The 54,176-nt window shown below is 47.7% G+C and overlaps 1 protein-coding gene across 1 annotated transcript; it reads left to right on the forward strand.

Moving 5' to 3' along the window:
• The first annotated feature begins 1,761 nt into the window (after nt 1–1,761).
• LOC150015057 (maestro heat-like repeat-containing protein family member 7) lies at nt 1,762–33,054 on the forward strand. The gene is made up of 19 exons (XM_090268278.1): nt 1,762–1,830; nt 2,139–2,268; nt 4,060–4,155; nt 4,634–4,738; nt 4,966–5,101; nt 7,886–7,998; nt 8,340–8,516; nt 8,836–8,990; nt 11,141–11,279; nt 13,338–13,528; nt 18,231–18,368; nt 20,189–20,303; nt 24,336–24,476; nt 25,154–25,336; nt 25,947–26,105; nt 26,366–26,488; nt 30,133–30,235; nt 32,250–32,312; nt 32,846–33,054. Exons 1-19 carry the CDS (start codon nt 1,808–1,810, stop codon nt 33,052–33,054), a joined length of 2,499 nt encoding a protein of 832 aa, XP_090124404.1. The 5' UTR covers nt 1,762–1,807.
• The last annotated feature ends 21,122 nt before the right edge of the window (nt 33,055–54,176 follow it).

The following is a 54,176-nucleotide window of genomic DNA, read 5'->3' on the forward strand; positions in this document are numbered from 1 at the left end:
CAGCTGGGTTCCAGAGGGGAAGAGTTGCCAGTTCCTGTAAGGGTCGGGCCAGAAACTGCACAGCAGCACTGGCATGGCCTTGTGTTGGTCCAAACGAGTGGTGGGATGAGCCCAGAGCCATCTTGATAGGCAGAGTAAGAAAGAACTTGTGGGATCTTGAACCCAGCACACTGTTCATCTGATTACCTGGTTTTGCTTTCTTTACTATATGAAGTTATTTTATTCATTATTTTATTTATTTCATGTTTTTTTCTCCTTCTTCTGCCCTAAGATAAGGAGAATGAATAGATGAATTGGACATTAGTAAATGTGTTGCCTCTCTCAGGTAGCAGAGTGCCTTAATCTGATTAGGACGAGTCCTTAAGAAGGGTAGATAGCAGAAGGCCCATAGGAGGTATTACTTATGGTGATATTTCAGCTTGAGGTGTGGGGGACCCTTTCTGTCCCCGCAGCCGCTGCTTCTCCCTTAGTTGACTGGCAAAGGGGGAGAGTTCTGCAGCCCCTGATATCTGTCCTCTTCCAAACGCTGGACTTCAAGGATTATCCACACACCCCTGCGGTCACCTTCTCAAGTCTCACCCACTCCCCAGATGTTCCCTTTGTGGTTTCTCATTTCTCTTGAGCAACGCTGGGGCTGGCAGCTGGCGAGGAGCAAGCTGGCATGCCTGCAGGGGGCAGGTGGCTGATGCAGGGGTGAGGACAGCCCCTGAAAGCTGGGTTCAGTGCGCCTCTCACCCTGTGTCTTTGCCCTCTGCTGCCCCCAAGGCTGAGAATGTCGTCACCCTCCAGAAGAGCCAGGATGTGCTGGAAGGTGAAGGAGAGAAGAAGACTATGGTGAAGAAGATGATGGTGCGAGAGCCACATCTGGTCTGTGGCATTGGGGTGGGAGGAGCGGAAGTCCTGAGTCTACCTACTGATGAGACAGGGGGCTAGGCAGGGAGAGGAGAGACGAGGAGGCAGGGCACTTGGCCTTGAGTCTCAGCTCCACCTCTAACTGCTCTCTGCCTATCTAGAGGGAGCCCAGGCAAGTCAGGTCCCTTCTCTGAGCCTCACTCTGCTCATCCGTGACAATGACTGTGTCACTGCTTGGGGGGGGGGGGGAGTGGGCGGGGGCGAGGATACAATCCAATGGTCCACTGTAAAGCATTGTGTACCTGGGAGCAGTTTTATTACTTAATACCAAAAGTTAGTTCTGGTGGGGAATTTTCTTATCATTTTGCTAAATACAGTCATTTCTCAGTTATCCACCAGCATGTGCTGGGTGGGGATAAGCAGAGAAGTTTCCAAAATCATACTTAGCTTTGAGTCCCTTAAAGAGGGAAAATATCCTTGCCCTTGATACCTTCATTTAACTAATATTAATTGAGCACCTATTGTCTGTAGGTACTAAATCAAAAGTGAGAAGTAATTAGAAGAACATTTTAAAAGGAATTCAACTGGATTTCTTTCGAGGGCCCTTTGTGGTGTTTTTGCTTTGGGCTGGTCTGTGGTTTAAATAAACCTCCCCACCATGAGGCTTCAGAGACGCAGCTGGTTAGAACGTGGGGTGTTTTGGTGACTTTGAACTGAGGCTCCAGACAGGTCTGAGCAGTGAACTGGCTCCCCCCGACTGGAGGCTGCCAGAGCGTGGAGGTGGGGAGTTCTGCCCAGGCTGAGGGGCTGCTGTAGCTGCTCCTGGAGGGGTAGCCGCAGCCCTGGTGGTCTGCAGCGGCCTGCTCCCCTCATCGGCCCTTCTGTGTGCCCTGCTCAGAGGCAGATCCAGGAGGAGCCACTGGATTCCCTCTCCAGCCCCGTCCGCCAGCAGGCCATGGAGACCCTGACGCAGCTGAGGTGTCCACAGCCCCTCCCCGACCCCCATCTCCTCTTCTTCTTGCCATGGGCTCTGCCTCTGTCTTCTGGAGCCTCTCTGCTGTGCCCTAACCCCACTCCTGGGTCTTCTCCTCTCCCCGTGCCCAGTCCCTCCCAGGGCTGTCTGCCCTCCACACCCACTTCCCTCCTCCCCCCACCTCACCTCACCCTTCGTGGATCTGAATCTCAGGCCCACGCCTGGCACCCCGTCGAGGTAGCCTCGCCCCAGCCCTGCATTCATAGCTCCAGCCGCCCTCACTCTATGCCTTTGCTTTCTGTCTCCTCACCAGTCACAGCCATCCTGTGCTGGATCTTTGGGAAATGTCAGAGCTGGTGAACACGTGTGTGAAGAGTGTGTTCTCCCTGCCTTCTGTGCAGGCCATGCAGGAGAAAGATGAGGCCAAGGCTGAGACCGTACGGGTAAGCAGGGCCCTCCCCGGTGGGTCCTAGGGTGGTCCAGGGTCCTCAGAGTGAGGTACATGGTAGGACTCCCAGCAGGGAAAGGAAGGGTGCTTGCTCGAGTTGCAGGGCCTGGGGCAATGTGCTGACCCTCTCTTGGTGTGAGAGGGATGTTTGGTGAGTGAACGGATTTTTGGAATAGGGATCAGTCCCTCATCTGGAGGGTTCTATTGACTTCTGAGCCCTGTCCAGTGAGAGGCCGGTGGACAGGCATTGGCATGGCCAGAGGAGGTAGCCAGGATTGACAGGAGGCTGGTTGAGGGCTAGGTCACAAGGAAGAAAGACTGGCTGTGGCCCAGAGAAGCAGGACCTCAAGGAGCTCAAACACATGGAAACCTCTCAACCTCTGCAGTTGTCCTAGGAGGAGCGGTCAGAGGTTTCCATTAGTGTAGGGTGTAGGGTCAGTGGGGGAAGTCAAGGGAGTGGTGTTTCAGCTCAGAGTAAAGCTCATTCATTCATTCATTCATTCATCCTTTCATTCATTGAATATTAATGGAGGGCCTACTAGAAGCACAGGGGTGGGATAGAGTAGGGGCAAGGGCAGGGGTGAGATAGACCTTATCAGAGAATTATGCAGTTAATGCAAAATTACAACACTGGTAAATGCTGCGAGCAAGCAGTACTGCTGCTATGAAGAGCCTGGAATGGAGGGGACCTGGCCTAGGTGGGCGGAGGTTCAGGATTCTTGGTGCTGGAGCTGCGAGGTTAAAGAAGAGCTTGTTAGCTGAAGGGAGTGGCACTGGCAGAAGGAAAAGCATGCCGGGCAGAGGGAACAGCCTGTGCAGAGGCCTGAGGATGGAGAGAACATGGCAACAGCAAGGATGACACTGAGGCGGTGTGGCTGGAGCCCAGGGTCGGGCGAGAGTGCTGAGAAGTGAGGCTGAGAGCTGTGGGGGCAGAGCATGTGGCGGTAAGAGGGCTCTGGGTCCCAGAGGTGGTGCCCTGAGATAAGACCCAGAGGAAGGGCGGGCAATCCTTGTTTGGGCCCAGGAAGACAGAGGCCCCCTTGTAGTAACAGGTCCAGCCAGCAGAGGTCAGCGCTGCACGGTGCCGGGCTGCAGATGAGAAGGACCGGGGGGCGTAGCTGGAGAGTGAGGTTTGCTTGGTGGTTGTGGTGCAACCCTGGTGTGAATGAACAGACTCAGGAAGCCTGGGCAACAACAATGTGAGAGGCAGACATGGGGAACTGGCAGGACAAGGGAAGGCGGAGGAGAGAGGGCCTTTCCAGAGTGGCTCAAACCCATAGCTCAGCCTTGTGTATGTGTAATGCCCGCACCTTCCTAAAACCCAGGCCTGTGGTGTGATTGACAGGGGAGGAGCCCGGGCGTGGAAGAAATGGCGGCCCTGAAGAGGCGACTTGGAAAACCTATTTAAGTCTAGGAGTAGCAAATTAAAAAAGAAGCAGAGCGCTTCCCTAGAGACAATAATAAAAGTTTACCTAGCTCTTAGAGTTCTGGAGCATTTTCCCACTCACCCTCTCATTTGTTGCTTACTTGGCCTATGGTAGATTCTTAGTGAATGTTGGGTGTCTGCTTCCTTCACTATAAGGTAAAAAGTGCAGGGATAATAACGACCAATTTGTGGATAAGGAAACTGTAACCCATGGAGGGGAAGTAATGTGTCCAGTATCATACGTTAAGTTAGTCTCGGGTGGGACCAAAGAGCAGCTTCCTGGGTCCACACAAGGGGTTGCCTGGGGTGAGGGTCTGCTCCAGAGGCCTGCTAGTAGCTTGGTCCTTCTCCTGTCTACAGACCCTTTACTGTCATACCTTGGAAGCCCTGCAGACACTGCTCAATGCTCTCTTTGTTGAGTGTCCCATCGCTGCTGGGCTGACGAGCATTTTGGAGGTGAGGGGACGGGGAGGAGGGGAAGGGTGGAGAAGAAAGGAGGATTGGCTTAGGAGGAGGGGGTGGTGGGGGCTGGACCCAGAAGGAGTGATTTGACTTCAGGACGTGATCTTGTGCCAGTGTTCTGCCTCCCTGTCCCAGACCCGTGCCTCTTCACTCTCTCCCTCCCCTCCATACTCCCATGGTAGCGGCCCCCGTATCTTTGCTCCGTTCATTCATGCCCCTGTCTTCTTCTTTGAGCCTCATGATTCTCCATCTTTCATCTCTCTCCTCATTGACCATCCTCCCTCTGGTCTTTCAGTCCTATTCTCAGCTTCTGGACCCCATGACTCCCTATGCTCTAAGAAGAAGAGAAGAACTGCGGGGAGTGGTCTTTATGCTCTCCCCAGAAGCTGATCAGTGAAGATTGGCCTGCCCACCCAGGCAGTAGGGGCTGGCAGCCAGCCTGTAGCTCTGAGCCTTACCCTTGTCCTCACAGCCCCTGGGGCCCTGGATGAACTCTGGAAAGGCCCATGAACGAGCTCGTGCTGTGAGCAGCAATGTCTCTCTGTTGAAGTGCGCGCTTCTCACCGTGCCTCACTTTGTGAGTGGCCTCTGGGAGGTGGGGCGGGGGGCCTCCTGGGGAGAATATTCCCAGTTCTGAGGGAGCCTGTGCACCTGTCCAACCTGTCCAGAGATTCCCAGGTGGCCCTTACCGTCCTCAGAGGGCTCCGCTATCAGGGACAGACATTCCACCTCTTTTTACCATTTACTGTATAGCACTATTGAACCTTTAAGACTCAGTCCCTAAGATTATTACAACACAAATAGGTATGTTTCGGATCCACGGGCCTGGGGCTTGTGCTGGGAAGACTCGCCCTTCGCGTCGGGGATCCCGATGAAGATATTGGCCGGGAGGCTCTGGAGGGCATCACCATCCTTTATACCATCCTGAACCTCCGAAAAGGTAAGTCTAGAGCACCTCTGAAGCAAAGCTTCTGAGCAGGCATTCAGCTAGGCACTTGACTAAGGCAGTAGTAGTAAGGCACTGGTGGGAGATGGTGGAGACCAGCACAGGGTCTGATGGGGTATGCGGAGGTACAAAGAATTAGTCCCCACAGGACCAGGGACAAAGGCTATAAACAAACCTATTTTGATTGAAGCAATCCTTTTATCTAAGCTTTTCCTCATCCTTCCAAATTTAATCTGTGACTCTCCTTTTCACATTCCCATGGAACCATGTATACTCAGGCATGATAGCCCTAATCTCTTAGTTCCTGGTCTGTCTTCTCCACTAGACTATAATCTCACTTGAGGACAGGGCAAGGCTGTGTTTTTCTTGTTCACCGATGAACCCCCAAGGGCTAGCCATGGGCCAGGCACGTGGTGGGTGCTCAGTGAATATTTATGGAATGAATGAACAAAGAACAGATTCTATCTTAGAACCACAGTGGTTCAAACTTGTAAGTGGGGAACATTCCTGGGATGTTCTTCCAGGGAGCTAGTGTTGCAGCATGGGCTGACACAGGTGCCCAGAAGGCACTGCACCTAGAAGTGCACCGTATCATCGATTACTTGTGTCCTTCTTTTTTCCACAGTCCCAACACTGCCTCAAACCAAGGGACCTTGGCATGTTGTTTAAACTGCCCTGGCTCTGGAGGCAGAGTGACCTAGGTACAAGACCTGGCTCTGGCCCTCCCTAGCTGTATGACTTCAGACAAGCACTTTCCTTGTCCAGGTCTAGATTTATTCATCTATAGAAAAGGGTAAAATAGCATATAACTCGCAAGCTTTTTGAAAAATTAAATGAGATCATATATGGCACTTGTCAAATAGAGCTTTTTTTTTTTCTTTCTTAAAGACTTTATTTCCTTGTTTTTAGAGGCAGGGGAAGGGAAGGAGAAAGAGGGGGAGAGAAACATCAACATGTGGGTGCCTCTTGCGCACCCCCAACTGGGGACCTGGCCTGCAACCCAGGCATGCGCCCTGACTGGGCATTGAACCAGTGACCGTTTGGCTTGTAGGCCGGTGCACAATCCACTGAGCCACACCAGCCAGGGCAAGTTTTCTTTTCTCCATGCCTACAATGATGGTCTTATTAGTTTCAGGCCTTTGGGATCTGTCTGGTGTCCCTGCTTTTCTTGACCTCTAAGATTTGGGACAAAGATTTGGCCCCCGGACTATTTTTGCTGCTGCCCAGGAACCACTCAGACCTCCTGTGTAATGGGTAAAAGTGATATAAGTCATGTCAATAATCAGCCTTAACGTCAGGAATAGCATAAACCAAGTTAGTATTGCTAGATTTTGCAAATAAAAACACAGAACACTCATTTAAATGTGAATTTCAGATAAACAATGAATAATCTGATTGAAAGTATTATATATTTGAGAGATATTTTCACTAAAAATTATTTGTTTACCTGAAATTCATATTTAAGTGGTTATCCTGTATTTTATCTGGCAAGCCTAGGCCAAATCCACTCTGTTAGATTCTGCAGGAGAAAAGTGGTTTGTCTGGACCCCCTGACCGTAGGAAGCAGCAAAGCTAGAATACAAAACGTGCGTTTGCCTGATTCCAGGTCCCAAGCTCCTTCCCTTTACAAAAACCCACACACTTGGTTCATGTGGTCACTCCACCTGATGGACCTTTCTCATGCCTATGTCTTGCCTACACTGGCAGATCCAGGAAGGACCCAGGCCAGGCCATAGTAAGGGCTCATAAAATGCATCTGAAATGTGTTTCCTTCAGTAGAAAACAGAAACCATCATGTGCCAGATACTATTCTATGACCTGGGACACAGCAGTGAAGAAATAAATATCAATTCAATTAATCAAATAATCCACCCTGTTGAACTTACCTTCTTGTTGTCAGTAGACAACAAAATAAAAAAGTAATACCTATAGTAAGTCAGATGATGATGAGTCCTAAAGAAAAAAGGAAGTGGGAAAGGGGAATTGGGAATGCCAGGAGCAGGGGGATTGCCGATTAAGAGGCATTGCCATACGCCTACCGGAATGGCAAAAATGAAAGGGACGGTGCCGCACGCTGGTGAAACCTGAGCCACTGGAGCTCTCGGGATCTGCGGTGGGAGCATCACTGGCCTCCACCGTGGAGAGCTGTTTGTCAGTATCCCCTGAGGCTGAATCTATGTCTACCCAAGGACACAGCAATTTCTCTCCTACTTATCTGCCTAGCAAATGTGTACATATAGTCAGCAAAAGACATGACTAGACATACTAGAGTGTTTATAGCAGCACTATGCACAATAGCTGGAACCAACCCAAATGTCCATCAGAGGTAGAACAGATACATAAATTGTAGTATATTCATACCATGGGAAACTGCGCAGCACTGAGGATGAATGGAGCAATGCTGCTTGCAACAGGGGCCATGAAGCTCACCCACATGATGTTGAGTGAAGGCCAGACATCAAGGATCGCATAATATATGAGTCCATTTGTAGAAGTCCAACAGTAAGGATATCTAATCTGTGGGCTGAGAAGTCGGAATAGTGGTTACCCCAGGGTAGGGGAGGGACAGAGTGGACTGAAAGAGGGCATGCGAGGGGCTTCTGGGGTGCTGATCACATTCTGTTTCTTGACCTAGGCGCCAGTTACGTGGATAGGTTGAGCATTTGAAAATCCATTTAGCTGGGTACCTATGATTTATGCACTTGCTACATCTATGTTTAACAAGAAGTTTTAGAGAAAGGGTGATCAGGCCTCACTGAGAAGGTCCTCTTTTTACAGGAGCCAGGGATGAGAACGAGATCAACAAGGTGGAACTGTATGAGAGCAACAAGCGTTTCCTGGGGCCCTACAACCCCGTCAGCCCACGCCAGAAAATTCCGCGTGTGATCATGGTGACTGCTTGCTGCCTGCCAGCCCTGGGCCTTCCCGGGAATGGGGGAGAAGGGCAGCACCAGCCTGCCCAATGCCCTCCCCTCCTATCCCATCTTCCAGGAAGGCTTCCCTGACCACACGGGCCATCCTGAGTGCCCACGACCCCTCTGGTCTGAGCCACAGTGAGTGGGCTGAGTCACTCAGCTCTGAGGCCACGTCGCCTCTTGTTTTGCAGCTCCTCCCCAGAGATTGCGGGCTCTCCCTGCTGACCTCTGGGTGTGCTTGGCGGTGTTCATGCACCTGTGTATGGCTCATTCAGGGTCTGTCCATGTGTGCCAGCATCTCTGTGCCTTTGTTTCAGGAATTCAGAAGCTTCCTGGGGCCCGAGGAGGTAAAGGACCTGTTGCTAGCAGCCCTGGAAGGGCTGAAGGGTGCCTCGGAGGCTCAGGGGAAAGACTCAGGGGAGACGATGCGGCTGGCCTCAGAGGTGACACTCCACTCAGTGCTGCGGTGGTACAAACACAGGACACGGGAAATGGTAAGGCCCCTGGGAGTGGGGGCTGGGCTGGGAGACCCCACAGGGCCTGCTGGTCCCTCAGGTAAGGCAGGGGTGGTGGTAGCTGAGTTCAAGGCGAGGAAGAACTCACCCATCCAGTGTGGGGCAGTGGGGGTGGGCAGTGAAGACAAAGTAACTCGCTTTCAGGGAAGGAGCAGGCACTCTGCCCACTTCCCCATTTCTCTCCTGTGTGTCCCCTTCTATCCTCTCACTCCTTTCCTCCTCCGTCTCCTTGCCCCTACAACTCTCTTGGCCTCGCCATTGGCCCTCTGCGTGCTCATGGCTTCCCGCCATCCTCCAGATCCCAGAAATCACGGAGGCTGTCTACGTGCAGCTGAGCCACATCCAGGAGCCACAGGCCCGCAAGGTGGCCCTGCTGCCCGTCTCTCTCCTGGCCTGCTCCTTTATGCCTGAGGTCGTGGAGGCCCTGCTCCTGTGCCCTCTCCCACTAGACAGGTACCAAGGTGGGGGTTGGCCTCAGAGGGTTGAAGCAGCCCCCACGCTGGCCTGGGACTCTCCTTCTACCCAGAGGAATCCCTTGCCCTTTCTAGGTGGCCCCTCTTCTGTGATCTGTGGTACTACGACGACCATTAGGCACTTCCCAAACACTGCTAGCTGTCTTTGCTCAGCATTAATAGTGCAATAACCCCATTCTACAGATGAGGAAACTGAGGCTCAGGGGAAGTTTCTTACCCTAGGGATCCACCGAGCCAGCAACAAAATGAGGACCTGAACTCAGATCTGACCAACTCCAAGCCCAGAGCTCTATAATGATGCCATAGAAAGGAGGCCTGAGTGACAGTCCTTACTCAGCTTTCAGCTGCTGTGTGGTCTTGGGCAGCCTGCTTGTCCTCTCTGGGCTTCAGTTTTCCCCCACAGGCCAAAGGAAGAAATAATCCCTGCATTCCCACTCCATATGGGTGGTTGTGCCGAGTAATGCAGCCAGTTGTGCCGGGCCTGTGCAGGAGGGCGCACCGTGTCCTCAGCCTTCAGGGAGCAGGTGGCCTGATGGGCCGAGGGGACTGTGGCCAATGGTGAGCTCATGGCCAGGAGAGACCAGTGTGACTGGTGCAGCCTCCTGGCCCTGGAAATGCTCCCACACCTTTGAATGACTAAATCAAGGCAGAAAGCATGTGGTCCACATCTTAAGATGGTTGGTTGAGAGTGAAGGTAACAGAATTGTGCAGAGCTATGCAAATGGGGTGTGTCTCTAAGAAGGAGAGTTGGTGTCATTCACAGAAGCCAAGGACATCAGTGGTGAGGGCTGGGGTGACACATATCTGTCCTCCCACCTGCAAGAATTTAAACCTTGTGACTGCACTGCCCACCAGAGGGTTTGCTTCTTGGAGCCACTAGACATGCAGACTCACAAGGCTGCGGAGGCCACACTTGAAATCAGAGTCACTCAGGATATAGGACAGGATGGCATCAGGGGCTCCTCTTTGCAGGAGACCTTGCAGCAGGCCATGAAGCTGGCCAGACGGAGCAGGAACAAAATTCAAGGAGGCCCTTGCTCTCAGGTGACATGCCTGCCTGCACTCACTTGTGTGAGCCTGAGAGTGAGGGACTCCTTACGTTTTGTGCCCTGGATGCTTCACTTCCCTTACCCCAGCCTTGGCCCTGGTTCCAAGAGTTGGTCTCGTGGGTCTCAGGCGGAAGGTGTGGGAGCTGCCTTAGCTTAAGTGGCTCGGGCCACACGGGAACTAGCATTTCTTCTAACAACTCTATAGACTTGGCTTCCAGGGTCCCCACAGAGACAAGCCCAGTCGCCCCAGGAAGCTCAATGCTACAATGTCCCCATCGGTTCTTATAGTTAATTTATAGTTCCTCCCAGCTCAGATGCAATTTACCAGTTGGGTCACTTTTACCATAAACAATGTTACCTAGCAACATAGTTGACATACTGTCTTTATCAGGTTTCCAGGGGAACAGAGCTGGAAAGTTAATGGGAGGCTCAGGTGTTCCTGCAGAAGGTAGAAAGGGCTGGTTTAAGTCTATAGCTCACCCGCCCATCGGAATGCCCGCAGGCCGGTGCCGCCTGGCGCAGGTGCCTTCCCCTGCCTGGGGTACTGCCTCCCAAGGGGCAGGGGCGTGGGCTTCTTGATATCATGTGACAGATGCAGGGTCCAGGCCCCAAAGGGCTCCTTGGCCTGGGGGAAGGAGCACAGGCTTTGGGACACCAGACCCGGTCACTTCTTGATGATGCAACTCATGAGCTGTGTTGTCTTATACTGGTGATTGCACGTCTCTGAGCCTCAACTCTCCATGTCTAAAATGGCAATAACAACCCACCTTGAGGGTCATTGTGAGAATTCAGTGACCCTGAATGTCTTAAATGTCTTTTCGTATCTGTATCCCCAGAGATGTGCTCAGTGCCTGGACGATAGCAGATGATCGATATTTGCTGAAGTAATAAATTGTCTGTAAAGCACCTGGCATAATACCTGGGAAATAGGGTTTTGTATCGCTGTTAGCCCCCTGCCTCATAGGGAGTGTTTTCTGGACCATTCCAGGAATTTGCTAGCATGCCCATGGGTACCAGTGGGAAGCTGGGTTGCCCCAGCTTGGGCCTGGTCCCCATAACTATCTTACGCCCGACCTCCCAGCAATGGAGCAGAGATGTGGAGGCAGCTGATACTGCACAAGCCAAGCCGTGATGTCCAAAAGCTCCTGAACCTGCTCCTGCTCACCCTGGAGGAGGAGCCTGTCACCAAGAAGGGCGGGGCCTCCAGCAAGCCACTAGCGGTGAGACCTGTCTGCCTGCCCTTTTCTCCTCCCTCCTCCTGCTAGACTCAACCCACCCAGCTTCTAGGGTGCTGCTCTGCGAGCAGCTAGTTGTGTGGCCTTGGATAAGTGTCTGTCTGTCTGCTCTTGATTGTGATCCATCGATGGCAGCAGTGCTGCTACTTACAGTTACGTCAGGGGCCTGGAATAGTAAACGTCTAACATTTACCTGGCACAGAGCAGATATTCAAGAAATTTCAACTCATATATTTAACAATTCTTTATTGAGCGCACGTAAGTTCTGGAGACTCAGCAGAGAGCAAGACATTCTGAGGGAGGGAAGCAAATAAGCAAAGATATGGGGAATGGAGGAGTGGGTGCTATTCTCCTTTACAGAGGGAGATCCTCCTGTTCAGGAACAGTCTGCGTCTTGCCCAAGGTCACACAGCCATTGAGTGGCGATGGCAAGACTCAAACCCAGATCCCGTGCTTCCCCATCGGGTCTCTCTGCCTCTCTCTCCCAGCATCGAGCTCTATGGATCAGGCACCCCGTGCCCTCCATGATTTTGGCATTTAATTCACTCCTCCCATGTATTCTCCAGTCACTCATCCATGCGTCTTGCTGAACAAGCATAGTTTGAGCGTAGATACGGCGTGGGCAGATTTTTACCTTGTGGCATTAATACACCATTTGAGCAAGATTAAGCCAAGAGCAGAGCCTCATGGCACATCACCAGAGGCTTTTCTCTACACCGCAGACTGTTTTCTTTGAATAAAGTATTAGTTTTGGGCTGCTGACAAGTGGAAAGGCTTTGAGTCCAAGAGACTCATCTTAGCTCTGCCACTGCCTCTCTGTGTAACCTTGGCCGGTCACTTCCCCCTCCTTAGCTTTCATAGTAAAATCTGTAAAATGAGTAGTAATAACTCCTGCCTCTCTGTCTTACCTGTTGAGAAGAGTGAGATAGTGGATGTGAAAGGGTTTCCTAAGCCGTGAATTACAAATAAGGGCTGTTTATTGTTCTCCTCCAGCCCACATTATGTCATTTATTTCCATGGGAACAAGTCATGGGCTCTTTCACTTCACAATTAAATGGGCCAGCTGCATGGTGGCACAGATTTCAATCATTTCTTTAGGAAGGAGTCTCCCTTCTCCTTCAGTCACTTCTCACCACAGCTGTGGGGCTGGCTGGACGAGGCCCAGTAACCTCACCTTATGGAGGATGAATCTGAGGCTCAAAGCGGGGCAGGGAGCGGTGGAGCCAGAATGAGCCATCAGGTCTTGTGACCCCAACCCATCACTGCCTGCTCCCTGCCCCCACCTTGTCCTTCAAGTTAGGGAGGACTCAGTGGGCCAAGTGTGAGGGGTGGGCCCAGGCCAGGACCAGAGTGAATGTAGGTGGGGAAGTTGGAGGGGGGCAGCAGTGAGTGCAAATTTGGTCCTTGGGAACCTGGTGGGACAAATGCCAACGAAGCCAAATTCCCAGGGCTTGGGAGGGTTGGTGTGAGGAAGGTGTGTGAGGCAGGTTGTCATGGAGTTCAGAACAGGTCCTTCCTGGCTCCTGCTCCAGGCTGTGGCTTGTTTCTTTTAGCTGCTGGCCACATGGGGAGGCAGTGAGGGCAGTCCACCTTAATGGCCCAAAGTAAAGGGTCAGCTGGTGCCCCTTTGCGGTCTGTGTGCCTGTGGTACAAAAGAGGAAGAGGAAGAGGAAGGGCACGCTCCAGCCATATCTGAAACCCTAGGTTCAAGACTCAGCCCTGCACCCCAGGGGCTAAGTGACCTTGGGCAAGTCCCATCACCCCTCTGATCTTCTCACTGGCACAGTGGGATCAAGACCACCACCATGATCTTCCAGGGGTGTGTCAACATCAAAGAGGCAGGCTTTTGTTATTGCTCCAGTGCAGGGCCCACCCACAAAGCCAGGAGTGGGAGTCGGGATTCAGGGAGATCTGGGCTTTCCCAGGCCACGCCAGAGTAGAGCAAAGATCCAGGTCTGACCTCCTAGAGAAGCAGTCCACCCCCTGCCAGCAATGCTGAGACAGTGGGCCAGGACTTCTCACACGCCTCTTCTCTGCCCCCAGGCAGCCAGCGGCCTGTGTGCGCTCCTGTCCGTCGACAGCTGCCTGGACCATGTGAGGCACATCTATCCCCATCTGCTTCTGGCCTTGCTCGTTCAGGTCCATCACCACATCGGCCTCAACCTGTCTGAGCTCGTGGGTTCCCACGAGGACGCCAAGAAGGATGCACAGCTCTCTGCCTTCGTACCTGTGTGGTATGCTCCTGCTGTTCCTGGCTCAGGGAGGGCCACCCCGACCCACTCCCCCCCCCCCCCCCGCCGCCAAGGGCCCTTCTGAAAGTCTTTAGGGCAATCGATAAGTAGAAATCAGCTGTGAGACTGGAAGAGAAAACAGAACCACACTTCTGTGAGAGGCAATCATCTGTTCAGCAACTATTTGTGAGCCCTTGCTGTGTGTCAGACTCTGCTTAGTGCTGGGCTGCGGGAGAGAATCGGCCCTCCCCAGGGGGGTTTTATCTAAGGCCTGGACATCCAGTTTTAAATGGTTAATTGGAATAGGTAATATATGCACATGGTAAAAATCTCAAAAGATATTTTCTTCACCCAGTCACCCTCCCCAGAAGGACAGAGTTCTTTCATGACCTTTCAGAGGTGGTGTGTACAAAGATAAGCACACATTTATTTCTCTGTTTTTCTACCAATGGAACTGTGACCCGTACGCAGTTACACATTTTTGCTTTTAGCATATATTATGTCTTAGAGATAACTACATATAGTGCCACCCATCATTTTTCACAGCTGCATAATATTTCCATGTAAAAAAATTAATTTCAATATTAATTTCAATGTACCGTAATTTATTTCACCAGAGTCCTCTTCATTTAGGCACTTTGAAGCCCTTTGTGATTACAAACAATGCTGCAGTGAGTTTGCTTGTCCACATGTCTGTATGTGCACACATGCGATCGTATGTATAGGAGGAATTCCTGACAGCAGGATGGCTGCAGCAAAGAAGGTCTCTGCATCTAAATAGTCAGGTGGAATAGGAATGTGTGGGGAAAAGGGTTCTTGACCAGTGATGTGATGGAAGAGGAATTGCAATATATCCTAAAGCACCGAACTTGCCAAATAGCCTCCAACAAGGGCACCGCCACCAGTGGTGTATGAGTGTCTGTCTCCTCGCATTTTGCCAGCACAATACTGTATAAAACATTTTCATCTCAGCCAGTCTGAGAACTGGGGAACAAAAGGTACAGTAGTCCCTCTCTATATCGCAGTTCACTTATCGCAGCCTCACTGCATCGCGGAATTAAAAAAAATATTATATTTAATTATTTATCGCGGATTTTTCGCTGTATCATGGGATTTTGCGGTACTGTATACGTATGGTGTTAAAGTTACGTAGATTTAAGAGTGTAGAATAAATGTAAGGTTCCTACTTCACGGGAGGGGGGTCTAGAACGTAATACCTGCGATAAGTGAGAGAATACTGTATTTTGCTGCAATTTTAGTTTGTGTTTCTCTTATAGTGAGTGGGGTTAAGGGTGAGATGCTGTTTGTGTTTTCTGTGAGCCACTTGTTCTTGTCCTTTGTCCAATTTTATACAAAACTGTTGGGAATTTTCCTTAATTATTTGTAGAAGTGCTTTATATATTAAGGACACTACTCTTTGTCATTCGTATTCTAGTTTGTTACGTGACGGGCAACGATTTTACTGTTTATTTATTTTTTGTCTGTTTGTTTTTGCCACTCAGAAATTTTAAATGTATGTAGACCAGTTTGTTAGCTTTTTCCTTTTTGGCTTCTCTTGCGTGTTATGCTCACAGAGGTGCACTTTGAGGGGCACAGGGCAAGCAGTTTTGCAGCTGGGCTTGGATTTGAGTCATGCTTCCACCACTTTGTGCTTTGTACTTTAGGGAAACTACCTTAACGTCTTGGTGGCTTGTTCCTTTGCCTATAAAATGGGGTAAGAGATTTCTACCCCCTAGGTGTGTTGTAAGGACTAAATAGGATGGCATCACAGCGGGACACTGGCACTCACTCCCCTGGCGCTCACAGGTGCTGCCATGAGGGTGTCACCCCTGACTCAGAAAGCTGGTGGCTGGAGGGAAAACAAAACCAGAGGAAAGTGGAGGGGGAAGTGGAAGAGGAAGAAGAGGAACACATCGTGGAAAAGTCCTGGGCTGCCGAGTGAAGGTGCAAACTCCTGACATGGAGGGCTTCAATCTGTTGATGCTTGCACCAGGGAGCTGGAAGAGAGCCTGAGCGTCCACCCTCACCTCTGCCTCGCAGGAGGCAGCATCTGAGACAGAAAACCAGAGGTGGGCAAGTGCCACGCTGAACGGGACCAGAAAAGCCACAAGGTGGTACCTGGGTGGAGAGGGCTACATGGCAGGTCCCACCTGGAACCTCCAAGTGTGACCTTATTTGGAAAAAGAGTCTTTGAAGATAATTGAGGAGCTTGAGATGACATCATCTTGGATGAGCCAGGTGGGTCCTAAATGCAGCAATAAGTGTTGTTATACGAAGAGGAAAAGACGCACACGGAGGGGAAGGCCACGTGAAGAGAGACAGAGACCGGAGAGCCGCAGCCACAAGCCAAGGAACGCCATGAGTCACCGGAAGCAGGCGGAGGCCAGGACGGGTCCTCTCCTCGACCCTCAGAGGGAGCAGGGCCCTGCTGGCAACTGGATTTGGGACTTGTGGTGTCCAGAATGGAGAGAGAATAAATTTCTGTTGTTTTAAGCCACCAATTATTTGGCCGTTGGTTAGGGCAGCCCGAGGAAACTAGGCACCGGGGCGTGGAAGCCAAGTGGGTCGTGGGTGCTCCAGACCCCGGTGAAGGAAAGGAAAAGCTCTAAGGAGATGGCTAAGTGCACAGAGACTGTCACAGCCTCCCGTGAGGAGAGGTGGGTGGAGGCGATGAGTGTGGGCCCCAGCTCTGTCACACGGACTTGGGTTTGAAGGGGGTGGGGGTGTCCTGCTGGAACAGACACCATAGATAGAGCTTGACAGTGCATCCCGTGCAGTTCAGCTTCCATGCTCTGCAGCAGCCTCGGGCTCTGAAGCAGCTGGTGTTAGATCCTTGCTCCCTGCCGCCTTCCCACCCCCCATCCCAGTGCAGGAACAGGGCAACACTGGCTCCATTTGCTGGGAAAAGCCAAGAACCTTCCAGGAAGGTGAAGCTCGCAGAGTTGGTGTTTGGGGAGCTGAAGGAAATGCACCCCCTACCCGCAGCTTTCTCCCAACAGTGTACCTCTGCCTTTTTACGAAGCAGAACAGGACGGCCTTCTTTGGGCTTTTCCAGGTGTCTCTTCGGGAGTGAGGTGGGGAGGAAGGGTGATGGAGAAGGTCATTTTTGTTAAACTTTGGAGCCTTATTGAGAAAGTGGTGAAGTGGGAGAAGACAAACTATGAATGATGTAGCTCTGTGTTTGGAAGTTTTGGCCTAAATCTACATTCTTTGTGGGCTGCACAGATGAGGTCAGGGGTCTGCTGTGACTGTCTGAAACCTCTAAGTCACATTCTTTCCTGTGGAGCTTCTGAGCCTTGAGCTCAATGCCGTCCCCGAACCAGTTAGCGAGAGGTGACCAACTGCCACTGGAGATGGAGATACATAACAGAGAGCACACGCAGGTGGTTCGTTCTGTTTTAGTTAAAGGTGCTGCTAATACTTGAACTGGAAGATATAACCTTCCTTCTCTAAACAAAATGCATAAGTCTCAGCTTAGCCCATGCTGGGAGTTTCAGGGGCAGAGGGAGGACAGTGGATGGGAGAGTTGGGGAGGGTGAGCCCTCGGCTGTTAGGGTGAACAACACCTGGGGCCTGCCCCACTCTATCCCCTCGTGTGTGTGTGTGTGTGTGTGTGTGTGTGTATGCATGTGTGTGCGTGTATGCACATGTGTGTGTAACTTTAAACTCTTAACAGCATGGCTAGTGAAGGACTGTCCCCGACAGCATGTGTTTCAAATAATCCACACAAAGATTGCATGACTTGAATTTTTACACTGGACTCATATTCATTACAAAACCCCAAAGAGAAAAATTCAGAGCAAATTCCTGAACATCACCTGAGTTCCAAAATGCTTTGATGCCTTGTCCTGGATCCTAGAACCACCAGCCCTGAGCATCAGCTGAACTATGCCCACAAAACCGTGTCTTAAACTCTTAAAGCAAGGGTTTGGCTTTCTGGAAAACTGTGTTTAAATGTAAACTTTATTCCACACATTGTCAGTTTTTATTTTACTAAAGGCTCATACACACACTCACAGATCTACACGCGTGCATGTCCGCACACACACACATATACAATATATACCCATGAGCAGCCGGGGCCGTGCATGCAGGGGGATGACAGCCCCTGGCGGAGCCCTCCTCCTGCTCCCTCGTACCGGGGCTCCTCAGGCTCACCCAGGGCCTTCAAAGCACAGACCGGCGTCCCAGCCTGATAGTCCCCGGGTGGTGCAGGCTCCCCAGGGACTTTTGTTGTGCACCTAGACTTGGGACTCACTCCTTAAGCGTCCTGAGCGAATGAAGGACTCAGGGTTGGACAGGAGACTGTGTGTGAAGGAGCAGAAAGGACTGTCCCATGGAGCTCCCCCCGCCATGGGCTTGATGGGGGTGGAGGGCAAGCTTGAGGCAGGACCTGGGAGGCGGGAGGCTCCAATCCGACCTCTCCATTCAGTAAAGAAACTCAGGGGAAAAGGGAGGGTAAAGCAGCAGCTCCAAAGAGAGGGACATCTTGCTTCTGTTTGCTCTCTTGTTCTCAAAGCTAATAATAGTTTGTAAAAAAGCCACTTTTTGTGGATACACTGGACACCACTAGCTAATGATTAGCATGACAGAGAGGAGCTTGTCTGGCCAGATGGGAGCTGATGGTGGGAGAGTCCTGGGTGGAGGGCGGCCCAGCCTGCTGGGGGCGGGGTGACATGAGGTCTCAGCCCCCTTATCTTGGCAGCTGGGTGGTCAAAGTGGTGAAAACCCTGCTGCTGAAGATGGGCTGCTCGTCCGAGGCCGCCTTTCTGGATGACCAGGGCGGCTGGGAGCTCTTGGGACAAGCGGAGAACCACCACCGAGGAGTGTCCCTGCTGGCTAGGTGAGGCCAGGGGCCCCCAAGGCAGGGGTTGGAGGGAGGGGAGGGACCTCAGCGTCTTCAGACAGACTTGGGTTTGCAGGCCTCTGGGCAAAACCCTTCCCTCAGTCCATCACCTCTCCTCTAAAACCAGCAGATCCCGTCTGCCTTGGTGGGTAGACAACACAGATGTGAACGACGGTGCACGCTCTTCAGAGCAAACCGGGTATCACAGGACCTGGCAACCGCAGAGCACTTAGGTTGTTTATAAAGCACCTTTCCTCACAGCATCATGAATTTAATACCCCCATTGCTACAGAAATGATGGGATGGCTGAGAGGGTCAGAGTGTGGCCTTGGAGGTGGTCTGCCTGCGTCTGAATGCCCGCTTGCTGCGTCCCATCTGTGTGACCCAGGGCAAGTTACATCCCTGTCCATGTCTCGGCTTTCCCTTCAGTCGTAAGGAAGTAACAATAGGACCCACAGCCAAGATTTGGGGTGAGGGTTAAGTAAAGCACTCGGAACAGCCTCTGGCATATGGTCAGAGCTCAGACACACAGGTTAGCTCTTACTATCGTCATGCTGCCTGGTGGGGCAGGAATTACTGATGCAGAGGAGGATGCCAGAGAGGGACAGTTGTGTACCAAAGGTCACAGAGCCAGGAAGTGGCAAAGCTGGGAAATGACCTGCTGACCCCAACTGGGGCTCTTCCCTGCAACTACACACAGCCTCCCGTGGGGTCAGGAGAGGACAGACACCTTGATTTTAAAGATGTGAGTCCTGCAGGAATGCCTGCCTCAGCCCTGCACCAAGTGCCCAGGATGGGGTCTCCTTGGGGTCTCAGCATACAAGCACATTTATTGAGCACTTACTATGCCTGAGGCACCGTGCAAAGAGCTGTATGTATGTGGATTATTCCATTTAATTCTCACCGTGACCGATGAAATAGTACTACTGTTATCCCAGTGTTACCAAAGAGGAAACCAAGGCACAGAGAAGTTAAGTGACTTGCCAAAGTCACACAGCTAGTGGTGGGGCCAGGATTTGAGCCCGAGCTGCCTTACTCCAGTCTCTGGGCACAGCTGCCACACTTCCTGGGTTCGCTGATAATGGAGCATAGTGCAGTGGTCCCCAGACTTGAGCAAGCAGGGCTTGTTTCAACACTGATTGCTGGGCCCCACTCTCAGAGTTTCTGATTCAGTCGGTCTGGGATGGGGGCCCGAGAATGTGCACTTTTGACACGTTTCCAGGGATGCTGATACTGCTGATCAAGGGGCCACGTTTTGAGAACTACTGACTTGGTACAACGAACAAGGCAGCTGGAGTGGGGGGCCCTGGGCTGGGGCGCCAGCTCTGCCATATTTCCGGTTCTGTGATCCTGAGCAGGTTACACTTGAAGTCCCTGTCTCCTTATTTATGAAAATGGGAATAATAACGGCAATGTGCTCGGGGCTTAATGGGGAGGATCAAATGCAATAACAATGTGAAAGCACCTGGCTGCTGCCGGGCGCTTAGGAGCGGGTCCTCACACCCTCTCCTTCCGGCCTCCTCCTCCTGGGGTGGTCCTGTTCAGTGGGCAGTCTGAAGTCAGGCTGTCTTACTGATTTGCCCTGTGCTGTTGGGCAAGCCACATTCCTACTCTAAGCCTCAGTTTCCCCATCTGTAAAACAAAATAGTTAAACTAGATGGCCTCTGAGGTCCTGTCCAGGTGGGAAATCCTGGGAATGCAGAAGCCCAGGTGACCCTGTCTTGTTCATGGTTTCCAGTGTCTTGGCCAGACTCCCACACAGCAGGCCTCCCTGGGGCCAGAGAGCCTGAGGGACTGCTCCCCTTCCCCACCTGCAGGGCCATGGTGCACTGCTCCTGCCGGGAGCTGTACCACATCCTCTGCCTGCTCATCTGGCTCCTGGAGCAAGGCGACGAGAAGCACAAGATCACCGCCACCGCCTTCTTAGTGGAGGTACCAATGGGGCACTGCGTGCACGGTGGGGCTGCTCCCAGGCCTTCCCCTGAGCATAGGCTTCAGTTCACATTAGTGGTCTTTTGTCCTGCGCAAATAGTACTTAACAATTGACAGTCTGTGGTGAGCATGATTTCTCTTGAATAGGAAGAGCTCCTTCTTCCCTCCCTTTTCTCCTCCTCTTTCCACTCCTTCACCCCATTCCACTCTTCTCAGACCCCTTCTGTTCCCCAGGCAACCGCTATCCTTCGCTGGGCATTTCTGTGTGCCAAGCACCAGATTGGAGGTATAAACATACGTTTGACTCTGTCCTGCCCTCAATGAATCCTTGGTGCAGCAAAGGAGCGAGAGGACATCCCCATTATAACATGGGGTGCTGTAGAGTGATGTGTGCTATGATGGGGATCATCAGGGAGGGCTTCCTTGAGCAAGTGACATCTAAGCTGAGCGAGTGTGTGTGGGGGGGTACTAGGAGGGCGTTGCTGGGGAAAGATGAGTCAGGACATGGATAGGGTCAGACCCAGAAGGGGAGACCTACTTATAATAATAGAACACGTACTGAGCACTTACTAGCTTCCAGGCACATTCTAGGACCCTTACACATACTGATTCATGTAATCCTCACGCAATCCAGTGGTGCAGATACCATTCTATCTCCCATTTCAGAGGAATAAACAGGCACAGATTTAAATAACTTTCCTAAGGCCATGCAGCCTGTAAGTGGCAGATCTGGAATTCAAACCCAGACATCTGAGCTCTTAGAACACTGTGTGTATGTGTATGTATGTGTGCGTGCATGTGGTAAAATACACATGGGGCAAAAGTAGGTTTACACTTGTGAGTACATTATTTTTGTATTATTATTTATTAATTATTGTATTATTTTCCATATGAACAGCTGTAAGCCTACTTTTGCCCCACCATGTATATCACAAAACTTGCTACTTTAATCATTTTAACTGTACAGCACAGTGGCATTAAGTGCATTCGTAGTGTTGTGCAGCCATCACCACCATCATCTCCCGAACTTTTTCATCTTCCTTCCCAAACTGAAACTTCCCATCCCCCCTCTCCTGGCCCCTGGCAACCACCTTCTACTTCCTGTCTCTGTGAATCTGCCTTTTCTAGGTTTTGGATAAGTGAAATCTACACTATCTGGCTTATTGTACTTAACATAAGGCTTTTAAGATTCACCTATGTTGTAGAATTTCATTCCTTTTTAAGGCTAAATCATATTTTGTAGTATGTATATACCACGTTTTCTTTATCCCTTCATCGGTTGACGGACACTTGCAAAACCTACTCTCTTAAGCTACCCCTGTGTGCCTCTTTTGACCTGCTGATTGTCATGTGGCAGGTCAGGGCTATCACTGGGGTCTGTACAGTGGGGCTCAGAGACAGGAGGCTCAGTTAAGGAAGGCTTCCTGGAGGAGGTGCCATTTGAGACAGGCCTTGACAGGTGAGCCAAGTCTGCCAGGTGCACAGGAGGCAGCATGGCATTCCAGGTACTCCTTGCATATTTTCTGCCTCTGCAGAAGTCCTCTTCTGGACTGTGAGTCTGCAGAACAGGGGCCATGCATTGCAGCCCCAGACCCAGTCCTCGGAGGGCTCCCAGATGGGGAGATTGAATAGAGAAGTGAGGGTCAGAATGGACACTTTGCCTGGCTTTGCAGGCACCAGCAGAACATCACCTCCAGGATGATAAGCATGGGTCTTACTTCTAATTTTCCGCATGGTTCTGGTGTGGAAAGGGAAAATATCATTTCTTGAGAGCCTACTATGTCCCAAACCCTGTGCTGACTGCTTTCATTTGTTAGTTACCCTTCTAATCTGCACAGCAGTGCTGCAAAGGAAGACTTGTGAGGCTCAAGTTTAGGGGCATTTTTCCAGGTCATGCACCTCAGGGAGTCCAGAGAGCTTCAGACCACGTCTGCATGACTGGCTCTTCTATTGCAATCAGCCTTAGTCTTAAGTGGCTGCTGCACAGTTTCTTCGGGGAGGGGGTGGGAAGTCGGACCTTGCCAGATCTCGGGGGATGCTCTTGTGTTCACCACTCTAGACTTAATCTTCCCCAGCATTCGCCTGGAACCCTGAGCAGCGGCCCTCCCTCCAGGAGCAAGGGTCCTCCCCTAGGCTCTCCTACTTCCCAGAAGAGGTGGTGGTCTGCTCCTGGCCAGAGCCAGGCCTGCTGCATACACTCTGGAACTTTGATGAGGCTCAGATGTTCCTCCCTGGCTCCCCAGGCCCCTATGCTGTGAGTGTCGTGTGTGTACTTGCTTCTACCAATGGCCAGGGAACTCCTCTAGGGCGCTGTGTGACCTTGGGCAAGTCACTGAACCTGCCTGTGCCTCAGTTTCCTCACCTGTAATGTGGGGATAATGAACTGCCCATCTCATAGGGTTTCGATGAGGATTCAGTGAGTTTACATCCAGCACTCAGAACAGTGCCAGGACACAGGAAGTGCTCTCTGTGAGTCAACTCTGTTGCTATTATTACCGTCATCGTCACCTTGACTCTTTTCTGTATTTCTAGTGCCCAGCACAGAACCTGGTGCATAGCAGGCCTGAGTATCCTGTATGGATGGGTAGGAGCCCCTCTCCCCAGCTCTCTCTTCTCATTACACAGACACACGGTCTCACTAGTCTCAGTAGATATAGGGCAGGGTAACAGGTAGGAGAAGTGTTTATGAGGACAACTAGGCAGAAAATGAAGACCGGTGATTGTGGTGGGTGGGGAGGGTGAGGAGGGAAAGGAAGGAGATGAGAGTGATGTGTGGTTTGGGGCTGGGAAAAGAATTGGGGGGGTGGCGGTTGCTAACCCTGCAATGGGGACACAGGAGGAAGGGCAATTCTAATGAGGAAAGGAACCAAATTTCATGTTTCAGGCAACAAGTGTCCCCTAAGCACATATGCCACACCACAGCTGTCTCAAAGGGACCCAAAGGAGAAACACTTGTTTGTGTCCTCAAGGAAACCCACAATGGGAGAGGGCAGGCAGACACATTAACAGAGGGGAGCCCTAAGGTCTCCATGTTCAGGGCCCTAGGGGGCCCAGAGAAGGGAGCCAGCAGCCGAGGTGAGTCTTGGGGGCACCGTCAGACGTGGCTTCTCAGGGGCTGAGTTCTAGATGGAGTCATGCAAAGTAAGCAGGGGCTAGAGTGGAGGTGGCTGCTGTGGCAGAAGGGCATCCTGTCCACCCTAAAGGGACAAAACAGTCTGGGTCATTCCATGAATGGTGCGCAGCTTGTTTAGAAGCTGGTTTATAGCAAGTGGGGCTAGAGGGCAGGCAGGCATGAATGGGGCCCCAGAGCAATTAGGGTTGATGGAGGAAGGCAATGGGGGAGAATGGGGGCTCTGAGCTGGGTAGTGACATGTTCAGCTCTGACATGAGGTGCTGGACATCTGGTGGAGGTGTGCCGTGAACTGTTGGTTTTCCAAATTGGAAGCTCCAGATGGAGGCTGAGCTGGAGGCACAGACTTAGGAGTTATTTACCCGGGGACAGCAGTTAAGATTCTGAGAATGGGGGGCTCACTGGGAAGAGTGGGCAGAAAGGACAGGGCGCAGGGCCGTCACCACTGAGTGCTGGGTGGAGACAGAGGACCAGTGGCTCTCACCAACCAAACCTGGACTGTCCAATACGGTTGCCACCAGCCACATGGGACCTAGTTGACCCTTGTAATGCAGTCTGAATTGAAATGTGTCCGGAGTATAAAATTCACACCAAGTTTCAGTGTGAAATATATCAATAAGTTTTATATTGATTACATGCTGAAATGATACTAGTTTGGATATACTGGGTTAAATAAGATGTATTAGTAAAATTAATGTTTCCTATTTCTTTTCACTCTTTTAATGTGGCTATTAGGAAATTTAGGCCTGTACACGTGGCTTGCATTGGACGGTGCTGACTGGGCAGTAATTGTTCGTGCCCCACACCCGGCCCCTGGTCATCCGGCCTGTGCTACCAGTGCATGGGACCCAGAGGGCTGCCTATCCCCTCCGTCCAGGGAGTAATCACTGTTTCTCCCTTAGCTCCTCCAGATGGAGCAGGTGCAGCAGATTCCTGAGGAATACTCTTTGGGGCGGATGGCGGAAGGCCTGAACCACCGCGATCCCATCATGAAGATTCTGTCCATCCGAGGCCTGGCCACCCTGGCCCGCAAGACTGGAAAGGTAAGCCGAGGGCAGAGGAAAGCCCAGCCCAGCTGGACTCTGGGTTGGAGGAAGGACGGAGCTGGCTGTCATCGACTTTCAGGTGCCGATGGCTGGAATCAGAATCGGAGCCTGTTTCTGTCCGTGCCTCAGCTGCTCCATCTGTAAAATAGATATCCCTTAATAATTCCCTAAATACTTCATTTGTTTTGAAGTAGTTTGTAATCCAGAGTTTTCACAATGTCCCTAAAAGCAGCGTGTGTGAGAGGGGCTGGGGATGGCAGTAATTATTCCTGCTTTACAGATTAGAAAACCAAGGCTAGGATTGTTGGGACATCATTAGCATTTCTTAAAGTGCTTTGTTTTTTCTACCAAGCACTGTTACAGCTCATGATATATATATATAATCAGGTGAAATGGCAAGATGTAGACTCTAAAGCTAACTGATAATTATACAAAGAAGGGAGTAGACAGCCAAGGGCTTCGGGTATTCAGACCAGGAAGGAGTCAGCAGGGCCAAAGAAGGCTCTGGGGACAGCAAGAGCTTGAGTGAGGGTGTCCCAGGCCGGCGGGATGGCAGAAGCAAAGGCCTGGAAGTGAGCCTTGTTGCACAGAGTTCTTCTCGGTGAAGCAGAGGCTGGGTCTCCCACCTGTTAGCCCAAGTAGGAGGCCCCATCCCAAATGCTCCTGCCCCACAGACCACCAAGGTGCAGGCTCTTCTGCCCTTCATGGTGAAGGCTCTGAAGAATGTGGATGGGCTGCTGTTGATGGAGGCATGCGAAAACCTCAAGACCATCTTCAAGGGGCTGGACCGCAGGAAACTGAATGACAGCTCAGCCTATGTGGAGCTGCTGCAGATCCTGCTGCCACACTTCAGTGATGTAAGGGACCCCCTTGGGTGTGGGTGGGAGGGGTGGGAGTTGGCTATAGAGGATGGTTCTTTACTGCCCGGCAGGTTGCAATACCTCCATGGCCCACTGGCACCTGGGCAGTGCCAAGTGGGCAGGGCCAAGTCAGCCCAGGGGAAGGGGTACCTCATTCATCATTCCAACTTGTCTGCATCTTTTTGTAATAGGTTTGCATAGAGAAAGGTCCTTTTCTAATTGGCTCGCATGGAGGGAGCTCTTCTTTTATAATCAAGTCTCCCAGTGACTTGCTTCATTGCTATTGGTCCACCTGCAGGTGGTGCATTTCTTATTGGTCCAGGCAGAGGGCTCATTTTCCCACTTGACTCTAAGACATGTTTTGGGTGAGCAGGAGGCCCGGCTGGGAAGAGCAGGAGGAGCTCCAGACCTGGGCTCCAGCAGGGAGACACTGGCCCCAGCTCAGGCCCACCAGGGGGCTCTGCTGTTCTCTGTCTCTGTGCCTCCTGTGCCTGGAGGGCGGCTCAGAATGAGTGGAAGGAAGGCCGGGGTGTGTCCCTGTGAGGCGCAGAGGCCCAGGCTGCCTCCTGGAGGAGGGAGCGTGCCTGAGCCTCCACGTCTCTCCCAGTCAGGAGAAGATGTGCGCTCCTCCTGCATCAAGCTGTACGGCAAGGTGGTCCAGAAGCTGCGGTCGTTGCCCCGCACCCCTGCCATGGAGGAACAGCTGATCAGCGCCTTGGTTCCCCTGCTGCTGACCATGCAAGAGGGCAACGCCAAGGTGGGCCCGGTGAGTGTGCGCAGGCCCCTGGCCCTGCGGGCGCCTCTCCCTTTATGGAAACTGATCCGGAGTCACTAACCACTATGGTGAGAAGTCTGTTTTCCGAAAGCACCTGTGTCAGGATTCCTCTTCCAAACACCAGCTGCGCTTGTCCACTTCAAATGGGAATTGATTTTCCAAAGTGCCGTTTCACACGACTTTCTTCTGGAACATGTTCTGGCGGTCCCGGAACTCCACAGCTCTGGTATTCTCTTTCTGTTGGTCCTCAGTGCTGTGTGAAGACCCTGTCCCGCTGTTCTTGCTTCATGGCGTGGGACTTGCCAAAAAGAGCTTATAGCCAGAAGCCCTGGGACAGCCAGCAACGGACGGTGGCCAAGATTTGCAACTACCTTGTGAGTGCTTCCAAGACGCCAGTGGTTCCTTATGAGTATGTTGGAGATGGGCAGTTCTTTCCTTTCCTCTTCTTTTTTTTTACATCTTGACTGGAAATCCAATAGCACCCATGAGTTGTTGGCTCCTGAATGTTCATCTCGGTCTCTAACTTCTCTCCTTACTCCTAGTGTTCCCTTTCCAGGGGTTTACCAGACACAACCCCCAACCCCAAACTGAACCACACGCACTGCGAGCTCAGCATGTCTCTTCCGAACTTATGACTTCCTGTTGCCATTTTGCTCTGTCCCTCTTGAGCCCCAAAGCTGAAACCCAGAATCAGCCTAGACGCCTTCATCTCCCTCACCTTCCACACTGGATCAATCTTAAATATCTTAAATACGTCTGAATCTGATTTTCCCTCCCCACCCCCACTGTCACTGCCTTTAGTTCAGGTCATGGATGTCTCTCAGCTAGGACTTGGGTCTAGCCCTCCAGTGGGTCTCCCAGCTTTTAATCTCACCTTTCCAATCCGTTCCCCACTCAGGCCACCAGAGTGGTCTGGTGAAAACACACATCTGTTTATCTTGCTGAAAGGGCTTTACTGGCTCCCTTTTCTACAACAGTAATTCCCAGAGTGTCTTGTCTATGACAACAATTCTTTTTTTTTTTTTTTTTTATCCTTACCTGAGGACATGCTTATTGGTTTTTAGAGAGAAGGGAAGGGAGGGGGAGAGAGAGAGAGGGAGAGGAACATCGATGTGAGAGAGAAACATCGATCAGTTGCCTCTTGTATGCACCCTGACAGGCCCGGCCCCCAGACCTAGGCACGTACGCTGACTGGGAATAGAACCCAAGATCTCTTGGTTTATGAGATGATGCTCCAACCAAGTGAGCCGCAGCAGCCAGGGCTATGACACCAGTTCTATAGGATATGCCCTACTGGGGAGAAAGGACGTTCTCAGACGTCCCAAACTAGGTTTGGGAAACACTGCATTGTCATCTTCCTCTTGGGTATTTGCAGCACCATCAGCTCTTTGAAGTCTCTGAGATGTTCCGTGCTAAGGGCACGTTTCATGGCTGTTTAATTTACGGTTTTCCAAACTTATCTGACCACACAGAACCAACCCCTTTTCTAGGTAACACCTGAGAACATCCTAAGGTAGTAAAGTGCTGGATATGGCCCAGTACCTCCGCATAACATTTAGGAAGCTTTGCCATCTGGTCCCATTTACCTTCCCTGTTGTCATGGGCAGGGTTCCCCTGGATGCAGACTCTAAGACAGATTAGCACGCACGGGGTTTAAGAGGGTGCACCCTTGGGGTTAACACCTGCAGAAGGGAAAGTGAGGAGCAAGAGTGGCAGAGCAGTCAAGCCTCCTCGTGGTTGCAGGGAGGCCTCAGCCAGCACTTCGTGAGATTCCCCAAATTGGAGTCGGGGGTCATATCTTTACATCCTGCCTGTCTCTGGCCGCCAGCCCCCCTGTGAAGGGACGTGACCTTGGGTTAACGGTTTTCTTCAGCCAAAGCAATCTCCATAGCTGGGAGAATACATTTTTCAAACCCAAAGGGAGATTTGGACCGAGCATGTCAGTATTCCCCATACCAACCTAACAAATATATACAAAATATCAGATTGGGAAGATGTTTCAGGACCACCATTCTCAGGAATGCTCAGAATCTCCTCACCCAGTGTCTAATATCGTTACCATCATTTTACACAGAGAGAAAACGCCCTGGAGGAAGTGCTTGGCCGGGGCGCTAATTCAAATACTTGCAGTGCCCAGGGACTGGGCAGACATCATCACGAGTGACGTGGCAGTGGCAGTGCCTGTGGCAGCCTGCAGGGCCCAGTCCCTGCTGAAAGCCCGAGTGGAGTGCTCCAACTCACTGTGCAGCCACTCTTGCCAGGTCCTCGCCTTCACAAGAGAAGCTAGAAACCCAGATTTTTTTTTTTTATTAGAGAGAGAAACATTGATTTATTGTTCCAGTAATTGATGCATTCATTGGTTGATTCTTGTATATGCCCTGACCAGGGATCTGACCCATAACCTTGGCATATTGGGAAGACATTTTAACCAACTGAGCTACTTGGCCAGAGTGAAACCCAGATTTTTATAAGACATTAGTCAGTAATCAGTTTAGCTTGCTTAAAACACTGTGTGGGTCACCACTTGGCTGGTCACTTATGGCCCGTGGGCTGCCAGCTTGTGACTCTGCAGGATTCTCTGTCCCTAGTTTTGCTCACGCGAAGGTTAAGTTCTACCGTTTGGTTTAGGAAGGGGTTGGGAACCTAGTCATCAATTCATTCATTCACTCACTCACTCATCCATCCATCATCCAACAGTTTCTGGGCACCTGCAGCATGCCAAGTCCTGTGCAGGGCACTGAGGCCCTGAGTGCAGTGAGACGGCTCCTTCTCTCTGGGGAGCTTAGGCTCCGGTGGAGGAAACGGGTATAAATAATTGCAACACAATGTCATAGGTGCTGTGACAAAGATTGTGCAAGATGCTGCAGAAACATCACAGGTGCTGGGATCAGCTCTGCCTGAGGTTTGCGGGAGCTTCAGGGAGGAGCTGGCTTCTGAGCTGAGCCTCAAGGGATGAGAGGGAATTCCTCAGATGAAGAGAGGGAAGGGCGCTGCAGTTAGGAGCAACTGCTTGTATCAGGCACAGATCTGAGGAGAACTGGGCTACATCCTGGGACTGGAGCATAATGTGCATGGCAGGTGAAGGCAGTGCGGAAGTTGAGGCCGAGAAGGAACATGATCATAAAGGCTTTGCATCATGCCCAGGAGTTCACTCCCTGATGTGGAGATTGTCAACAGGGGAGTGATCAGATCAGATTTCTCTTCATTTCCCACAACAGCCTCTTAGCAAGATGTCTGCCCCCTAGTTTCTACTTGATCAAATTCATCCCAAGCACCACTGTCAGATTATTTTGCCCAAATTATTGCTTTGCCATCACCTTATCAAGAATGAATGTTGGGCCCTGGCTGGTGTGGCTTAGCCGATTGAGCGCTCACCTGCAAACTAAAGGGCCTCTGGTTCAATTCCTGGTCAGGGCACATGCATGAGTTGCGGGCCAGGTCCCCGGTTGGGGGCGCGTGAGCAGCAACCACATGTTGATGTTTTCCTCCCTCTTTCTCCCTTCCTCCCCCTCTCTCTAAAAGTAATAAATAAAATCTAAAAATAAGAAAAAAAAATGAATGAATGCCGGCTTCCTATTTTCTAAAGCATAAGTCAGCCCTCTGCCTGCTTGGCTTTTAAGGGCCTTTAAGAACTTCCTCACTTTCCAGTTTATTCCCACCTGCTCTGCCACTTGAATCCTTCACCCTGGTCAGACCTTTCTCCTTATCGATCATGTCCCTTGTACGTCATGTGCATCCTCACCTCTGAATGGACTTGCATTTTAGAATTTTCCTTCCAGCTGCAGCAGGGGGGTGGGTTGGAAGAGGAGACACTCAAGGCAGAAAGACCACAAAAGTGATTTTTGTAATCCGCCAGGAGAAGATGAGGCCTGGCCTCTGGGGGCTCAGGCAGAGATTTTCAGGAGGCAAGAGGCCAGGGCTTGGCTGCCTGACAGTCACCATTCCCAGCTTCGGGAGGAGTGGATGAGTAATTAGTTCTCATGAGGGCTCAGCACTTTGGGGGTTCTCTTTGTCCCAGGTGAACACCCACCGAGACAGCGCCTTCACATTTCTCAACCAGAGCCTGGAGTACGCCAAGAATTCCCGAGCCTCTCTCCGGAAGTCCTCCGTCATGTTCATAGGTAACCTACCTGGGCACTAGTGCTGCTCCTGGGGCTCTGCACAATCTCCAACGTGGAAGGAAGCTGCCAGCCCTTTGGGCACCTGGATGGGTGCCTCCCCTGGGGTTTGAGGGTTGGTTAGCAGATAGTCATGGTGCAAATTAGAAAGGTCTTCTCTCCTCTGAGATCACTGCGTGGACCACAGGCTGAATTCAGCCTGGAGTCCTTGTGCAGGTCAGAACCTTGACAACTATACACAGCAGAACAGTTCCCCCTGGAGTGCAGCCTGGGCCCAGGCGCAGCGGGGACCTGCCACTGTGGACGTGGAAAAGTGACGTCGAATCTCAGCTCCATGATGCCCCCTCTCTGAGCTCAGTTTTCTCACCTGTGAGATGGGGAGCAACTCCTGTTTCACAGACTAGACAAGAATTTTTTTTTTTTTTTTTTTTAACGTGAAGCCTGGCACGTCAAGGTACTCACTCAATGTTAGTTACCTTCATTCTCGCCACAGTGCCAGCCTCTGTCTCTGTGTGGAAAAAACAAATAGCAGAGTCCCCTCACCCAGAATCCCCTGCAGGACCCTTCTGATGACATGCTGGGTATGTCTTCTCCCAGCTATACTCCCGCTCCCCACAAAATAATTACATACCCTTCACCGAAGACCAGGAAGCCCTGCTGCGAAGAGGCTTAGAGAGGATGATGCTCCCAGCCCTGTACTTTGTAAAGTGATGTTTCCTTGACTTTCCTCAAATCAGTTGCAGTTTTTTATGCATCCATCCATCCGTGGATCCCTTCAGTGGTTTGTTTAGCAAATGGTGGTTGACCCTCTACTCTGTGTCAGTCACTATGCTTAGTCCAGGGAAACAAACAACCCTTCAGGGGGTGATGCCGTTCACATGATCAGTGATGGGACAGAGGAGTCATGCCCGGACTGGGGGAGCCCTCAGAATGTGGGGGCCTGTTCAGAGGCAGCTTCTCCCGGGGAGTGACATTACTTCCTCAATCTTGTTCCAAATTAATCACTTCTAAAAGTGTTGGTGTTTAACACCGCAGGAGTCTCCTCTCTGCCAGGCGCTGTGCTGGGGGAACAGAGTTGAGCAGTGCCAGCCTTGCCCACAGACAGCGCCCACTGTGGGGCAGAACTCCAGCCTCCATGGGTGACTGATCTTTTGTGAGACTCTGAAGAAAGTTAGGAACACCTATTCTAGGAAAATGCATATCTGCATACAATTGTGCCCATGCTCTAGGATCCTTGGAGACTGCCTTAACTCTCCCCAGGGAGTTGAAGCTGAAGAAACCCCTGGTCTGATGGGAGATTCATAAGTCACATGTAAAATACAACAGACCATATACAGATAGAGAGAGACTCACAGGGACTCTGGGAACCCAGAGAAGCATTTAACCTAGCTTGGGGGCAGGGGCAGGAACGATTTCCTGGAGGAGCAACTATGTTGAGCTGAATATTCAAAAATAAATAGGAGTTAGCCAGGTAAGAAAGTGTAGGAAGGGCCTTGCAAGAGGTATAGGCCATTTAAGGATCTGGTGGCACTTTGGGAGCCAGGCATGCAGGCTGGGCGCAGGGGAGGGCTAAGTAACATCGCTGAGGAGCTGGGTCTCAGCCCCTCCATGGGCCCTGCCAACTGCCTGCCTGGAGGGTATGCCAGGCACTTGGTGTCTTTCATGTTATTGTGGTTCAAACTCCCCAGAGAAGGGGCAGCTGGGGCAGCACCGCCTCCAGTCTCAGGTGAGGATACTAAGGGCCAGTCTGACTAAGTGACTGCCTGGGGCTGTCTGTCAGAGTTGGCTACAGCCCACATCGTGCCCCTGTCCTAGTGCCATCCCTGCCCTTTGAGCCTGCCACCTCTCCCAGGGCCTCTGTTGCAGGGTCAGAATGAAGTTCTCCTTTTGTGTCCTCATTGGCAGGGCTGGAGAAGGGTAAGGGAGAGCTTCTCTGAGGAGGTCTGGTCCGAGGGTGGGATGGGGGTGGGGTCAGAGTAAGGAGGTAGGTATGCTCACCTCTCGGATTATGCTCAAGGGTCGCTGGTCCCCTTCATGAAGAGCGTAATGACGGAAGAGCATCTGCATGAAGTTAACGCCGGTAAGTTGTGCTCTGTGTTGGTGAGATTTCAGGGGCCAGTGAGAGAATGCATAGGCCCACAGTGGGTCATAGAAGAGGAAAGGGATAAGTCCCAAGGGAAGGGTCCTCAGCTCAATTCAGTTGTGTTAAGTCTTTATGCAGATGAGTACATGTTATGTACCATGGAGTCGCCAAGACAGAGGACATAGCCCCATCCTAAGGGAGCTTATAGTCTAAGAAACCAGACTCAGAGAACCAGACTCAAAATCACTTAGTTCAGGGCAAGCACTTCAGACTCTTAAAAGGGGCAGATTAATTTTGTAACTGGGAAAGCTGATGGGAAAACTGAAGGTAGGCTGGGGCACTCCAAGAAGACTTCCTGGAGGAGGCAGGTTTTGCTTCAGGCGTTGAAGAAGCTGAGAGGAAGGTAAGATGAGGGGAGGTTGAACAAAGGGTGCCGAAGCCATGTCATGGAAGTGAGAAGGAAGGTAAGGTGTGAGACCCATGTGGAGACCTGGTCTTCACAAGTGGCCCCTTTCCTTCCCATGACCCAGCTCTGAAAAACTTGAGAGACGACCCAGAAGCCTCAGTATGTATCTGTGCGGCCCAGGCCCAGGACAACATCCTGGCCAGCTGTTGGCTGAACTCATCGCCACTGCCACATGGGGACTCAGCCATCATACATCGCGGGAGTCCTAATGATGAGAACCTGCCCACTTGCCGTCGGCGGCGCTCCTGGATCATGCGGGCACTGGGCTTCTGATCGATGTCCTTCAAGTAGTGTTTTGATATGATATGGTTACAATGGTTCCAACTTTTTCCCCTTTACTCCCCTCCACCCAGCACCCCCGCCCCAGCAATCCGCCCCCAAGTCCATACCCATGGCTCGTACGTACAAGTTCTCCTGCTTCACCCTTCTATTCTTTTTCTTATTCTTCCCCTTTTAATAAATAATTAATGATTTTAAGAATAAAAAATAACAACCCTTCCCTCTTAGATATTAAGACCCTTTATAATCTTATAAAGGACAATGGGCGAAGGTCTCATGCTCCTCTAGCTGCTTCAAGCTGGACATGGTCATCATCCTACCTACCCTTGGGTCCAGAAATCCCAAATAAGAGTGGGGGTGTGGAGTGGAGGGTGGCCTTCCCACATGGGGAAGGATCGTGCAGACTCCAGGTCAGTTGGCTGTCTCCGGACAACGGCGTGCTTGGTTAAACAGGCTGGCATCCTTGTTGTATTCTGGGGGCAACATATTTGGCAAAAAGGGTTAAAAGACATCATTCAATCCATAGCCACTAGATGACAAAAGGCAGGGATTAATTTTTCAATGTTCCACATTAGGGGAAAAAAAAAAAAAAAAAAAAAAAGGCTTCTTTGGAGGAAGGTGTGCTAGGCACATCTCACTTGTCCAAAACCCTTTTGCTCATTATACTTAGTTTTGGCTGAGGGAAATATTTTAGGTTTCCCCCCTCTCCGACCTCTGGGCCCTTTCAGTCCACGCCATTAGGATAGAAAAGAGAAACCAGTTTTAAAGTGAAGCCCACAGACCACCCCATTCTTCGCCAACCCAGCCACTTAGTTCAGCCAAACCGTTGAGTCTCAGGAGGCAGCGCTGCAGACAGGATTAAGTGAGGCCTATACGTACAGACAATCAGTCGGGTAATGCAGTCATAGGCTTATGCCCTTTGAAAACAGAAAACACATGTTAATTTATGTATTATAACCTACAAACAAGTCCCTAAATCTGTAAGACTGTCTTATTGGAAAGACATCCAGTTGCAAGGCACTTGACATTCTTCTTGCCTGTAACTTAAATATCTTTGATGATACCACAGACATGGTTTAACTTTCAAGTGAAAACATATTTTAAATGAAAAGAAACGTTAGAGACGGTTAGCTGCCCTACTTTATAGTCTACCGCTGATCATTGTGATTTTCCTTGAATAATGGTTTTTTCCCCTAAGATTACCCTCCTTGTCATTAAAGGGACTGCATTAAGTCCATTTTTAATTTATTCTGTTCATTTGCATATACACAACAAGAGCAGCAAATGATCACTTATGATCTTTAGTTTTTCTTTGCTGAAACTTACCCAAGGAACATTTAGGGTGACCTTCAGTCTGCTCTTCAGGGCACAGAAGCTGGGCCACACACCTGGCATTCAGCCTTGCCTATACACCCCTGTCTTTTCTAAGTCCTTCTGGTTTTTCATTGTGCCATTGTACACAACTAGTAATTAATGCACCTTGTAAGTGAGTAAATAACACATTAAGCTAATAAGTAGTGTAGCTGAAATTGTGATTGACACACTCAAATCCTAAAGTCCATGTTCTTTCTTGCTATAGGGGTAATGTTGTCTCTTTAGGGACAAGATCTATCAATACATCTTATTCATCCCTGCATCCCAGCTCCCAAGATTGTACCTGGTGGAAACAGATGCCTAATGCATGTTCAAGGAGGAAGGAGAAGGGAACGGGAAAGTGAGAGAGGGAGGGAGGACACAAGTTTCAGAGACATACCCACAGAGCGCTCACCATGGAAATGAAGGTCAAGGCCCATTCAGTAGCCAGCTGCATTTTTCTGAGAAAGAAGAGCTGAGGGATGGACCTATGGGGGTTTGCTTTTGTGAGCTGTCAGACTGTCTGCTATACTCCAAAGGGAGGACCTTTGGAACTTCACCAGTGACCGAGGAACAGAGCCTGTCAGAATCTGCTCATGATTCCAAAGGCCCTCCACTGGCCCGGGGTGCGACTGGGGGCACAGGAGCATAGCTAGATAGGGAACAACCATTTCACTGGGTCCAGTCTGCAGATGTACAGTGTCTTCTAATATTTGTAAGGAAATGTTTAGATTGTGAAGACTATCCTGATACAATGCAAAATCCAGGCTCTGCAGTGTATAGAGAAGCTAAGGGAACAACTAGCCCACTGCTTCCTCAAGGTTCCAGAAGTTGTGATACCTAATTAATGTAAGGTATCATGTTTCATAGGAGTTATGTGTTTATTTCTCTCCTTCCTGCTAGCCCAAGTGTTAAGTGCAAGGAACTTGTTATTCATCCTTAGTATGGTATAACTGGTTAACCATGTGCCTGGGAAGCCAGATTACCTAAAATAACATTAAAGCTTCATCATTTACTGTGTGACATTTGGAAAGTTATTTAACCTCTCTGAGCCCTTCTTTTCTTATCTGTTAAATAAGAAATAATGACAATGTTTTCCATAAGGGAACTTCATCAGCCACTGACCAAAGATGTTTGTCTGCTGCCTCAAGGAGGAAGTTGCACCTGAGGAAAGGATTACTAGGAAAAGGAAAGGCAATGGCACTGAAGTCGGGTTCTTTGTGCATTATGTCATGAAAGCCTGATGATTATGTGAGAGATTTATGTAAATTGTTTAGCAGAGTGCCTGGCTGCTGTTTGTAGACATAAGAATGTCCAAACTTACAGATAATTTTTATTAAAATTTACTTGAGCCAAACAGAGAGTGCAACTGGAAGCAACATCTCGAAGGACTGAGAAAAATATTTCTTAGAATAGCAGTTTGCAGCTTCTTTCATGCATTTATTTAATTAAGGAGGGAAAGTAAGGAAGATTACATGAAGGTGGGAGAAAGCAAGGTGGGGATTAGATTCCAGAACAGTTAACAAGATTATGTGCTCTCTTGAGGGTGATTTCCCTGGAGGGGTCTAAAGAGAAGCATTTCAAAGGTATGTTAAATGGGTATGTTAAATGGGCTTGCTTAAGGCAAAGATAAACCTTTTACTAAAGAACTTACAGGTCTGGGGAATTTATGATCAGATCACTCTGTGAGGTTACTTTCCTAGAACCCCTTTTTCGTTCACATACCGCATGTGACAAAGACAGCTCTGTTTCCTAGTCCTTACACTCTGTTTCTTTCTTTCTTTAGTAATAACATCACCAAAGTTTTGGCAGGGTGTGTGCCTGGTTTTAGAAAGAAGGATCTGGAGAACTATGGGAAAATGGTGGGGTGCACGTGGTAACAGCTGATGTCCACTTAGAGAAGCCATTGCTAAAGCCGAGGTGAGAGGAACACCAAGCACTCTCTGGTGGTGGAGGGGAGTGGTGAGCATGCAGGTGTTTCTGGGGCAGAGTCAGCCAGATTTTATGAATGACACAGGAGGAGAGAAGGAGACAGGTGGGAGGGAGGGAAGAGGCTAGAGGACACCCATGGTGACTAAGTCGTCGGCAGCCGTCCGTCTCGAGAGACGATGGTGTAGCTTCTTAAGAGTCTATCTGCACCGCCGAGAATGGCTGTGCAGTCCGACTCGGGAGTGACACGGTATGTGTCTCCTCCCGTGTTGAATCGACATCTTGCGATGACGCTGGAGTGTCCTCTCCAGCGAAGCTGAAGCTACAGAGCCTGGGCAGGGTGATATGGAGGGTCTGCTGTTGCCCATGCAGCAGACCCCCCCTTCTCTTCGCAGCTGAAGGGTCCAAGGGAAAGACGGAGTCAATACAGCTTGGCTTCAGGTGCGCCGCAGGAGTTGCCGGTGTTGACTACAATGTCAAACCGCCTTAGGGACTCCGGCTCCGGATTTTCTGTCGGGGTTTACTCCCTTAGCCTTTCCCCTGAAGAGGTATGCCGCAAGGCAGCGGAGGTTTTTTGGAGTCAAGAGTTTTCCTTCTCTGATGTGCCCTGACTGGAAGATCGAACCAGCGACACTTAGCTCGCAGGCCGACGCTCCGGTGACTAAGTAATTAGTAGTTAACTGAAGTAGAGAATGGAGGAAGAGGAACAGGTTTCGGAGGCCAGTGATGGGTGGAATGAGGACACGTAGGGCTGGACAGGGCTGGACGGGCCTGAGGATGTCCCTTCTAGATGTCTGGCCAAGATTCTTTGTTTGCTGTCCCTGTGGAATAATGATTCATTACCAATGAGTCCTGAAAAAAGGTTCTGCAAAAGAGCATGCGAATATTCTGTGCCTGGAGGATCACAGACAACCTGCAGAGACAGCAACCATTACAAAGCACAGCCCACAGCCAGCTCTCAGGCGGCTCCACCTGCCTTTTCAGGTTTGTTTTCCAAGCTGGCAGCTCAGCCTGGCCTTGCCCCACAGCACGCTCTGGAGAGGGAGCCAAATGGAGTGTATCTGTAGCACGGAATGACCACATCCGCTGCATCACTAATGGCTTATGTGGGACATACAGTCAGACACAATGTGCAAGCTTTCTTTTTACTTAAGTCAGTTCAATGAAAATAGCCAACGTGATCATGTTGAACACACAGCTAACAAGGCAGTCCTTCCTCCAAGGCAATTCGGTTCTCAGCAGACAGTTCCCTATAATTCTGTTTTGCAGCAAGTTCACGTGGGCTCTTCCAAGTCTTGTTTAGCTACAAAGGGCCTGAAGCAAGAATGCCACCCAATCCTCCCACCTCAGACAAAGGAGGTCAAACCGAAGGAAGACTGATTTTTTTTCTCAGCAGGGAGTTATAAGAGGTGAACCCACAACCTTGGAGGCCTAGCCTAGCATTTAACCAATGCTTGCAAGTGTCTGTCACTACACTAAATCCTTTATAGGTACGTATTATCTCATTTAGTCCTAGAACTAAACCAGAAGGCAGGGAAGATGAGGCTTACAGAGGTTAAGGAACTTGCCAGATCCTACACAGCTAATAAACGATAGAGAGGGGACTCCAATCAAAACTCTCTCACCAAAAAGGCTTAACCACTAGGCTGATCAGCCCCTCCACCATCAGCACAGAACCTCACCTCCCTGGTGACGTGCCCGCAGTTAACATTGCTGTCATTTAGGTTCAAGTCCTCTAGCTCAGTGTGTCCTACCGTCCACTTGCTGTTCTTCACATATGGCCTCTCTGTTTTACCAAAGGAATGTGTGTGGTTTTCTACTGTCCCCTCAGTGTTGGAAAAATGAAAGTCTTGGCCATGAAGACACTCAGTAGCGGTGTCATTGGATCTACTTGCTCTGTGGTGGCCAGTGTCATGCAGGCGCTGCAGAAGTGGCTGTGGGGCAGAGCTGTTAGTGAAGGCAACCATCACACCTAGCTGAGGGCATACAGGTCTTAAAAATTAAAAAGACATTTGTTTGGGTCCACATCAATGTGCATTTTTAAAAGCAAATCTGGGATATGAATATTCCAAGCTGCAAGGTGAAACAAGTGGAAAGGGATGGCAATGTTTAGAAAAGACTTTCGATAGTCCTGTTTTTCTTCTCTTTGAATTGTTTCCGTTTCCTCAAAGCTGGCCTTCCTCTTGCCTTGACCACTGTCTTTCCGGTGAGACACTGAAGCGATTAGGCTGGAACAGGACTGGCTCAGTGCTTCCACGGTTGCACTGGTAGAGGAGCAGCCCACCAGCCTTAAAGGCTTCAGCCCGGAAGCAGCACGCATCACTTCTGATCAAATTTCAATGGCCGTAACTGATCCTGAGGGCTGGGGAAAGTAATCTCTCCCTGTGCTCAGGAGGAGAGGGAATGGGACACAGGGAGCCCTTGTGATCTCTGTCACTGAGGCTTTTCTTTGATGTCTGAGGAGCCTTAGTTCACCAGTTCACCTTAGTTGATGTCTGGGGATGATTAGGGAGGAGGGGAATTCTGGCAAGATGCCAATGGCATGGTGCAAGGTTGTTTGTGTGGGTTTTTTTCTTAACTTTATCAAGGGGTAGTTGATGTATTATAAATCCACCCATTTTCAGCAAATTCAATAATTTTTTTGTAAATTTACCACGTTGTGCTGTTACCAAGCAAAGGGGGCTCGTTCACATGGCACCTTAGTGTAACACCCAACAGTGTTGAGAAAAACAGGGCTTTATTTACAATGTTCCAACCTGGGGCAGGGTGGGGAGGGCAGTGGCTGGGAGCACTCCCTCTCAGAGCTGTTTTCCCCTGAGAGCCAGCACTTCCTTTGTTCCTCAAAAGGCTATAAGCCAACCCCAAACCCAAGTTCCCCATCCCTTATCTGTCAGCTCTCTCCTTCAGGATCTGGGGTATGATGTCATCAGCCTCCGTATAATAGTCCAGAAAAGCATGCGCCACGCTACACTGGATCATGGGGAAGTCCAGGAAAGGCACAAGTCCCAGGAGAGTGTCCTCTCCACATATCCCAAGTTCCAAGAGTCCAGATAGAGCCCAGGTCTGCAAGGCAGAGTCCTCAGTGGCTTCAGAGTCAGCTAGAGCTGGCACAGTCAAAGCAGCAGTGTGCCTGCTTTCTTACTAGCCCAGGCCGCATGGCTAGAAGCATAGCTGCTTCTTCCTTCCTGTTACTGCGGACCAGCTTCACTACGAAGCTGCCTAGCTGCTACATCATGGCTCTCTTGCTATACACCAGATGTCATAGCGGGCTGGAGTGGTCCCTCTACAGTCTTTCAAACTGCATGGCCCAGCACCCCAAATGGCTGCTACCTTATTTTTAAACCCTGACCGTTGCCTGTGATGCAGTCAGTGTGGTGACCAGTGGTGGCCACCCATGGGAAGTCTCACACAGACCCCGTGAGCTCTCTGCCACCACTCCTTGGCCAAAGCTCCTCCCATCTCCCCCATTGCCAGGAAGCTGCCAAAACCATTTGCATAACTAAGAAACTAGCTACCAGCCATAGATATGCAAATACATCTCACAAAAATAGCTGTTCTCCCCCGAGTCCCATCCCCCAAATTCTGAGGCTCTGTCCACTGTCTTACAGGGCCACCAGGTAGTAGAGCAGTTTTTGTATGTCTTTGAATCCCACCACCAACGCACTCACAGCAACTAGGTTAGCAAAACCAAAAACTCTTGGATAACACCTACAACAAAACCTGGCAACTAGTATTTCCTTCAACTCCAAAATCTGAGTGAACAGGACACGCTACCAATAACTGTATGACCCACATGATATCAGAAACTGTGCAGAAGGAAGAGGAGGGGACTTCTAATGTCCTTGAAAACTTAAGGACCCTCAAATCACCAAAGGGATTCACTGGAAATTTCAGTGGGCTATTTGGAGAACAGTGGCAAAGCTGGGGTTTGAGGAGAAGAGTCTAATTGTCAATCTAAGAAATATGCAAACAGGTAGAAAATTTTGAAAAGAGTTTATTTGAGTCAAACTGACAACATATGCCAGGGAGCAATATTTCAAAAAGGATAATGGTTTTGCGGTTTCTTCTATGCACTGAAATTAAGGAGGGCGTGTAAGGAAGACTGGAGAAAGCTAGGCAGGGATGAATTATAGGATAGTTAACAAAATTATGTCCTCTCTCTCCTTGCTATTGAATTTATTGGGGTGACAATGATTAACAAAATTATACAGGTTTCAGGTGCACAATTCTACAACACATCATCTCTACACTGTATCGTGTGTGTTCACCACTCCAGGTCAGGTCTGTTCATCACCATTTACCCTGAGTGTAACCTCCTCCACCTCTCCCCACCTCCCTCCCCACAGCAATCACCACACTGTTGTCGGTGTCCATGAGTTTTCTCCCTTTTTTTTCTTTTCTGCTCTATCCCTCTACCCTCCTGATTGCTGTCAGATTCTGTGCTCTCTTGAGCATTAATAGCCCCTTCAAGGGGTATGATTATAACAGAACCCACAGGCTGTCCGATTGAAACAGAACCCACGGGTTGCTTAGTTATTAGGGGCCCAATTGCCTGCTGCCAGAAGCATAACTCTCAATACCAGAGATTAGCGAAAAGAAAAAGAACTGTTTATTTAATGGTTATATAGATTTAGATTATTTGCGGATTTCTGCTGTTAAGTCTTATTTTCTTTAAAACACCCACAAACACATAGTTCTGCCTCCCCTTACCAAACCAGGCTAGTTTTAGAAAAGTCAGAGATACAGTTTTCCTACTTCCCAGACAGAGTTCAGCTTTACCAGCAGCTCCCAATCATTCGATCCTGATAGGGGAGGTTTTGCCTGTGTTTCGGTGCTCTCCAGCTCTTAATGCAGAACCACATGGAGTTTCCAGCCTCCTTTCAAAGTGCACGGAGTTCTCCCTTTCCTTTCAAAGCCGCATGGTATTCTCCTTCTTCCTTGGAAACCGGGTGGATCTCCTCTTTTCTTCTCAAAACCGCATGGAGATCTTCCTTCCTGCAAACCAAGTGGATCTCCTCTGCTCCTCTCAAAATCACATGGAGAACCTCGCTAAAATGTCTGCTGCCTATTTTTAAACCCCTGACTTCGTCCTCTGATGCAGTGGGCGTGGTAACCAGTTCTGACCATTCACAGAACCTTGCACAGGCTCTGTATGCTCTTTCCATACCATTCCATGGTCAAAACCCCTCCCATCTTCTTGGGGCCTTGGAAGAACCAAAGCCATTTGCATAACTGACACTAAGCTACTAGCCATAGTCATGCAAAGGCTTCTTAAAAGCTCTTCCCTTTCCCCATCCCCCAACCCACAGGCTCTGTGGATTTTTGGACACCCCCACTCTCTAACATTATTTCTAGTATTTCAAAGGTGTGATAACCTAGATGCCCAACAATGGACAGGGTTGGCTTAAAAACTCTTCCCTAACAAAAGGCCTGGGGCATGACTACCCACCATGACGGGCCTAGTTAGGAATTTAGGATCAGATCGCCCTGTGAGGTTACTTTCCATAGAACCCCCCCTTTTTCTTTTCCATTCACATAATTCATGTGTAAGTGCCAGGAGATAAAGGGAAGATCTGACCATGCTGGAGGGCCCAGGGGTCTGGGCCCCACAAATTTCTACAGCTAACAAAACAAAGCGCTCTTCCAGGACAAAATTTCACTCAGGAGAAAATCCTGGGAACAGCATTCAAACTGCAAGAGAGAGGAATGAGGGCAAAGAAAAAGTGAAGTCAAAATGCAAGAGGAGCAGGGAAGAGGAACTCCTAACGTATGAAGTCATGCTTTTCAAATTACTTCCTGAGACCAACAGAAGGCGAAGCTCTGAACTATGAAACTAGAAAAGCTCTCCATTGTCATTGTTTCCTCCTGAAAGTAGAGGGAAATGCATTTCACCAAAAAATGAGCCACGGGAAAAGGTTGTACTCAAAAGCAACAACATTGTTATAAGGAAAAAAGAGAGAATAAGAAACCAACTAATATCATTAGAGACAATTAAAGAATACCAAAACATATCCCACAAAATAGATGAAAATTGTACCTCATATTTCAAAATGAACTAAAAAAATAGAAATTGTAAAAGACAACATAAATCAGAATGAGAAAAAATTTTACATACGATGATTTAGGAAAATATGTATATAAAAAGAAATAAAACATTTTTAAAAGACCTGGAAACTTAATATAGTCATTTCAGAAATGAGGGCTAAACTAGAATGAACACAAGAACAAACAAACCAAATGAAAAGTGCTTTGAGAGAAATAAAAACTGGAAAATGGGAGGAAAAGGAAAAAGGAAAGAGAAGGGGTTTGAGAAAAAGTGATAATGTAGAAAAGAGACGAAGACTATCCAATATATTTATCATACGAGCCTCCAAGAAAGAAAACTAAAGAATGCAACAAAAAATTACTAAAAATTAAAATTCAGAAGAACTTTCTTGAAATAAAAAAAAACCTTAAAACTACATATTGAACAGACACACTGCATATATAGAAAAAGCCCTCAGCAGCTCCACTCTGAAACCATTGAATTTTAGAGAAAAAAAAAAAACCTAATAAAAAGGATTTTATGAGAAAAAGACAAAGTCAAATTGTCATTAGACTTTCAACATCAGTACTTTATGCCAGAAATCAATGCAGTAACTTATTTAGGAATGACATATTTATTTACTCAAAAAAAAGTATGAGCCAAGAATTTTAAATCCAGTTAAATTGATCCTCAACTATAAAGGCAGAAAACCTGCTGTTGTGAATGCACAAAAACTTGGAAAGTGGTACCTCTAGGAGACTTTTCTGAGGAATCAAAGAAAGCTTCAGGCAACCAAACCTGCTGAAGAGATAGCAACGTTAAGGAATGCTTAAGTAATTCAGCTAACAAAAAAAAGATAAAATTAAAATATCATTTTGCAGCCCCTAATGAATTAATAAATAGATCAAAGATCATCAGTGGCTGCTAACATCACAAAAAGAGAAGCAAAACAATTTATGAAGTAGCCTTGAGAAAGAGTGAAGTTGATCAGGCCTCTAGAGCTAGCCACCATTGATTGACAGGCAATACAGAGAACCATTACAGTCACGCCACAGAGGTGCAATCAGCAAATTTCGATCTCAAGGAAATGTTATAGGGCAAGTAACACAATTTTTTAAATATTTTTTTTTAGTTAAAAAATAAATGGGAGAATTAAGAGGTTAAAAAACAATCCGGAGCATATGTATCAAGTTGTAAATCTTGTTCTGATCCCAATTCAAGCTAACAAAGTCACGGGGGGTGGGGGGGTTATGGAAAGATCAAGAAACCATGTTCTATGAATTAAAGAATTGTTTTTTATTAAGTTGATACTGGTATCGTGGTTATATTTTAAATGAAAAGTCATTGTGTGTCAGAGATCCATAGTGAAATCGTCGTCGGCAGCCGTCCGTCTCGAGAGACGATGGTGTAGCTTCTTAAGAGTCTATCTGCACCGCCGAGAATGGCTGTGCAGTCCGACTCGGGAGTGACACGGTATCTGTCTCCTCCCGTGTTGAATCGACATCTTGCGATGACGCTGGAGTGTGCTCTCCAGCGAAGCTGAAGCTACAGAGCCTGGGCAGGGTGATATGGAGGGTCTGCTGTTGCCCATGCAGCAGACCCCCCCTCTCTTCGCAGCTGAAGGGTCCAAGGGAAAGACGGAGTCAATACAGCTTGGCTTCAGGTGCGCCGCAGGAGTTGCCGGTGTTGACTACAATGTCAAACCGCCTTAGGGACTCCGGCTCCGGATTTTCTGTCGGGGTTTACTCCCTTAGCCTTTCCCCTGAAGAGGTATGCCGCAAGGCAGCGGAGGTTTTTTGGAGTCAGACTTTTCCTTCTCTGATGCCCAGACAAGGTAATACTAAAGGAATTCATCATCACCAAGCCATTATTATATGATATGCTAAAGGGAATTATATAAGAAAGATCAAAGTGATGAACATTAAAATAGCAATACATTTACAACTGTCAATAATTGAATCCAAATAACTAAGCAGACAAGCAGAACAGGAACAGAATCATAGATATGGAGATCATTTGGGGGTTATCAGTTGGGGGGGAGGGGGAAAATGAGGGGAAAGGTGCAGGAATTAAGAAGCACAAATTTGTAGGCACAAAATAGATAGCAATCTCACCCACACCCAAAGTTTAAGTTATCTCCCACTTACTGATGCATCTTAGGTTTATAGCGTCGGCCTCATTTCTCTCTGAAGCTCCAGTTTCATTTTGTGATTGCCTACTACACATCTCCACTGCAAATTCAACATGTCTGCAAGTTAATTCATATTCCTTCCAAACTTGTTTTATCTCACCCCCTTTATCCCTTTCACCTGGTCATTGAGAACAAAATATTGGAATCATTTTAAATGGAATATTATTATTATTATTAATTGAGGACCTGTCTTGTCCCAGGCACTGTCTTTTGTGTGCATTATATTATTTGATGCTCAAAACAAGCCTATGAGGTAAGTACTGTTGTTAATATCATTTTAGAAATGAGAAAACAGAAATTTGCCCACAGCTACATGACTAATAAGTAAAGGAACTGAATTAAACTCAGGCAGTGTATTTTCAGAGTCCATACTTCTAATGCACACTGTTAACAGTAATAGCACCAAATATCCATATTGTCTCACCTCCTCTGCAGTTAGGTTGGGACCATCTACCTGGTTCTGGCCAGTGGCAATGGAAGTGATGTATTTCTCTTCCAGGCCAAGGCCCTTAAGAAATGGTATTTTTCTCAGTCTTGAAGGCACTTGAGAAATGCTATTCCTCTTAATCTCTTTTTTCTCCCAGCTGTGACAAATTTAGAGGCCATGAGTCATGGAAGATGGCAGAGCTACAAGTTGCAGGAGACAGTGCATGAGAAAGAAAAATGATCTGGAGATTATAGGGTGTTGTTATCAAGTAATATGGCAATAAATCCCTCCCTCTTCTTCACTGTCCACATCCTATAAACTACCAAATCTTCTCATTCCTCCTTAGTTATTCTTCTTCTCTGTCCTTCTCACAGTGTCTTAGGTTAAGCCCTCATTAGTTCCCTAATTGGGACAGTTACCAAAACTGCTGCTAGAGTGACCCTTCTAAAATAATACTATATTAATTCCCTGTTCTTACTTAAACGGCTTTCCATTCTCCACCAGATAATGTCCAAACTCATCAGCATGGGCTACAACATCCTTGACAAGCTTGGTAATACCTACCTCACTGGCCATTCCCTTCAGGACCCTAGACACAGCTTATTCTGTTTTTTAATATGCTACTCCTTCTGAAAATGCAGCGTATTTTCTTCCATCTTCAATATTAAAATGGCTACACAAAACTTCACCAATTTTGATACTTTTAAAAGATGCATGCTTATATGACAGCTGTCACAATACAATCTAACAAAATTGTTTCAAATGAAGTTAAAGACAACTAACTGCTACTAGAGTCATCTTACAGAAAAAAACAAAAAAACTTTTTGGCCAACCCAATATATTAATTTCTTTACTACCATGTACAGTGAATAGCACATATTAGAAAATTAAATATTTGTTGAATGAATTAATGAATATATGAATGAATGAATAACATGTTTGGCTATCACGTGTTTTCTAGATAGCCTCTAGGGAAAACAGGATAATTAAAATACTCATAAAACTTTTCTCTGGCTGTGATAGCTGGTTTGTGAAGACAGCCCCCAATGAACCATGCATCCCAGTATTCATACTTCTATGTAAACTATTTCCACATTGAATTTGGCCTTGCCCTGGAATTCATTTCAATCAATAAAAAAGGGCAAAAGTGACATTGTGTAACTCCTAAGGTTGGGCTTAAGATATCTGAAACTTCCAATTTCTTTGCTTGGAAACCATCACAGGGTCATGGGGAGAAAAACTGAGACACTCCGGTCAACAGTCCCATCTGATGTCTTAGATGCTCCATCTTGGACATTCCAGATCAGCTGAGCCACAGATGACTGCAGCTCAGTTAACATTATATGGGACAGAAGAACCTCTGAGCTTAGTCCAGCCAGCTTTTTATCTTATGTGATCTTGTGAGAAATATAGGCTTTGTTGGGGAAGAATAACAATTTACAAAGTTGTCTCGGGTTTACTATTATTTCCTGTGCGTGCAATGACAAAAGTGAGAAGTTCACTATCTTCCAAAGTCTTTGCCACTGTGGGGTCAATAAATGACTCTCCTACCACTTGTGAGGAGGTCTAACCAAGGGTCCTCTTGCCAGAAAGAACGTGTATTGTTTTTGGAATGGATTGTAACTCCCTTCTTATTCCTTTTGGGAGAGGCTTCTTGTCCTATGACTGCTTCTTGACCTTTCCCCTCCACATGTGACTCTAAACTACATTATGCTGAGGTAATGTATTTTAGAGTCATGCAAATGTAGTTTAGAGTCACATGTAGGACATGTGCCTTCTTTGTCTGGGGCCCCTTATAATGAACCTCAGATGGAGGAGCTGCGGTTTCTCTCGCACCTACCTGCTGCTGTAGGTTCACTCTCCTATAATGAATGGCATGTCCACTTTGGCTAGTCCACCGGGCGTTTTGTTTTTGGTTTTGTTTTTCAGAATATGGACACTTAAGCAGTTCCCTAGTTTGGAGCTCCTGTGCTACAGCCACAGTTACCAGTGCCTATCAATGTCTTTGCTAATGCTCTAGCACCTGATGTTGGGAATGCAGATGTCTGCACTGGGGTGTGGGCTCAAGTCACTACAGAAGTTATTGTCATAAATGCTGCTGGGCTCCTGCACTTCAGTATCACCACAGAGATCGTTGTGAAACAGCCCTTCAGATTTACTCACATTTTTACTGCACAGTTTTCATGTTGGGACTCAGGCATGAATTGATGGGGGCTGGTCCAATAAGTACTCTGAGTTATAGAACAACAGACAAAAAAAAAAAAAAAAAAAAGCTCCATTCACCATGGCTGGTGTGGTTCAGTGGACTGAGTGCTGGCCCGTGAACCAAATGATCATCAGTTTGATTCCCAGACAGGGCAAAAGTCTGGGTTGTAGGACAGGTCCCCAGTTGGGGCACGTGAGAGGCAACCACACATTGATGTTTCTCTCCCTCTCTTTCTCCCTCCCTTCTCCTCTCTCTAAAAATAAATAAATAAATAAATAAATAAATAAAAAAGAAAAAGAAAGAGAAATAATGCTACATTCACAATCATTTCCTTTATCCTGGCCCATTGTCCTTAAGCAACACTTCTCTGCTATGACATTCCCTTCCCTTGGATTAAAATCTTTTTGAAGAGGCGCCAAGTCCTTGATGTAAAGAGATCCTAGGATATGAATTTCACCAGACCTTCAGACTTGTCCAGAGAAGACTGAAACCAAGAGGTTCAACATGCTCAGATTCTGGTGAATTAAGACTAGAAACATGAACCCTGGCTGCTGCAGCTCAGTGGATCGAGCGTTGGCCTGTGAGCCAAGTGTCACTGGTTTGATTCCCAGTCAGGGCACATGACTAGGTTGCACGTCAGGTCCCCAGTTGGGGGCGCGAGTGAGAGGCAACCAAACAGTGATGTTTCTCTCCCTCTCTTTCTCCTTTCCCCCTCTCTAAAAATAAATAAGTAAATAAACAAACAAATAATTAAAAAAAAAAGACTAGAAACATGTATTTATTTATTTTTAATTAGTGTAGAATGCCTCTACTCTCCCCACCTTCATCTGCTAATAGCTACACTCTTCCTTGGGGAAACTGCCCTTCCCCCTTTCCAATTAGTTGTAGTTGGACTCTCAATTATAGCACGCCACTCCACCCCCGCCCATTGGGTGGGAACACAACCCTGTTTCGGTCAATCCTAGTAGGTACTTCATCTCTCTGGGAAAAGTGACTGTTCTGAAGGATGAGTACAGGCCCCCAGACGGGGCAATCAGAATACTTCTCAGAGCCTTTTTTTTTTTTTTTTAATGTTTTTTATTGATTATATTGTTACAACAGTTCCAATTTTCTCCCCCTTGTTCCCCTCCCCTCAGCTCCCCCCTCCCCCAGCAATCCCCCCCAAGTCCATACCCCTGGTTCGTAAAAATTAACTATCCCCCCCCCCTCAAATATTAGGACCCTTTGTAATCTTGTAAAGGACAATGGGCGAAGGTCTCAAGCTCCTCTAGCTGCTTCAAGCTGGACATGGTCGTCGTCCTACCTACCCTTGGGTCCAGAAAACCCTAATAAGAGTGGGGGTGTGGAGGGGAGGGTGGCCTTCCCACATGGGGAAGGATCGTGCAGACTCCAGGTCAGTTGGCTGCCTCCGGTCAACGGCGTGCTTGGTTCAACAGGCTGGTGTCCTTGTTGTGTTCTGAGGGCAACAGATTTGGCGAAAAGGGTTAAAAGACATCATTCAATCCATAACTACTAGATGACAAAAGGCAGGGATTAATTTTTCAATGTTCCATATTAGGGAAGAAAAAAAAAAAGTTTCTTTGTAAGAAGGTGTGCTAGGCACATCTCGCCTGTCCAAAACCCTTTTGCCCATTATACTTAGTTTGGGCTGAGGTAAATAGTTTAGGTTTTTCCCCCTTTCAGACCTCTGGGTCTTTTCTGTCCAAGCCATTAGGATAGAAAAGAGAAACCCGTTTTAAAGTGAAGCCCACAGACCACCCCATTCTTCCCCAACCCAGCCATTTAGTTCAGCCAAACCGTTGAGTCTCAGGAGGCAGCGCTGCAGAGAGGATTAAGTGAGGCTTATGCGTACAGATAATCACTCAGGTAATGCGATCATAGGCTTATGTCCTTTGAAAACAAAAAACACGTGTTAATTTATGTAACATAACCCGCAAACAAGTCTCTAAATCTGGAGAAGAAACTTTTAAGACGGTTAGTTGCCCTGTTTTATACTCTACTACTGATCATTGTGATTTTCCTTGAATAATAATTTTTCTCCCTAAGGTTACCCTCCTTGTCTTTAAAGGGACTACATTAAGTCCATTTTTAATTTATCCTGTTCGTTTGCATAAACATAACAAGAGCAGCAAATGATCACTTATGATCTTTAGTTCTGCTTTGCTGGAACTTACCCAAGGAATATTTAGGGTGACCTTCAGTCTGTTCTTCAGGGCACAGAAGCTGTGCCACATATCTGGCATTCATCCTTGCCTGTACACACCTGTTTTTTCCAAGTCTTTCTGGTCTTTCCTTGTGCCTTAAGGTCCCTTCTAGCCATCTTTCAGGAAAACAACCTTCGTTCCTTCCCTGGAAAGATTGCTGTGGACCGCACAACCAACCATGGTACCAGGCCTTTTATCTCACGGGCTTTTATTACCTTTGAAAGTCATTCCCAGTTCCTCAGGGCTTTCTGGTAACAATCTGAGCCCAAGTATGTTTCCTTTAGGCTTGACATTCCAGTCAAAGACTTGGTCAAAAAAAAAAAAGAACCTCTGTTGACAACTGGTCTTATTAGTTCTATGCAAAGGAACTTATGTCATTATTTACTTGTTTAGAATGCCAAACTCTGGAGGGATCAAATAGGGAGAAAAATATACCACGTGAAGGAAAATCTTTGTCCTAATATTCACTGAACTGGCATTTCCATTCTTCATATTTTCATTTTTCCCCCACTAAAAAATTTTGGTTTGTTTTTCCATTACAGTTGTCTCACTTTTTTAGCCCTCTTGTTTCCCTGCACCCTGTCCCTCCCCTCCCCCACATTTAGTCCCCACTCAGTTGCACCTGTCTGTGGGTCATTCATATATATATATATTTTTTAACTTGACCCATCCCCTTACACCTTTCTTTTCCTCCCCCCCGCCCCCCTTGTTACTGTTAGTCTACTTCTTGTTTACATACCTCTGGTTCAATTTTGCTCATTTGTTTGTGTTGTTCATTAGTTTCCTGTAATAGGTGACAGCATAAGGTATTTTTCTTTTGTTGCCTGGCTTATTTCACTAAGCATAATTTTCTCTAGTTCCATCCATGTTGTTGCAAATGGTAGAAGTTCCTTCTTTCTTTCTGCTACATAGAATTCCATTGTGTAAATGTACCACAGTTTTTTGATCCACTCATCTACAGATGGGCACTTAGGTTGTTTCCAGCACTTGGCTATTGTAAATAGTGCTGCTAGGAACATTGGAGTGCATAGGTTCTTTTGAATTGGTGTTTCGGGATTTTTTGGATATAATCCTAGCAATGGAATTGCTGGTTCAAAAGGCAGTTCCATTTTTAGTTTTTTAAGGAAATTCCAAACTGTTTTCCACAGTGGCTGCACCAATCTGCATTCCCACCAGCAATGCACCAGGGTTCCCGTTTCTCCGCATCCTCTCCAGCACAAGTTGTTTGTTGATTTGTTGATGATTGCCATTTTGACTGGTGTGAGGTGGTATCTCATTGTGGTTTTAATTTGCATCTCTCTAATGGCTAGTGATGTTGAGCGTACTTTCATATGTCTATGGGCCTTTTTTTTTTTTTTAAAGAGACTCCTTCTTTCTTGAAAAATAGAATAAGAAGGTTGTAATCCTGGGCTCCAAGGGGAAAACACTTGGAGGAGATCATGAATTCTAGAAGAATTAAGCAGATAAGAGATGAGTGGTGCAAAAGGGAGTGAGTCCTGGTTGTGTCAAGTTCGAGGTTTCTCTCTCTGAGATACCTGACGTTACATGCTTTCCACAGAAACTCCATCAATTCTATAACAGGCCCCATTTTTTCCCATTAATTCCTATTTTTTTACTTAGCTATTTTGAGTTGGGTTTCTGTCAATTACAATAAAAAATACTACTGCAAATACAAGCACAGCAAAATTATAAAAACATATTTTCTTATTGTTACCTACAACTCATTTATATTCATAGTGGGGAAATGACTTAAAGTAAAAACAGCTGAAGTTGCAGTATATTTAAAGAGTTATCTAGTAAGAAATCTATGTTCTATATATAACTCGCAGTTATGTACTATGATCTAATGAGGTTAACAAATTGTTCAAGAGAAGGAAATTCAATTTCAGAGTTTTTTATAATGAAAAATATTTATGAAATGCATGCTTTGTTGGGGTAAACTGACAATTTTAAAAGTTGTCTCAGCTTTACTAAATTTCTTTTGCAACTCCAATTCAAAATTTTGGATTAAAAAATGAATATACAGTATCTGTAATTTTGCCATCCACAAGACAAAAGATAATGATACAATATGAAGTAATACAATTCTTCTTGGAGTGTTGTTTAATATTGAACACTACTGTTCTCTGGATGTAGTAAAGTTTTCTATCAGTTTTTAGAGTGAACCATGAACAGAGATTTAACTCTAACATTGAATCGTTCTTTTGTTTAACAACTGATTGGTATTAATAAGAAAACCTCAACAAAATATAAAGGTTCTTGTAAACAAGGCTGTAGCAAGGACCACTTTTGAAATGTGTAAAGTATAAAGATGTCTAAAGAAGAAAAACTAATTAAATTTATCATCCAAAATTTACTCTGTCAAATGAGAAAGTAGAAATTTGACAACCTAATTATAGTATAAATTGCCTTTGAGCAATGTGTTTACAAGTATGAACACTGATCTTTCAATACCGTGAAGAAAAGGAGGCACCAAGAAGGAATACCCTGAAAGAGAATGTCAGTTAGCTACTGACTATAAGATTTACATCTCTCCTCAATTAAAATAATTGAATAATGTTTGCAAATTATTGTAAGCTCCTCAGTGTTTAAGCCACTGTACCCTAACACAACTTAAAAATAAGCTCCATGAGCTCCACTACTGACTGAAACATGAAATGGAAATGCTCACAATTATTAGGTTGCCAGAAGATTCTACTAAGAGAAATAGTTGACAAAACAAACAACTGCTTTTTTCCCCCCTAAAATTTTGGTTTCAAGTATAGTGCTAATGATTTCAGCATTTTACTTTTTTTTCTGTGTAAACTTGTGCATAGATTTTTTTTTTCATTTTGTAATGGTACTGTATTAGATTTTTAGTGTGGAAAGGAGCAAAGCATTGAACTCAATATAGGAGCTTTGCCTTATTTCATTTGTTACTTCCATAACCAAGAAACTAACATTTATTAAATATTTATGTACCAGGCACTGTGATGTATATTTGAGAGACATACTGCCATTTCATCCTCCCCTAAAACCTAAGGTATATATGTACTACCCACATTTTACAGAGGAGAAAACCGATGCTAAAATGGGTTTGTGACTTGTCTGAGATCATTCAACTAGCATACAGCCAACTCCGAATTTAAACTCAGTTCTCTGTGGGCCCAGAATATTTCTCTTTCTCATTGCTTCATGCTGGTAGCCTTGTCTTCTGGATATAAAGATTAGAAAGTTTAAGGCATGTCCTATTCTTAAATTAGCAACAAACTTAAAATCCTCCAAGATACTTTCCTCAAAACCTAGCTAAGAGAGTTAATGGGAAAAATTATATTATTTCAGATTAATGATGGCTTTTACTGATTCGCCTTTGAAATGCTATCTATCAAATTCCTGGTAGAGTGCTTGTTACATTGTGAGTGTTAATGAGTTCTCTTCCCATTCTCTCTAAGTTAACAAAGGGGGATTAATAAAATCTACTATTTCAGATTTTACTGTGTTTCTATCTACGTAATAATACTATAGTGAACACCTATTATCTTATTTCCCAACATCCAGTCTTCCTCTGGGAACTGTTGCACACATCCTCCCTGTGGTAAATTAAATTAGTTATTCCCCTCCTATTCTATCCCCTGCATCCCGCTCTGACTAAAGCTTCACTGTGGGCAGAAAGTATTTCTCTGCTCCTTGACTTAGTGTTTAGCACTGTGACTTGCTTTGATCAATGGCGTGTGTTAGGATGGTTCTGAGCTTAAACTACAGAGGTCACCCATGTGCCCTGGCTAGCATACTGCTCCCAAAAGGAAGATGACCAATGTGTGGAACACAGCCACCCTGGTCACCACAATCTGAAGTAGGGCTTCTCTAGCCTATATGCAGATCTGAAATGACAGTTGTTTTAAACCATTAGTTTGGGGTACGTTGTTATACAGCATTAAAGTGGTAAGAGCTAATTGATATATCTCCCATCCCATTTCACGCCCAATCATATGATTCCCATGGGACTTACCAGGTTCTTCTTATAAAAGCTGTAAGATCTTTTCACAAGATCCTGTCATCAGTTTTTCCAGAGCACTTAGAGCTCTTCTCAATATTTTGAACCAGGGGGCGGGAGGCGGGGAGAGAACATCAGGCACTCTTTCTGAGGCAAAAGGTCTAAGGTGTAAAAGCTGGGGGTTGTCCTCAGCTATGCTGGGTACTCTGGAGAAAGCCGATTCACAGCGAGAACGTTGGTTGGGAGGCGGAGGGCGACACCTAGGGGTTTTCTAGAATCCGTGTTGCCATTATTCTTATTGTGGCCTTGCTGCATCCTTACTGTTTTTTAGGTTCTTTGAACCAAAAAATTCTCCTTTGTTTGAGTAAGCTCTTGTGGTTTAGTTTAGTCACTTATAACTGATCACGTTCCTTTTATTTTTTATTGTGGTAAAAATAACAAAATTTACAATCTTAACTTTTTAAATGTGCAATACAGTAGTAGTAACTGTATGCACATTGTTGTGCGACAGGTCTCTAGAAAATTTTCATCTTGCAAAACTAAAATGCTACAGCCATTAAATAACAAGTCCTCTCTTTCTCTAATTCCCCCCTACCCTGGCAATCACAATTTTACTTCTGTTTCTGTGAGTTTGACTATTCTAGATATCTTATATGAGTGGAATCATGCAGTATTTGTCTTTTTTTGTGTGACCAGCTATTTCACTTAGCAAAATGTCCTTAGGGTTTATCAATGTTATGATATATGATCAAATTTCCTTATTTTTAGGGACTTCATTGCATGTATATGCCACATTTTTTTAATCGGT

Source organism: Furipterus horrens, unplaced genomic scaffold (genome assembly GCF_987537825.1).
Source record: "Furipterus horrens unplaced genomic scaffold, mFurHor1.1.pri manual_scaffold_3, whole genome shotgun sequence".
Lineage (NCBI taxonomy): Eukaryota > Metazoa > Chordata > Mammalia > Chiroptera > Furipteridae > Furipterus > Furipterus horrens.

Coding starts and splice junctions, on each gene's coding strand:
- LOC150015057 (XM_090268278.1), top strand. CDS start 1,808: ATGGAGACCCTGACGCAGCTGAG. Junction 20,304..24,335: donor CCACCGCCTTCTTAGTGGAG/GTACCAATGGGG, acceptor TTTCTCCCTTAG/CTCCTCCAGATGGAGCAGGT. Junction 30,236..32,249: donor GTCCTCCGTCATGTTCATAG/GTAACCTACCTG, acceptor ATTATGCTCAAG/GGTCGCTGGTCCCCTTCATG.